Genomic DNA, 60,948 nt, shown 5'->3' on the forward strand with positions numbered 1-60,948 from the left:
ACAACGAGCCGCTGTGCGACCCCTGCTGGATGTGTTGAAAGAACATAATCTACCCTACAGATGGGGCTTTCCCTTTGTCCTTCACGCTCGGGGAAAGATGTGACCCTCCGCTCCCCGGACGACTTGAAACCATTCCTTCACATGCTACGCCTACCCACAGTGTCCCTTGGCCATTGGCCCACATACCTCCCCCCGTCAGTCTCCCCCTTGTTAGCTTCCTTGGCCAACCTCACCCCCTTAGGCCCCCGTAGGAAAGGCCCCGGAAGTGACAAATTTCTGACGGCAACGGAGGTCCGAGAGGCTCTCCCTGCTCACACCCTTCACAATGAAGGCTGTGCTGTTGTCATTTTGATAACTACCCCACACAACTAGTTCAATAGAGTGACCTTTCCCCTATGACACCCCATCCCAATACTCAGTCATGTGCTGGGGTGTCGGTAGCGGCCTATCGAATCCGTCGCTACACCCCCCCGATAGGCTAAGGGACCTTGGTCAACCGTAGCTGTTAGTCCGAACCCCTTGTTAGCCTCGGCTATTAGTTTCCGCTGCAGCCCCAATCACAGGTGCTGCTGGTTAACTTTATATTGTTGTACTAACCTTTTTTTTTTCTTATCTCCTCCTCCCCCTCCTCCCTTCATGTTCCTCACCCCCCCCCCCTCCTTACACCCCTCCGCGTCCTAACCCCCGGTGGCAGCCGGACGACTGTGATCCTCCGTCAACATTTCCATTTTCCCCAAATGGCCAAACTGAAGATCGCCTCTTTTAACGCCCAGGGATTGAACTCCCCATCAAAGCGCTCCCAGGTACTCCACCACTTCCACAAACACAACGTTCAGATATTATGTTTACAAACCATGCTCCCACAATCAAACATAAACATTACACCACATGGTTTTACGCCAATAACCCGCGGTCTCGCTCCAGTGAAGTAGCGATTGACCTACACAAATGTCTCACACACACGATAGCAGATTGCACCTCCGACCCCAATGGCAGGTATATCCTCCTCAACCTAGATATTGGTGGGCATCAATTCTCAATCCTCAACGTATATGCTCCCAACCAGAACTAAGTCCCCTTCCTCACGCAACTCATGGACAATATAAAAAGCTTACGGGGGGATGCTACAGGTCTGTCGTAGCAAATTTTATGAATATGGGAATATATTTGGCCGTATGCTTGCTAGGGCCCTTAAACACCGCCTAGCACAAGCCTTCATCCCCAATATTAATTCCACCCAAAACAAGGTTGTACACACCACCCCCGAAATCTCGGACACCTTCCTTTCTTTTTACAAATCTCTGTCCAACCCCCAGGACTCAACCTCCTGCTCCCCACCCACGCCTCCTCAGTCACCGTTTAGCACACTCTCCGCTACCTCCATATCAGAGTTGGAGGAGCCATTCTCCCCTTTGGAGCTTGCCCAGGTAATTAAAAACCTCCCGGGAGGTAAAAGCCTTGGCCCTGATGGATATACAGGCAAATTCTTCAAACATTTCTCAAAAGAATTGAATCCTGTCCTGATAAAAGCCTTCAACACAGTCTCCCCAGACTCCCCTTTCCCGGCACAATCCACATCTGCTCACGTAGCTATAATCCCTAAACCGGGCAAAGATCCACAATTATGCTCCAACTACCGCCCCATCTCACTCCTTAACATAGATCTGAAAATCTTCGCAAAACTCCTAGCTAACAGACTCAACCCGTTATTGCCAACCCTCATCAACAAGGATCAGGTAGGATTTGTTCCGGGCACGGAGGGTCGGGACAACACTTTAAAAACTCTAGACATAATGCACTACGCTCAATCACACCAGATACCTGCCATGATTCTATACCTAGACGCCTAAAAGACCTTTAATAGAATCTCCTGGCCCTCCCTCAGACAGACCCTCTCCAACATAGGTCTAGGCCTGAATTTTACAACCAAAATTCTCCCCTTCTACAGCAACCCCTCAGCTAGGCTCAAAATAAATGGTAGTGTCTCTGATCCCTTCCCTATCCACAATGGCACCCACCAGGGATGCCCCCTCTCTCCGCTCCTATACGTCCTGGTGATGGAGCACCTCTTAGCAGAAATTCGAAATAATCCTGACATCAAGGGAGTCTGGATAGCTGGGACGGAACATAAATGTTCGGCCTTTGCGGACGACTTACTAGTCTACTTAACAGACCCCCACTCTTCCTTTCCCACTCTGATGGCTGAACTGGACAAGTTCGGGAAATGGTAAAATTTTAAGGTCAACATGACCAAATCGGAAGCGCTCAATATCTCACTCCCCCTTGCCGACCTACCTCCCCTGATGTCGAGATTCCCTTTCGTTTGGCCACCAGGTGGCATTAAATACTTGGGGATCAAAATTAGTAAGGATCTTTCTAAATTATTCACAGACAACTTTACTCCTCTACTTTTTAAATTTGAACAAGATTTTACCTCCTGGAAAAAGAAAGAATTTTCCTGGTTTGGTCGGCTCAACATCCTTAAAATGACCCTACTGCCTCGCCTGCTCTACCTCGTACAAACCATACCAATATTTATATCCCTTACCTTCTGGAAGAAGGTTTCGGATCCTTCCTCTGGTCCAACAGCCGCCCGAGACTTCGGAGGGACGTCCTGACTTGCCCTCAAGACACGGGAGGCATTGGCCTACCCGATTGTCGTCTTTATTACCTGGCAGCAGCACACTCCCGGGTTTTAGATTTCTTTCACGCCACATCCTCTAAAACTTGGGTAGCAATAGCCCAAGTAATCTCCTCCAGAGACCTCACAACTCTCCCCTGGATCCCCACCTCCGTGAACCGGGCCCCCACCTCCCTCTCTTTCACTACAGCCCACACAAACCTAACCTTAAATAGAGTTGGAACAAACCTCTCCTTGATAGACTTTAAGGGCCCTCTGTTCCCGATTACAGACAACCCTGCATTTCCAGCGGGACAATACAAAAAACCCTTTCTTGGCCGTCCTCATACCAAACCGTTTAGGTTCCCACAAGTGTTGGCGGGTTCTACACTACAGCCTCTACCATTTCTAATACCCCACGAGACGCTCACTCCCACACACTATCTGCAACCAGCTCAAACACTTCTACGACTCCATTAAGAATCACAACAACCTGTCACGCACCCTCTCTGAATTCGAACAGGCATGCTTGAACTCCAACTCTACACCTCATGCATTATCATTTATTTACAAACTACTAATAGCCAAACGCTTCTCATCTACCCCCCCCCCCCTTCTGTGCTGCCTGGGAGACTGAACTGGGAAAACATTTCTCCCAACCACAATGGTCAAAATGCTTCTGCCTCACTCAGAGGTCCGCGATTGCCAACAAACACCAGGAGACCAGCTACAAGATTTTATCCAGGGTGCCCGCTCAATTGCACCTATGGTATCCCTAAATTCCTGATGTTTGCTGGCACTGCGGAACTAGTGGCGGCAACATGACCCACATCTGGTGGTCTTGTCCCAAGCTCAATAACTTCTGGCCCATGATACTCTCCTGTATCAAAAACATCTGGCACCACGATCCCAAGCACTCCTGAAGCGACTCTTCTATTTATGTTTGATATGCCACCACACAAATACAGGAAATCTCTCACACGCCACCTACTTCAAGCGGCCAAGACAGTTATCCCGAGAAAATGGCGTTCAGAACACCCCCCCCCCCCACCAACTCTGACTGGTTAGCAGAAGTTTCTTCAACAGACAGAATGGAGGAACTCATTCCCCCTCAGATCGCGCCCGATTTTCCGACGCCTGGTTACACTGACAAACGTTCCTGTCCTCTCCAGATTACAGAACACTCCAGGACTGAAAACTTGACACTCGGCTCATTCCCTTACCCTACTCTCCGGCTGCCTCCGTTCCCCCTGATGCACCCCGACCCCCCTCACCCTCGCTCCCACCCCCAATCAACCTCCCCCCTCCCCTCCCTCTCTCTTCCCTTTTCTTTCCCCAGATACCCTGAGTTATGCATATGACTTATTGTCATGTTCTATTCTGTTCTTGTTACATGACTCTCTCAAATTGATTGTTTGGCTTTAAATCCATAATGCCCTACAAGGCGCTACGCTGTAATAATTTTTTGTCATGCCAACATTGTTGTACCTCTATCTAAGACTTAATAAAGTTTTTCTTGAATGGAAAAAAAAAATTCTAAAGTGATTTTTACTTTTTTTTTTTTTACATTTTTTACATTTTCCACTTCTTGGCTTGAACAACCCCACAGACCCTGGAGCTGCGGCAGGAGGGATCAGATCCCCCGGTAAACGCACTTAGGGGGTCTGATCCACGGGGGACACACTTACAAGCCGCCGTCATGCTTGACCGCGGTGTGCAAGGGGTTAAACGCTCAGCTTAGGAGCTATTCCAATCCCGGGTGTTAGTGCCTGGTCTGGGCTGTGATGTCTCAGCCCGACACGGGGCACTTGCAGGACGAGATGTCCCGGAATCTTCTTCTGGCTTGCCATCGTAGAAAGGCGGCGCGTCAGAAAAAGGACCCTTATTGAAGCCATAAAAAGACTATACAGTGGTCATTAAGTAGTTAATGCTTTCGTAACCGCATAGTAAGGGAAATGCATGACACTGTTCTGATCATGATTAAGAAATGAATAAATAAGAACAATTCATTGTGAAGTAATATACGACTTGATCCAACAATAATTCATATATACCAAGTGGAGATAAAGTGCCAACATAAATTGTCAAGTGCCAAACACAAAGGTGAATGCATACCCATATTTATCAAACACCCCAGCCCCATGTGATAACTATGTGATAACTATGCAGAATACTAAAACTAGTCTTCTATGAAACACAAAAGAAACTATAATTGACACACAAGCCCAAGACTGGGACGACAGGTATTCTAAGGGAGACAACCGCCTTGGGTGCCACCCTGCCACCAAAATTAGGGGACACATTACTGGACACCAACAAGTAAACAACAGAATGTACATCTTTAATAGGAACATCATGGGGTCATCAGGTGTCCTTTTTCCCCATAGAGAATAGTGTATACATTGCCAAAGAGATTTTATAGTAACACAGTTTTTTCCGGAAAAAAGGTAAGTTAGATCAAAGTTAACCTTTCTGAATGCAGAACATGGGAGTGGCCAGTGAGGAGTGATTTCCCCTCCACCCTTAAGAAACAACTCCATCATGCATCAACGGACGATGTCCTTTAGGATATCATACATGTCTGTCCCACTCCTCACTGGCCACTCCCATGGTACTAAGGATGTACCGGACATTCCATTACCAATATATTTAAAATGGGAGATAGGGGACATCCCTGTTGTGTGCCATTACAGATAAGTAAAGGTGAGGAAAGAGACCCGTTCCCTCTAACACTGGCAGAGGTGCCGCTATATAGCGCCTTGATCATTCGCTCACCAAGACCCAGCCTCATGAGCATGGCTTCCAAGAAACCCCTGTGAACCCTATTGAAAGCTTATTCTGCATCCACTAAAAGGAGGCGGAGCAGGGTCCCCGAACGCCTCGACCACAAGGCCAGTCAGTGTTTTGATTGTGTTGTCCCTAGCCTATTTCCCAGGGACAAAGCCAACTTGCACTGGGTGGACAAGATCAGGTATGATCGGGGTGAATCGTAAGGCTATAATTTTAGAGGCAGGTAGCTTTTATGGGCGTAATAATGGTGGCAATGCACCATGACCCAGGATGGAGCTGCCTCCACAGGTCACCCAATTTTAGGACCAGCAAGGTGCACCTCAACCTAAGGATAGCGAGGTATAAAACGGGGGGCCTACCTGCAGAGCAGTCCACAGAACGATTGAAAGGAATGTTGAAGTCTCCTCCTAGAACCAATGCTGAGCAATCGGAGAAGGTGATCAGCCATTTCACCACCCAAAGGCCAGTTGAGACCTGACCCTGATTCGTAAAGTAAACATTTGCATATGTGAAAATATTACCTAAAAAATCTACTTTAAGAAACAAAAATCAACCATTGGGATCAACATTAAAAGCCAACACCATGGGTTGGGATGACTTCTGCTACCAGATCAGATAATGTATCCTAGAGCACAGCAACTAATTCTTTTCTCAATTGACACAGTAATTACCCATTCCCATTAAAATTTGGAATTCTTAAGGGTCCATACTTGAGGTTATGCAGAAACTGCTCTTCTAATAGGGTCTTGACTACCAGAGTTGCTAAAAATGCACCTTGGGGCTAGCGATGGTCACAGGGCTTGGTATCAGGAGGAGAGGCCTCCTCCACAACCTCCAGCAGGTGGGGTGGGCAAGAAAATGGAGGGAGAAGCTCCCCTTGTGAGGTAGCAAGCACAGTATCCAACCAGCTTACATACCTCCCAACCGTCCCGCTTTCAGTGTGACAGTCCCGTTCTATGGGCTCTATCACGCTGCCACGGAAGGGGGAGAGAATGTCCCGGGCCCCGCCCACTTTTTCCGCTTTGTCCCGCCTCCTCCAGCCCCCGTAGTTTAGAGCTGCAGAGCAGCCAAGGCATGGGGGCTGGGAGGAGGCGGGACCAGCCCCTGCTCCCTCCTCACATGATGTCTTCACCAATCATGTGAGGAGCGAGCTCCGCCCCCGTCTGGCCACGCCCGCTCCGCGAGTCCAAGGGAGAATATGGAAAGACAGCAGGTAAGAGACTGAGGGGACAGGGGGGCCACAGGGAGAGGAGCCAGGAGGAGGATGGAGGCTACAGAAAGGACACGGGAGGCTGGGGCACAGGAGGGGAACAGAAGGGGTGCTGGAGGCTACAGGGAGGGCTGGAGGCTACTGGAGGAGGAAAGGGGGGCTGGGGCACAGTAAGAGGACAGGGGGGTGCTGGAGGCTACAGCAGGGCAGGGGGGGCTGGAGGCTACTGGAGGAGGAAAGGGGGGCTGGGGCACAGTAAGAGGACAGGGGGGTGCTGGAGGCTACAGGGGGTGCTGGAGGCTACAGGGGGTCTGGAGGCTACTGGAGGAGGAAAGAGGGTCTGGGGCACAGGAAGAGGACAGGGGGGTGCTGGAGGCTACAGGGGGAAGCTGGAGGCTACTGGAGGAGGAAAGAGGGTCTGGGGCACAGGAAGAGGACAGGGGGGTGCTGGAGGCTACAGCAGGGCAAGGGGGGCTGGAGGCTACAGGGGGGAGCTGGAGGCTACTGGAGGAGGAAAGAGGGTCTGGGGCACAGGAAGAGGACAGGGGGGTGCTGGAGGCTACAGCAGGACAGGGGGGGCTGGAGGCTACTGGAGGAGGAAAGAGGGTCTGGGGCACAGGAAGAGGACAGGGGGGTGCTGGAGGCTACGGGGGGCTGGAGGCTACTGGAGGAGGAAAGGGGGAGCTGGGGCACAGGAAGAGGACAGGGGGGGTGCTGGAGGCTACGGGGGGGCTGGAGGCTACAGGAGGAGGAAAGGGGGGGCTGGGGCACAGGAAGAGGACAGGGGGGGCTGGAGGCTACAGGGGGGGGCTGGAGGCTACAGGAGGAGGAAAGGGGGGGCTGGGGCACAGGAAGAGGACAGGGGGAGCTGGAGGCTACAGGGGGGAACTGGAGGCTACTGGAGGAGGAAAGGGGGAGCTGGGGCACAGGAAGAGGACAGGGGGGTGCTGGAGGCTACAGGGGGGGGGCTGGAGGCTACTGGAGGAGGACAGGGGGGGCTGGAGGCTACAGGAGGACAGGGGGGCTGGAGGCTACAGGAGCAGGACAGGGGGGGCTGGAGGCTACAGGAGGACAGGAGGAGGCTGCTGGTGGGCAGGAGGAGGCTCATGGGGGACAGGAGGAGGCTGCTGGGGGAACAGGAGGAGGCTGCAGCAGGACAGGAGGAGGCTGCTGGGGGACAGGAGGAGGATGCTGGAGGACAGGAGGAGGAGGCTGGGGACAGGAGGAGGATGCTGGAGGATAGGTGGAGGCTGAGGACAGGAGGATGCTTGAGTAGGCTGGGGGACAGAAGGAGGCTGGAGGGCAGGAGGGGAAGAGGAGGTTGGGGGACAGGTGGAGGCTTCTGGGGGACAGGTGGAGGTGGGAGGAGGCTGCAGGAGGACAGGAGGAGGAGGCTTCAGGAGGAGGAGGCTACAGGAGCACAGGAGGAGGCGGCTGGGGGACAGGTGGAGTCGGCTGGGGTACAGGTGGAGGCGGCTGGGGGACAGGTGGAGGCTGCTGGTGGACAGATGGAGGCTGCTGGGGGACAGGAGGTGGAGGCTGGAGGACAGGAGGAGGAGGCTAGGGGACAGGAGGAGTAGGCTGGGGGACAGGAGGAGGAGGCTGAAGGACAGGTGGAGGCTGGAGGACAGGAGGATGCTTGAGGTGGCTGGAGGACAGGTGGAGACTGCTGGGGGACAGATGAAGGCTGGAGGACAGGAGGAGGAGGCTGGGGGACAGGAGGAGGCTGTAGGACAGGAGGCTACAGGAGGAGGCTAGAGGACAGGGGGCTACAGGAGGAGGCTGGAGGACAGGAGGCTACAGGAGGAGGCTGGGGGACAGGAGGATTCTGGAGGGGACTGTGGGACTGGAGGACAGGTGGAGGATGCTGAAGGAGGAGGCTGGAGGACAGGAGGCTACAGGAGGACAGGGGGGGCTGGAGGCTACAGGAGGACAGGGGGGGCTGGAGGCTACAGGAGGACAGGGAGGGCTGGGGCACAGGAGCAGGACAGGGGGGGGCTGGAGGCTACAGGAGGAGGCTGCTGGTGGGCAGGAGGAGGCTGCTGGGGGACAGGAGGAGGCTGCAGGGGAACAGGAGGAGGCTGCTGTGGGACAGGAGGAGGCTGCTGCGGGACAGGAGGAGGATGCCGGAGGACAGGAGGAGGAGGCTGGGGACAGGAGGAGGATGCTGGAGGACAGGTGGAGGCTGAGGACAGGAGGATGCTTGAGTAGGCTGGGGGACAGAAGGAGGCTAAAGGGCAGGAGGAGGAGGCTGGGGGACAGGTGGAGGCTGCTGCGGGACAGGAGGAGGAGGCTGGGGGACAGGAGGAGGAGGCTGAAGGACAGGAGGATGCTTGAGGGGGAGGTCGGAGGACAGGAGGATTCTGGAGGGGACTGTGGGACTGGAGGACAGGTGGAGGATGCTGAAGGAGGAGGCTGGATGACAGGAGGCTACAGAAGGAGGCTGGATGACAGGAGGCTACAGGAGGAGGCTGGAGGACAGGGGGCTACAGGAGGAGGCTGGAGGCTACAGGAGGAGGACTGGAGGTTACAGGAGGAGGCTGGAGGACAGGAGGAAACTGGAGGAGGGGTGGGAGTAAGGGTACAGATAATATTATGTGTAAGTTTGGGGAGATAAATAAAAGTGGAAAACGAAATGTCAAGGGAGGATAAAATTAAAGATGGGTTTTATATGTTGCAGATTTGCTTTATGGGATATTATACGGGTCCATGGGGGGGGGTTGGCCAAAGTAAGGGGCACTGTACTATGTGGGGACCGTCAAGGTTGATATTATACTATGCTTGTGGGTGGGACAATGGGCGTGGTTTAGAAAAAGGGGGAGGGGCTTTTGTCCCTCTTTCTCTTGTCCAAAAGTTGGGAGGTATGAGCTTACTCTTACCTCACAGTAATTACAAAGCATGTTATTGGTTAGTATAATTAACACTTAACCTCCCAGGCAGAGACATACAGCTGCATTTACCAAATTTACCATGCTAGAGACCTCCTAGTGCAGCAATGGCGAACCTTTTACAGACAGAGTGCCGAAACTGCAAACCAAAATCCACTTAATTACCCAAATTTTAAGCTGTAACTTTTCTAACTGCTACCTTTTCTTCTACATCAGTCAATCTTATCGGCCCCCTGAGGCCACCAATACAATTGAAAGAAGGTAGGCATATTCAGCCTGCCTACTCCTCAATATGTGAACCCAGTTACCTCCTCTGATCGGAGGAGAAACTTGTTCAATGATAATAGCTAGAGATGAGCGAGCACTAAAATGCTCGGGTACTCGTTATTCGAGATGAACTTTTCCCGATGCTCGAGTGCTCGTCTCGAATAACGAGCCCCATTGAAGTCAATGGGAGACTCGAGCATTTTTCAAGGGGACCAAGGCTCTGCACAGGGAAGCTTGGCCAAACACCTGGGAACCTCAGAAAAGGATGGAAACACCACGGAAATGGACAGGAAACAGCAGGGGCAGCATGCATGGATGCCTCTGAGGCTGCTTAATCGCACCATTATGCCAAAATTATGGGCAACAGCATGGCCATGACAGAGTGACAGAATGAAGCTAGATAGCATCTAAAACATCCAATAATTGACCCTGGCACTATAGGGGACGGCATGCAGAGGCAGCGGCAGCAGCGGCAGGCTAGAGAGTGGCATGGCGACATACCCTAAATGGACTCAGGCTTCAAACCAATGGGTGGCAGAGAGGAACAAAAGGAGGTGAGCAAGAAGCGCTCAAATAATATCGGTACATGATAAAAGTTTGCCAGTATAATTTCTGGATTACACAGCAGGGTGGTGACAAAGTTAACATGGAAGCCATGAAAACAACCCAAAATTCTGCCTGACACAGCTCGTTTGATAAGGGGACCATGTATGGAGGCAGTGAACTAGTAGTAGATTAAAGGTGCTGCAGTTAAAACTATGTTAGTTGGATCTTGGCATGGAGCTGGCGCTCTGCTGCCAGGCGAGCTTTCGCCAATCCAAGCCCCTGTCTCTAGGCTACTCCCCAAACAGCACTTCTAAGAACCTTTTGTATAAGATCAAGTGTAATAGCGTTCTTATAAGTTTAGGATATGGCGGGTGAGGGGAATGTAAACAGATGCGCAAGAAGCGCTGAAATAATATTGGTAAATGATAAAAGTTTGCCAGTATATTTTGTGGATTACACAGCAGGGTGGCGACAAAGTTAACAAGTTTGTTGTGGAAGCCATGAAAACAACCCAAAATTCTGCCTGACACAGCTCGTTTGATAAGGGGACCATGTATGCCTACAGTTCATGCCAGTCGCTGCACTGGCTGCCAGTCTCCTTTCGAATACAGTTTAAAATAATAACCCTCATCCATAAAGCTCTGTATAATGCGGCACCCCCCTACCTCTCCTCTCTTATCTCAGTCTATCGCCCAACCCGTGCTCTTAGATCCGCCAGTGATCTTAGATTAACCTCTACCCTAGTGCGGACCTCCCACTCGCGTCTCCAAGACTTCTCTAGAGCTGCACCAATTCTATGGAATGCTCTGCCCCGGACTATCAGACTAATACCTAACCTCCAAAGTTTCAAACGTGCTCTTAAAACCCATTTCTTTAGGCAAGCCTATAACACTCATTAACTGCATGAAGTTTCAACTCTTCTACTAACCCGTCCTGTGTCGTCCTCCCATCTGTTATCCAGCAACCAACAGGCACCAGACTTCTCTGCAGTCCCATTCACCCTGGACCTGGTATATAAGATGGCGGCTGAGTGGTTCAAGCGACAGCAATTCCATTTATTATATTTTGTTCTATTCCCTAAGAAGAATGGCTTGACCATTAAATATTCTTTTACCTCGTGTTACCCCATCATCTTCATAAACCGTAAGCTCTGGCGAGCAGGGACCTCACTCCTGTTGTTCCATACAAATGTTGTGCTCTGTTACATTACATTTGTATTTGTTTCCTATGATTTGTAAAGCGCTACGGAATATGATGGCGCTATATAAATAAAGATTATTATTATTATTATTATGGAGGCAGTGAACTAGTAGTAGATTAAAGGTGCTGCAGTTAAAACTATGTTAGTTGGATCTTGGGATGGAGCTGGCGCTCCGCTTCCAGGCGAGCTTTCGCCAATCCAAGCCCTTGTCTCTAGGCTACTCCCCAAACAGCACTTCTAAGAACCTTTTGTATAAGATCAAGTGTAGTAGCGTTCTTATAAGTTTGGGATATGGCGGGTGAGGGGAATGTAAACAGATGCGCAAGAAGCGCTGAAATAATATCGGTAAATGATAAAAGTTTGCCAGTATATTTTGTGGATTACACAGCAGGGTGGCGACAAAGTTAACAAGTTTGTTGTGGAATGCCCTGTAATAGCTCTTGGGCGGTGTGCCTTTTATCGCCTAGGCTCAGCAGTTTGAGCACCGCCTGCTGCCGCTTAGCGACGGCACTGCTGCTGTGCCTAGAGCTACCGACTGATGGCGCCATGGCCACGGATGGCAATTCGGAGGAGGAGGAGGTGGAGGAGGGGTGGGAGGAGGAGGAGGTATAGTAGGCCTTTGAGACCTGGAACGAGGTAGGCCCCGCAATCCTCTGCGTCGGCAGTATATGACCAGCCCCAGGGTCAGACTCGGTCCCAGCCTGCACCAAGTTAAGTGTAGTAGCGTTCTTATAAGTTTGGGATATGGCGGGTGAGGGGAATGTAAACAGATGTGCAAGAAGCGCTGAAATAATATCCCTAAATGGTAAAAGTTTGCCAGTATATTTTGTGGATAACACAGCAGGGTGGCGACAAAGTTAACAACTTTGATGTGGAATCCATGAAAACAACCCAAATTTCTGCCTGACACACCTCGTTTGATAAGGGGACGATGTATGGAGGCAGCTATATGGACGAATTTTGGAGGCTGCTATGGAGACAATTTAATTTGGATAGTGCCGGTATGTGGCAGTCCAAAAAAGTTTTCAAACCAGAGGAGCAGGTAGGTGGCCCTCCAGAAAAATGGAATAGATTGAGTGCCTGTATGTGGCAGTCCAAAAAAGTTTTCAAACCAGAGGAGCAGGTAGGTGGCCCTCCAGAAAAATGAAATAGATTGAGTGCCTGTATGTGGCAGTCCAAAAAAGTTTTCAAACCAGAGGAGCAGGTAGGTGGCCCTCCAGAAAAATTGAATAGATTGAGTGCCTGTATGTGGCACTCCCAAAAATTGTTTAAAACAGAGGACCGGGTAGGTGGCCCTCCAGAAAAATTAAATGCATAAAGTACTATAGCTAGAGCCAGTGGGCCCTGTCAAAAAATAGCCAGTTTCCTCTGCTTTAGTGTACAAAGAGGAGGAGAAGGAGGAAAATGAGGAGGAGGAGGAGTGCATAAATTATTCAGGTTGAGCTTCCTTCACCTGGTGGAGATTGGAAATTATGAGAAATCCAGGCTTTATTCATCTTAATAAGCGTCAGCCTATCAGCGCTGTCAGTCGACAGGCGTGTACGCTTATCGGTGATGATGCCACCAGCTGCACTGAAAACCCGCTCGGACAAGACGCTAGCGGCAGGGCAGGCAAGAACCTCCAAGGCGTACAGCGCCAGTTCGTGCCACATGTCCAGCTTTGAAACCCAGTAGTTGTAGGGAGCTGTGTGATCATTTAGGACGATGGTATGGTCAGCTACGTACTCCCTCACCATCTTTCTGTAAAGATCAGCCCTACTCTGCCGAGACTGGGGACAGGTGACAGTGTCTTGCTGGGGTGACATAAAGCTGGCAAAAGCCTTGTAAAGCGTACCCTTGCCAGTGCTGGACAAGCTGCCTGCTCGCCTACTCTCCCTCGCTACTTGTCCCGCAGAACTACGCACTCTGCCGCTAGCGCTGTCAGAAGGGAAATAGTGTTTCAGCTTGTGCACCAGGGCCTGCTGGTATTCATGCATTCTCACACTCCTTTCCTCTCCAGGGATGAGAGTGAAAAGATTTTGCTTGTACCGTGGGTCCAGGAGAGTGAATACCCAGTAATCGGTGCTGGAATAAATTCTTTGAACGCGAGGGTCACGGGATAGGCAGCCTAGCATAAAATCTGCCATATGCGCCAGAGTACCAACGCGTAAGAATTCACTCCCCTCACTGGCCTGACTGTCCATTTCCTCCTCCTCCAACTCCTCCAACTCCTCTTCTTCTGCCCATACACGCTGAACAGTGAAGGACTGAACAATGGTCCCCTCTTGTGTCTCGCCAACATTCTCCTCCTCTTCCTCCTCATCCTCCTCCACCTCCACCTCCTCCGATATGCGCTGAGAAACAGACCTAAGGGTGCTTTGGCTATCAACATGGGAATCTTCTTCCCCCGTCTCTTGTGACGAGCGCAAAGCTTCCGACTTCATGCTGATCAGAGAGTTTTTCAACAGGCCAAGCAGCGGGATGGTGAGGCTGATGATGGCTGCATCGCCACTGACCATCTGTGTTGACTCCTCGAAGTTACTCAGCACCTGACAGATATCAGACATCCACGTCCACTCCTCATTGTAGACTTGAGGAAGCTGACTGACCTACTACCAGTTCTGGTGGAAGTTGACATCTGGCAGTCTACAATCGCTCTGCGCTGCTGGTAAACTCTGGATAACATGGTTAATGTTGAATTCCTCCTCGTGGGCACGTCGCACAACAGTCGGTGAGCGGGCAGTTGGAGGCGGCGCTGCGCTGCCCTGAGAGTGGCAGCATCTGTGCTGGACTTCCTGAAATGCGCACAGATGCGGCGCACCTTCGTGAGCAAATCAGACAGATTGGGGTATGTCTTGAGGAAACGCTGAACTATCAGATTTAACACATGGGCCAGGCATGGCACATGTGTCAGTCTGCCGAGTTGCAGAGCCGCCACCAGGTTACGGCCGTTGTCACACACAACCATGCCTGGCTTCAGGTTCAATGGTGCCAGCCACAGATCAGTCTGCGCCGTGATGCCCTGTAATAGTTCTTGGGCGGTGTGCCTTTTATCGCCTAGGCTCAGCAGTTTGAGCACCGCCTGCTGTCGCGTAGCGACGGCACTGCTGCTGTGCCTAGAGCTAGCGACTGATGGCGCCATGCCCACGGATGGTAGTTCGGAGGAGGTGGAGGAGGGGTGGGAGGAGGAGGAGGAGGCATAGTAGGCCTGAAAGACCTGGACCGAGGTAGGCCCCGCAATCCTCGGCGTCGGCAGTATATGACGAGCCGCAGGGTCAGACTCGGTCCCAGCCTCCACCAAGTTAACCCAATGTGCCGTCAGCGATATATAGTGGCCCTGCCCGGCAGCAATCGTCCACGTGTCCGTGGTCAGGTGGACCTTGTCAGAAACGGCGTTGGTCAGGGCACGGATGATGTTGTCTGACACGTGCTGGTGCAGGGCTGGGACGGCACATCGGGAAAAGTAGTGGCGGCTGGGGACCGAATACCGAGGGGCGGCCGCCGCCATGAGGTTGCGAAAGGCCTCGGTCTCTACTAGCCTATAGGGCAGCATCTCCAGGCTAAGCAATCTGGAGATGTGGACATTAAGGGCTTGGGCGTGCGGGTGGGTTGCACTATATTTCCGTTTCCGCTCCAGCGTCTGGGGTATGGAGAGCTGAACGCTGGTGGATGCTGTGGAGGATCGTGGAGGCGACGATGGGGTTTTTGTGCCAGGGTCCTGGGCAGGGGGCTGACTATCAGCTGACACAGGGGAAGGAGCAGTGGTGTGCACGGCCGGGGGTGAACGGGCTTGGTGCCACTGAGTGGGGTGTTTAGCATTCATATGCCTGCGCATACTGGTGGTAGTTAAGCTAGTAGTGGTGGAACCCCTGCTGATCCTGGTTTGGCAAAGGTTGCACACCACAGTCCGTCGGTCATCCGGTGTTTCCTTAAAGAACCTCCAGACTTCTGAAAATCTAGCCCTCGCCGCGGGAGCCCTCGCCACGAGAGCTTCACTACGTGACACATTTGGCGCTGATGCACCTGGTCTGGCCCTGCCTCTCCGTCTGGCCCCACCACTGCCTCTTCCAACCTGTTCTGGTCGAGGACTCTCCTCCGTCTCAGAAGCACTGTGTTCACCCGGCCTCTCAACCCAGCTTGGGTCTGTCACCTCATCATCCTCCGATCCCTCAGTCTGCTCCCCCCTCGGACTTCCTGCCCTGACAACAACTTCACCACTGTCTGACAACCGTGTCTCCTCATCGTCGGACACCTCTTTACACACTTCTTCCACTACGTCAAGAAGGTCATCATCACCCACAGACTGCCACTGGTGGAAAACCTGGGCATCGGAAAATTGCTCAGCAGCAACCGGACAAGTGGTTTGTGACTGTGGGAAGGGTCCAGAAAACAGTTCCTCAGAGTATGCCGGTTCAAATGCCAAATTTTCATGGGAGGGGGCAGACTGGGGGGAGGAGGCTGAGGTGCAGGAGCTGGAGGAGTGCCGATTTCGGTGACATGGGTGGACTTTGTGGAAGACTGACTGGTGGACAAATTGCTCGAAGCATTGTCGGCAATCCACGACATCACCTGTTCGCACTGTTCTGGCCTCAACAGTGCTCTACCACGAGTCCCAGTAACTTCAGACATGAACCTAGGGAGTGTAGCTCTGCGGCGTTCCCATGCTCCCTCATCAGCAATTGGTGTCTCACCCCGCCCAGGACCACGGCCTCTGACCCCTGCAGTAGTTGGACGCCCACGTCCCCGCCCTCGTCCTCTACCCCTAGCCCTCGGGTTAAACATTTTGAAAATGAAAGTTATAACTTTAATTTTTTTTAAACTTTTTTTTGTGTTTTTTTGTGGGTTTTTTTTTTTTTGTGTTTTTTAGTTTTTAAAACCAAACGATGCTATCCTATTGCTATGGCTATTTTCTAGCCAAGTATGAAAGCACACTGCTATGCCAGATGAGATGACGCTGAGTTATGAAAAAATAAATGTAAAATAAAAAGAAACTGGCAGACTGTGCCTAATTGAAATCCAACCCCTAATAAATTTTCCCACTTCGGTCTTTGCGATGGATATGTGCGTCACTAAGCGCTAAACACAGCGGTCGCAAGTCTCACTACAAATTCCTCCCAATTTGCTAGTAGATGCACTGCAGCAAGGACAGCCACCAGCAGATCAACCAGAAATAAAATATATATAACGCTATTGTAGGCGTAAGTAAGCCGTTTGGATTCTCCTTTGGCTATTTTCTAGCCAAGTATGAAAGCACACTGATGAGATGACGCTGAGTTATGAAAAAATAAACGTAAAATAAAAAGAAACTGGCAGACTGTGCCTAATTGAAATCCAACCCCTAATAAATTTTCCCACTTTGGTCTTTGCGATGGATATGTGCGTCACTAAGCGCTAAACACAGCGGTCGCAAGTCTCACTACAAATTCCTCACAATTTGCTAGTAGATGCACTGCAGCAAGGACAGCCACCAGCAGATCAACCATAAATAAAATATTTATAACGCTATTGTAGGCGTAAGTAAGCCGTTTGGATTCTCCTTTGGCTATTTTCTAGCCAAGTATGAAAGCACACTGATGAGATGACGCTGAGTTATGAAAAAATAAACGTAAAATAAAAAGAAACTGGCAGACTGTGCCTAATTGAAATCCAACCCCTAATAAATTTTCCCACTTCGGTCTTTGCGATGGATATGTGCGTCACTAAGCGCTAAACACAGCGGTCGCAAGTCTCACTCCAAATTCCTGACAATTGGCTAGTATATGCACTGCAGCAAGGACAGCCACCAGCAGATCAACCAGAAATAAAATATATATAACGCTATTGTAGGCGTAAGTAAGCCGTTTGGATTCTCCTTTGGCTATTTTCTAGCCAAGTATGAAAGCACACTGATGAGATGACGCTGAGTTATGAAAAAATAAACGTAAAATAAAAAGAAACTGGCAGACTGTGCCTAATTGAAATCCAACCCCTAATAAATTTTCCCACTTCGGTCTTTGCGATGGATATGTGCGTCACTAAGCGCTAAACACAGCGGTCGCAAGTCTCACTACAAATTCCTCCCAATTTGCTAGTAGATGCACTGCAGCAAGGACAGCCACCAGCAGATCAACCAGAAATAAAATATATATAACGCTATTGTAGGCGTAAGTAAGCCGTTTGGATTCTCCTTTGGCTATTTTCTAGCCAAGTATGAAAGCACACTGATGAGATGACGCTGAGTTATGAAAAAATAAACGTAAAATAAAAAGAAACTGGCAGACTGTGCCTAATTGAAATCCAACCCCTAATAAATTTTCCCACTGCGGTCTTTGCGATGGATATGTGCGTCACTAAGCGCTAAACACAGCGGTCGCAAGTCTCACTACAAATTCCTCACAATTGGCTAGTAAATGCACTGCAGCAAGGACAGCCACCAGCAGATCAACCAGAAATAAAATATATATAATGCTATTGTAGGCGTAAGTAAGCCGTTTGGATTCTCCTTTGGCTATTTTCTAGCCAAGTATGAAAGCACACTACTATGCCAGATGAGATGACGCTGAGTTATGAAAAAATAAACGTAAAATAAAAAGTAAATGGCAGACTGTGCCTAATTGAAATCAAACCCCTAATAAATTTTCCCACTTTGGTGTTTGAGGTGGATATGTGTGTCACTAAGAGCTAAACACAGCAAGTCCCCCGATAGACTAGCCGCTGCCCACAGAATGACCCGAGCAGCGCGGGCAGCGGCTAGTCTATCCCAGGGTCACCTGATCTGGCCAGCCAACCACTGCTATCGACGTGTAAGGCTACCACGTCATGCTGGGTGGAGTGCAGAGTCTCCTGGCTTGTGATTGGCTCTGTTTCTGGCCGCCAAAAAGCAAAACGGCGGGAGCTGCCATTTTCTCGAGCGGGCGAAGTATTCGTCCGAGCAACGAGCAGTTTCGAGTACGCTAATGCTCGAACGAGCATCAAGCTCGGACGAGTATGTTCGCTCATCTCTAATAATAGCTTTTAAAGAAGACACACTGCCGCTGTGAACCTTGCGGCCAGTGGCGTAACTAGTTTTCTGGGCCCCGGGACAAAATAAGGCCCCCCCCCCTTTTATATCTGATATAAAAACAATTGTTCCCAGTGATAAAGCTTGTAATGGAAAATAGCGCCCAAATTAATTTCACTTTTTTGCCATTTTGCTATTGAAATTTAATTTAAAAAATTGATCAATATGGCATATAGTCTGTTAAAAATAAAAAATGTCATGCCTCGCAAAAAATTACACACTATAAATAGGTCCACATGTCAAATTTTACTTTTTTTTAAGATCTATTAAAAATGAATAAAACCTATATAAATTTTGTATACCTGTGATGGTAACAACCAGGGCCGCATCTGCCATGAGGCGAGATGAAAATCTCGCTTCAGGCGGCAGAATGCGGTCCCTGTAAAGGGCGGCGAAATTCGCCGCTCTAAAGTGGGCGATTCGGGCGTCCATTAACGCCCGAATCGCCCACCAGCTAAATAAATCGTGCCTGTCTCTTTAAGACACAGGCGCGATTTATTTGCGGAGCGATGCAGCGCCTTTCCGGCAGCTGCGCGCTCCGTCCTAAGCAGTGACACAGGCGTCATGACGTCATGCGCCTGTGTCACTGTGCGGAGCCGCGGCTCACAGGAGAGCCGCGTGTACACCGGAGCCGCTCCGAGGGAGCAGCTGCCTGCAGGTGAGTGTGATTTTTATTATTTTTCATGTATTTAATTAATTGTGGCTAATAATACTGCGGGGGGGGGGGGGGATCATATATCATATGGGGCCAGAATTATTTTAAACTGGGGGGGGGGGGGGGAGGGATCATGGAATGCTATTTTATTTGGGGCTATAATTATTTCTTTATTACTGGGGGGGATGCAATATATATTTACATTATTTGGGGCTATACCGTAACTATTTTATACTGGGGGGGGCGCTATATATATTATTTGGGGCTATAATTATTTCTTTATTACTGGGGGGGATGCAATATATATTTACATTATTTGGGGCTATACCGTAATTATTTTATACTGGGGGGAATGCTATATATATATTATTTGGGGCTATGATTGTTTAATACTAGGGGGATGCTATAGATATTATAAGGGGCCAGAATTATTTTATACTAGGGGCGGGGGGGGTTCTGTATATTTTATTTGGGGATTTGGGGCTATAATTATTTTATACTGGGGGGGGGGCGCTATATATATTATTTGGGGCTATAATTATTTTATACTGGGGGGGGCGCTATATATATTATTTGGGGCTATAATTATTTTATACTGGGGGGATGCTATAGATATTATTTGGGGCTATAATTATTTTATACTGGGGGGGATGCTATAGATATTATTTGGGGCTATACTTATTTTATACTGGGGGGGATGCTATATATATATTATTTGGGGCTATAATTATTTTATACTGGGGGGGGATGCTATATGTATTATTTGGGGCTATAATTATTTTATACTGGGGGGGATTCAGTATATATTATATGGGGCCAGAATCATTTTATACTGGGGGGTGCTGTATATATTATATATCACTATATCACTAAGCTGGGAGGGGGATGTATATGGGATACAGTATATTACTAAGCTGGGGGGATGTATATGGGATACAGTATATTACTAAGCTGGGGGGCTGTATATGGGATACAGTATATTACTAAGCTGGGAGGGGGATGTATATGGGATACAGTATATTACTAAGCTGGGGGGCTGTATATATCTGGTGATACAGTATATTACTAAGCTGGGGGGGGCTGTATATGGGATATAGTATATTACTAAGCTGGGAGGGGGCTGTATATGGGATACAGTATATTACTAAGCTGGGGGGCTGTATATGGGATACAGTATATTACTAAGCTGGGAGGCTGTATATAGGTTACAGTATATTACTAAGCTGGGGGGCTGTATATGGGGTACAGTATATTACTAAGCTGGGTGGGCTGTATATGGGGTACAGTATATTACTAAGCTGGGAGGGCTGTATATGGGATACAGTATATTACTAAGCTGGGAGGGGGATGTATATGGGATACAGTATATTACTAAGCTGGGAGGATGTATATGGGATACAGTATATTACTAAGCTGGGGGGATGTATATGGGATACAGTATATTACTAAGCTGGGAGGGGGCTGTATATGGGATACAGTATATTACTAAGCTGGGAGGGGGCTGTATATGGGATACAGTATATTACTAAGCTGGGTGGGCTGTATATGGGATACAGTATATTACTAAGCTGGGGGGCTGTATATGGGATACAGTATATTACTAAGCTGGGAGGGGGCTGTATATGGGATACAGTATATTACTAAGCTGGGGGGGCTGTATATGGGATACAGTATATTACTAAGCTGGGAGGGGGCTGTATATGGGATACAGTATATTACTAAGCTGGGAGGATGTATATGGGATACAGTATATTACTAAGCTGGGGGGCTGTATATGGGATACAGTATATTACTAAGCTGTGGGGCTGTATATGGGGTACAGTATATTACTAAGCTGGGAAGCTGTATATGGGATACAGTATATTACTAAGCTGGGGGGATGTATATGGGATACAGTATATTACTAAGCTTGGAGGATGTATATGAGATACAGTATATTACTAAGCTGGGGGGATGTATATGTGATACAGTATATTACTAAGCTTGGAGGATGTATATGAGATACAGTATATTACTAAGCTGGGAGGATGTATATGAGATACAGTATATTACTAAGCTGGGAGGATGTATATGGGATACAGTATATTACTAAGCTGGGAGGATGTATATGGGATACAGTATATTACTAAGCTGGGAGGATGTATATGGGATACAGTATATTACTAAGCTGGGGGGCTGTATATGGGATACAGTATATTACTAAGCTGTGGGGCTGTATATGGGGTACAGTATATTACTAAGCTGGGGGGGCTGTATATCGGGTACAGTATATTACTTAGCTGCAGGGGCTGTATATGGGATACAGTATATTATATGTATATAGATTTTATCCCTATATAATGAAGGGATGTGTTATATGTGGGGTAGCGTGCGGTCAGTTGTGTTGTGAGGGGTATATATTATTTAGGAGCGCAGTGTTGTTATCCAGGTGACTTTATACTGTAAGTGACTGTGGTATTTTTAGGGACGCCGGGTGGAGATGCTGCACGGAGCTGAAGATATCTGGCTGTGACTTCAGCCGCGATACGTCATGGATTGGAGAACCCAGAATAAAGTCCTCCTGATGGAAGAGATTGTCATCTATAAGGTACTAGATGGCACTAATGCCTCTCAGAACCTGTAGTCAGTCACACAGTGTCAGGGAGCTGCCTGTAGGGTTGTTAATTGTTAGTAAAGTTTAAGGTTTTACTTAACAGGGAGTTGGGGGGGGGCAGCATTTTAATATTCGCCTCAGGCAGCAAATATGCTAGAATCGGCCCTGGTAACAACCCAGAGAATAAAGCAGAAGATCAAAAAATACTTAATACTGGAACCAGCAGACATGAGATTTGCCATTCTGAGTGCCTGTATAACTGACACAAATTTAAACATCTGGAAAAGGCAGGGGATTGCATCATTAGCTGATATTTGGACCGAAGATGTCTTATGTACGTTTGGGAAAAATTTCATATACCAGCAACTGAATTTATGGTGTATGCAAAATTGAAATCCTTTTTAAGATCGGTCAGAAATGTTATGGGCAATGGAATTAAACCCATGGAGTCAAACCCATCCAGATTTTTTAGATTTTTGACATCAAAAGTTAAATACAAAGGCGGTATTTCACTAGCATATTCAGAATTTATTGAGACCACTAGCAAAGGAAAACTTGGATATATGAACAAATGGGAGCAGGAAATTGGGAGATCTTTCCCGTTAGTGGGCTGGCTTAACCCCTACGGGACACAGCATCTTTTGGCCTAAAGGACGCGGACCCATTTTTCAAATCTGACCTGTGTCACTATAAGTGGTTATAGCTTTGGAACGCTATGAGAAATCCAGGGGATTTTGAGATTGTTTTCTCGTGACACATTGTACTTCAAATTAGTTTAAAAATTTGGATGAAATCTTTTGTGTTTAGTTATGAAAAAAAACAAAATTTGGCAAAAAATTGGAAAAATTCTATATTTTCAACGTTCTAAATTCTCTACTTTTGATGCAGATAGTCATAGCACCCAAATAAATTCATAACTTACATTTCCCAAATGTCTGCTTTATGTTGGCATGGTTTTTTTAAGATTCCACATATTTTACTAGAATGTTATGAGGCTCAGAATTTAGGTATCATTTTTCACATTTTTTGTAAAATCACCAAAACCCGTATTTAGATGGACCTGCTCAACTTCTAATTGACACTGAGAGGCCTAAATAATAGCTAGACTCATAAATTACCCCATTGTGGAAACTACACCCCTCAACGTATGAAAAACCACTTTTAAGAAGTTTGTTAACCCTTTAGGTGTTTTATAGGGGTTAAAACAAAACGGAGGTGCAGTCTGAAAATTGTAATATTTTTTCACAATACACTCATTTTGGGTGGAAAATTAAACATTTACAATGGATTAAATGAAAAAAGGCTCCACAAAGTTTGTTACCCAATTTCTCCCGAGTACACCGATACCCTATATGTGGTGGTAACCTGCTGTATGGGCGCACGCCTGGGCATAGGAGGGAAGGAGGCGCCATCCAGATCCGATTTGCTATGTCACATTGTACAGGCTATAATTTTTTTCTTTTTTTATTGAGGACCTATAGGGGCTTATTTCTTTTGCCACATGAGATGCACTTTTCTGGTACATAATTTTGGGGCATCTATAGCTAATTGGTGAGATTTAATTAAAGCTTTGTTGGTGGAGGAAATGAAAATCGTCAATTTTTAGGAACATTTTTATGTGTTTTTTTTTTGGCCGTTAACCATACCATAAAAATAGTATATTATTTTTATTCTATGGGTCGCCACGATTACAAAAATACTTCATTTATATATATTTTTTATTTTTTCCCATTTTTACTGAATAAAAAGTAATTTGGCAAAATTGTTGTTAATTTTAGCATCACCGTCTTTCATATGCATAACTTTTTTATTTTTCACCTCACAAATCTGTTTAAGGGCTTATTTTTTGCGAGAAGGATTGTTCTTTTTAGTGGTCTTATTTTAGATTGCGTAACTTTTTTAAATCACTTTTTAGAGCATTTTTAAAGGGCATTAATAAAAAATCATCTTTTTTTCAGAGAGAGTTTTTTGAGGTTGTTTTTTACGGGGTTCACTTTGCGGATCTAATAACGATTCTGTTTTATTATGCAGATTGTTACGGACGCAGGGATACCAAATATGTGGGGGTTTTGTGTATTTTATTCAATTGTACTGAATAAAAACTAATTTGGAGAAAATCTTATTCATTTTAGCATCACCATCTATTCATATGCATAACTTTTTTATATTTTGGCTGACAAATCTGGTTAGGGGCTTATTTTTTGCGAGAACAGTTGTTCTTTTTAGTGGGCTTATTTTAGAGTGCATAAAATTTTTTAAATCACTTTTTAGAGCATTTTTTATAGGGTATTAATTAAAAATTATCTTTTTTTCGGAACTTTTTTGCGTTTTTTTCCTCCGGCGTTTACCGTGCGGGTCCAGTAATGATTCTGTTTTATTATGCAGATTGTTACGGACGCGGCAATACCAAACATGCGGGGGTTTTTTGTGTTTTTATGTTTTTTATACTTTATTAAGTGTTTTTATGGGAAAGTGACATTTTAGGGGCTTATATTTTTATGTATTTATTTTTTATTTATTATAATGTGTAGTGTTAAGTGTTTTTGCATAATTTTACTTCTACATACTTGAACTTAAACCAGTGATACTCTGATCACTGGTTTAAGTTCAATACACTGCTCTACAATACTATTTTATTGTAGAGCAGTGTAAACTGTCTAAGCATGCTTGCGCATGCTCAGACAGTTTACAGCCAGACCCGGAAGGGTTCTGGCTGCCATGGAAACCGGGCAGCTCCGGGGCACATGCCAGTCCTCGGAGCTGCCCAGGAGAGGATCGGATCCCCCGGTAAGCGGCACGGGGGATCCGATCCATAGGGGGAAGACCCTTACACGCCGCGGTCATGCTTGACCGCGGCGTGTAAGGGGTTAACACCCGCGATCGGAGTCGGCTCCGATCGCGGGTGTTAGCGCAGGCTGTCAGCTGTACTAGACAGCTGACAGCCGCTGCTTCTGGTACCGGCTCCGTTCGTGAGCCGGTGCCAGAAGCAGGACGTTATAGTGCGTCCTGGTGCGCTAAGTATCTAGCCACCGGGACGTACTATAACGTCCTGGTGCGCCTAGGGGTTAATGCTATTAGAAGGATTAGCAAGAATACGTTCTGCTTAAATTATTATGAGATATTAATTAAGATTCACACTAGATGGTATACTCCTCCTGCATGACTTGCTAATATGTTTTCTGACCAATCTGACTTATGTTGGAGACACTGTGGAAAAAAAGCAACCCTATGCCATATACTATGGTCATGCCCCAAGCTAAGTAGCTACTGGACAGGTGTTGAAAAAATAATAGAATTGGTAGCTGGGGTTTCCCTTGGACTCTTGACAAAGGCTGAACACAGCCGAAACGTTGCGGGAGGTGGAATAAAACACCACGTTTTTTTTCACAAATTTTGGAGTGCTGCCGTTTTTCTTTATTTTATATCCATTGGACTCTATCTGGTGAGAGTCGGGATAGCACCCAATTTCACTACAACACTAAGGACTGTGCTGCTGATTCTCCATTTTATATATATATATATATATATATATATATATATGCTTTTTTTTTTCTCTCTCTCTTTTCTCTTCTTTTTGTTTTTCTTTAATCTTTTACTCCCTTCTTTCTTCTTTTCTCTTCTTACATCTTCTACCTCTTACACGGTGCAATGAATGTTGTACAAAATGTGCATGATATGCAACAATTGAAATGCAAATGCGGTTTACCTTTTGTTCAGCTTTAATATTGGAACTATATATGTGTGTATTTTGTAAAAACAAAAATAAAAAAAATTTAAAAATAAAAAATATAAAAAAAAAACAACCCAGAGAATAAAGGAGCGTTGTCATTTAGAGTGCACATGGAAAGATGTAAAAACAGCCGCCAAATTCACTACAGTTCGAAATTGTTTCCTACTTCCCAACACGCAACATGGTATATAAATGTAAATTGTTACTCAGAAAACAATCCTCCATATAGCTCTGTACACTGTGTCTGCGATTCAGGAGAAGCTCATTCCAGCTCTTGAATAGTATTTTATAACACAGTTCATTGTATGAACACAATCTGAGGGCAAGTGTTCTCGTCCAATCAGTGAGGTCTATGCATTGAATATTACCCCTCCTGTGTCATACAGTTTATACAGACAGACTAGGTTCTATGTTTCTCCTTCCTGCCTGAACCTGCAGCACTTTTGTTTCTTTAACTATTTATATCTTTAGATCTATGTGAGCTACATATTTGCTTGTTGGCACATTTTAAAAATGAGAATGTTCTCTTTAAAATGCAATGAAAAGATTTGAAAAAGTTATAATTTATGACCACATTCACTGTTATACCTAATGTCAGGAGATGAATTATGCAGATTCACACTGACAGGGCTCACTCATTTTAACAACTTATAACTGGGGATCTCTTTGTGTAGGAATCCTGAATCAGATTCTCATCTTTAAAATGAGCTCAAACATGTGTTCCTATAGCATACAGAACATGAGCTATTCCCCTCAATACTGAGGACATATCCCATACAACCTTGCCAACCGAAGTGCCACCCTTCCAGGATGTATGAGATAGGTCCTTGGAAGGGAATGGGTTAAGGAATGAAGATAAATTCTGTTGCCTGATAAATCCTGCAAAGAGAAATACAGGAGCTGCTTTGATAATTTCAGAGTGTGAGGCAGGGATCCCCCCTCCGTTCTGATGCTGGTACAGTGCAGGAGGAAGAGAGGGGAGGGGCCGGGAGAAGCCTCATGTGACTTGTAAAGGTCAGAGGCCACAGACAGCACTGACTGCTGCCAAGCGCCAGGAGGAGAGTGATCATTAACCCCAGAGCGCCCAGCACAGCGATCTCCAGCCCTCCAGAAATTAGCCAACCAGTGGACCCTGTGGACCACCGCGGGAGATGATGATGGTACTAGTGGACACCCGGGACCGGAGTCTAACTGGCACCCACTGCAAAGCGGGATGGTCTTGCTGCGGCTGGGTGCCACCAGATCATTCAACGGGTGCGACTAGGCCCGCAGTGGCAGCCAGGGAAGCAGGGGGTGTAGGACACAGTCCGAGCCTGGGATGACAGCAGAAGTACGGATTGGAAGGATGAGCTGGAACTCACGACAGGCAAGATAAACAGGTTCAAAGCAGCCAAACACATGATAAACAGACAAAAACCAGATGCGTTTTAAAAACGCACGCATTTTTAAACAAACTGAAGACGCATGCTTAGTAACAGACCAAAAAAGCCATGTGTGGCATCACCCTAAATCTACGAGGGTCCCTTGTTGAGAAGGACCTGGGGGTACTAGTAGATCATAAATAACAGCATGAAATGCCTCTAAAGCCAGTAGGATCTTGTCATGTATAAAAAGTGGTATGGACTCTTGGGATAGGGATGTAATATGACCACTGTACAAGGCATTGGTTCGGCCTCATCTGGAATATGCCATACAGTTCTGGGCGCCAGTCCATAAAAAGGATGCCCTGGAGCTGGAGAGGGTACAGCCAAGAGACACAAAAATGATAGGGGTATGGAGGGTCAGTTATGAGGAAAGATTAAAACTAGATTGATTTAGTTTGGAAAAGAGACGACTAAGAGGGGACATGATCAATTTATATAAATATATGAGTGGTCTATACAAGGGGGCACTGTCTGTGTCTAGAGAAAACAAGGTTTAATCACCCGAGGCAACAGAGCTTCTTTACTGTAAGAACTGTCAATCTGTGGAATAGCCTGCCTTAGCCGCTGGCCACAGTAGGGAGCAGCTTCAAGAAGGCTCTAGATGCCTTTTTGTGCGCAAATAACATTGATGGTTATGTGATATAGAATTGTTTCCCCAAATCCCTTGTTCATCCAATCCCTTCCCTTCCTTAGTTGAACTTGATGGACATGTGTCTTTTTTCAACCATATAAACTATGATACTATGAGCTTAGGGAGTTCTCAAGTGTCTAGAAATGGTAATGAGGCTGCTTAATGTATCATTATTGACCAATTAGATTTACTGTGTTTATTGTATTGTACAGAGGTGCTGGTTGACTAACACACCTGGGCTGGACACTCTCAAAGGTTATATCAACCCTTTGGGTGGAAAGTTCTGCAGCCTGTGGACGAGGCCTGTTCCTCCGGTACCCCAGCCGAGCACTAAGCCGCTCTCAGCCAGCCACTCAGGTACCTTAGGCCGGCGACACACGTAGTGTTTTCAACCTGTTTTTGGGACGTTTTTAAGCAGTCCGTTAAAAAACGCATACGTTTTTGAAAATGCATCAGTTTTTTTGAAAATGCATCCGTTTTTTCACTTTTGTCTGTTTTTCCCCTATGATGATTATTAAGGTAATTGGGAAAAACGGACAAAAACTGAAAAATGGACGCGTTTTCAAAAACGCATGCGTTTTTTTACGGACTTCTTAAAATCGTCTCAAAAATGGGTTCAAAATGCCACGTGTGCCGTCGGCCTAAGGGATCCAGCTGACCCCAGGCCATAAAATGCTATGCCCCAATGGGGGTGTTGCACTATGTCAACCCACAACTCACCTGCTGGTTTGCAAGATCAATTTTAAGAGTTGAGCTGAATCCTACCATGCTTTAGAAATAAGTTTTTCTTGGCTTTTTTGTGATCATTACAGTAAACTAACGAGTAAAGACTGGGAGAGAGCGAGAGAAAAGGAATCTACATGTGGGGGGACCATCTCCATATTAATGGTTATCAGTGGCGTAACTAGGAGAGGCTGGGCCCCATAGCAGATTTCTGCATGGGGCCCCCCTTCCACTTAAAAAAAATATATACATAAATGTGTGCCCGTCCGGCTATAGCCTGGCAGGCACACATCGGCGCGCATCGGAGGAGGAAAGGTGATCGCGGCTCACCCCTCCCCTCTCCATACGTTCTTGTGAATGTACCCCTACATGGACATATTTATACAAGTACACAAATTTATATACTTATACATACACACCTTTATATACTTATATACACATAAAGTTCTACACGTATATAGTTGCACCCATATACATACAAGTATACACTTATACACACACACACATTTATGCACTCATATACATTTATTCACTAATACAGAGTGTATACAAACTCACACAGTATATACACTGACCAAATATACACATACATACAGTATAAAAAGACCAAATACACACATACTGCATATACATACAGAATATACACACATACAGCAAATACACACACATTCAGTATATACAGCATATACACACATACGGGGAATACACACATTCAGTATATAGAGCATATATATATATATATATATATACACATACTATATGCACAACATATACAAAAAGACACATACATATATATATATATATATATATATATATATATATACATATATACACACACAATAAATACAGCATTTGCATCTATGCATATATAGACAGTATATGCATATATACACAATATACACAGTATATGCATATATACACAATATACACAGTATATGCATATATACACAATATACACAGTATATGCATATATACACAATATACACAGTATATACACAGAATATACATATACACAGTATATGCATATATACACAATATACACAGTATATGCATATATACACAATATACACAGTATATACACAGAATATACATATACACAGTATATACATATATACACATATACACAGTATATACATATATACAGAAATATACATATATACAGAAATATACACAGTATATACACAGTATATACATTTATATACACAGTATATACATTTATATACACATATACATTTATATACACATATATACACAGTATATACATGTATATACACATATATACACAGTATATACATGTATATACACATATACACACAGTATATACACATATACACACAGTATATACATATATACACAATATACATATATACACAATATACACAGCATATACATACCTTTTAAGATGTTTGGATGACCACCCGGCCATGGCATCAGGCGGGTGTTTCCGGTGGTTGTTCGGGCGGGTGTTCCGGTGGGTGTTCGGGCAGGACGGAGGGGGGGTTGGTGTGGTTGCACGTCCGGGACAGGGGGGGCGAGGGCAGAGGGTGCGTTCGCAGGGCGGGAAGGCAGAGGGTGCGTTCGCAGGGCGGGAGGGCAGAGGGTGCGTTCGCAGGGCGGGAAGGCAGAGGGTGCGTTCGCAGGGCGGGAAGGCAGAGGGTGCGTTCGCAGGGCGGGACGGCAGAGGGTGCGTTCGCCGGGCGGGAGGGCAGAGGGTACGTTCGCTGGGCGGGATGGCGCGTTCGCTGGGACGGGGGGCGTGGTGTCAACTGTGCCGTCGGTGGAATGTGTCAGCGGCCAGTGTGTTAGGCGGGCTGCGGTCACCTGTGCCAGCTAAGGGGGGTGGCTAGCGGACGGGCGGGTCAGGGTGGTGGCGGGTGGGAGTTTCAGGGACTCGGCAATCCAGGAGAGGTGGGTGGGCCAGGAGAGAGGGCAGTAGCCGAGACACAGAGGGAGGGGCCCGGGGACACTATCTGTCAGGGACCCGGCAGTGCATTCCCGACCACTTGGCAAAGCACTACACACAGGGTCCGTGCATCCCCGGGCCCCTGAAACTCATGGGCCCCGTAGCAGCTGCTACGGCTGCTACGGCGGTAGTTACGCCACTGATGGTTATGGATTTGGAAATGAGATTTTCTGAGAGAGCATTTAGCTGATCATTTACTGGAAAAGGATGTAAGAAATGTGAGAGCTGCATAAAGCCAGCACAAACACCCTCTAGTGATGATTCAGGTTATCGCAGACAGTTCCCCTGTGAACAGTATAGGGAGGGAGGAGAAGGCTTGAGAGCTGATCTTGGACATTATACTCCCTGCTATTATAGGATCCTTGTATTTTTCTTAGTCTTGTTCTGCTGCTGCAGCAAAATCTGGAACAGGTGAATGACACAGAGATTTCCTTCCTGATTGCAGATGTTTCAAATCAGAAAAGTTGGGAGGAGGAGACTGTTATTGAACTTGGAATGGAGTGAAATATAGTGATGTCGCCCTGGGATTAAAGGATGATGTAACTGAGCCTGACTAATAAATGAATTACCCAGCCATGTAAGAAATAGATGTGCAGGACGTCACTTGTGGCACTGCTATAAAGGTGCTGGTCTACAGTGCAGTGTGGCCAGATGGTGAGAAGAAGTTCTGCTACTAGTCTATTGCTAAGAACAGCTTGACATCATAAGAGACCAACCTGGCTGCAAGTACACGTCCTCTTCTGCCATCAAAATGCTGCTGCCTATAACTGCCATTTGTCTATTATTGCTGGGCACAGAGGTCCAGTCAGCGCCCTGTGAGACCGTCAGAATTCCCATGTGTAGAGATATGCCATGGAATATTACCAAGATGCCCAACCACCTCCATCACAGCACCCAGGAGAATGCTATACTGGCTATTGAACAGTACCAGGAGCTGGTGGACATAAACTGCAGTCCTATTTTGAGTTTCTTTCTTTGTGCCATGTATGCCCCTATTTGCACCCTGGAGTTCCTTCATGATCCTATTAAACCATGCAAGTCAGTGTGCCAAAGAGCCAAGGATGGATGTGAGCCCATTATGAAAAGATACAATCACAGCTGGCCAGAGAACCTGGCATGTGATGATCTGCCAGTATACGATCGTGGTGTGTGCATCGCTCCTGAAGCCATAGTCACTGACATCCCAGAAGGTAAGGGGACATATTCTTACATTTTGTGCATAAAAGTAACATATAGATTATTCAGTTATAAAAGTGTCATCTTAATTTTTACATTTTAAGCTTTTCATATCTAGGGATTCCCAGCTGCGCTGCATCCTAAATATCAAGAACAAAGGTGCTGTAAGCTATGAAATTCACATGATATGTAAAATGTAGCAACGGTTTATTGGTTCATGTTTAAATATGTTATATGTATATGCTCATATATCATTCTATATTAGAGACATAATACAAAGAATATTGCAGAATTTACAGCTTGTTCTCCCTTACATCTCCTTTTGGCTGGATACAGAGAAAACCAGTAGTTTACATACAATTACGAAAAGACACATATGCATGTTTTTCTCACTGTCTGAAACAAAATGAGAATAAACCTTTCCCATTTTAGGTAAATTAGGATTATTTTTGCCAAATGCCAGATTAATTAAAGAGAGGGAATTTTGTTACCCCTTCACGTCCTATTTGCTTATGTCTCGTGCTAAAAGGACATTTATAAACATCCTGACAATAACTTCAAATGGGTTTAACTCTAGAACCCTGGCACTTAGAAACACCATATAGGTGTCATATTATTCAGGAGAATACTTCGTTTAATATGATATATGGTATATTAAATATATATTATGCTGCACAGAACCAGAGATTTCCACCCTTAAAGTTGTACTAAAAAAATTAGATTTTTATGTACAGCATTCTATTTCCGATTGTAACTTTAAGAATGGATATATCCGGTTCTTTGAAGCATCCACTTAAGGGGGAAACTCTCTTGTTTAATAGAACACCTGAATTGTGTTTCTAGGTGCAAGGTTTCAGGAGATATAGGCGTTTGAAATGTGCCCCCCTCCATCAGCTGAATTCAAAATATAGTGTAGAAGAAGCTGCAGGAAAGACTTTCACTTTCACTATGCAGAAGTACATGCACCCTCTGCATCTGTAGCTGAACCTGGTAAAGGGTGATGGAATGATACTGTACATATTTCTAACATATTTTGATAAAAGTTTATTCTGTTTTACTACTTTAAAAGAAAAATATATGTAAAGAAAAATATTTATGAATACTATGTAATTAACCTGTTAACGCTCAGCGTCTGATATATCGGGCGCTGAGCGCGGTGACTTAACGCTCAGCGTCTGATATATCGGACGCTGAGCTGATGCCGGTTCGACTCAAGCTCTGAGCCGAACCGGCATCGGGAAACACAGGGTGCCGGCTGTAACATATAGCCGGCACCCCATCGAGTGGGCTCCGAACGCTTGTGTTTAACCCGTTAAATTCCACGGTCTGCGCGACCGTGGCACCTAACATGCCTTTCGGGGGCCTTTCCCCCACGATCGCCCCCCCGAGCCTGACTGAGCTTCATGGCGGACGCTCTTTGCTGAGCTCCCGCAGCACAAGATCACCTACACAGATATTTAGCAGCTAAACTCACCCGAGATGGGTAAAAACAGCAAGGAAAAGGCTCCGGACCGTTGGGGTACTCCAAGGTCGAGAAGAGGACAAGGAGACCTCGATAAATAGCTCAGAGACATGCTGGAGATGTGGCATAGAGAGAGGGACACTAGGACATATACAATGGGAATGCCCGCTTATCTAGCAGTTCTGGAAGGAGATTGATAAAAACTTCAAACAAGTCACAGGAGTAAACATAACCCTCACACCAGACTCATTCCTCTTGTGGCAACCGCATAAAACTTGGACACCTAGCAAAAAAAACCTAACTACTCAACTAATCCAAGCAGGTAGATTGGTAATAAAACCAAAATGGCTACAAAGGGATCCCCTGACAGTGGAAGAGTGGGTCGAGAGGGTGGATACTATATGCAGAATGTACCCACCATAAATTCTCACTCTTATGGGAACTATTGAGGAAGTTCAAGCATAAGGAAAAGAAGCAACACAACCTTAGATAACAAGATCGGAGAAGTTAATACGCATAGGCACTGATACAAATGGAGGAGATCAGGCCAATTCATACCATATCATATCAATAAAACAAATATCACCTACGATCGAACAAGAAATGACTCAACTCTGTGGTTGGACCTCAGGCTCATGGCAGGATACTCAAGTTCATTAAGTTCATAGGAATACAAAGTACCTGAAGAAGGTAATTTAATGTGGACGTTTCCAATGATAAATTGCTGAATGTCAGGAAACCTGCATTTCCGTTCATTGTATTATGCCCACCACCCTGTTCACCCACCCCAACCAGCTTACCCCGAATACGCCCAAGACGTTCCCGAGCTATGGTTAAATGTTATTAATGAGATGTAGGATTTGGAATACTGTAGAAGCCCCTAAAAACAGACCAGGCATTTCTAGGCGTGGAACTCCAGGAAGGACTCGCTAGATAATTGTTTCTATGTTAGAGATTATCATCGGGACCCAATATGATTTATATATACACTGTACCACTTAACCCCTCTCCCCCCCAAACCAATACCTCAACCCCCCTACTAACATCCCTTATTCCTACCAAGTCTCTTAAAGGGGTTATGCCACGAAACTATTTACTACAAAAAGCTGTCAAAGAGGTTAAAATATTTTAAAAATCTATATGTAATGGTAACCTGGAAGTAAAAATACCTTTCTATTTGTTGTTATGATGCTTGTTCAGCCTCCATTCTGCTCCACACAGAAGCAGATGTGGGAGGGGCCTAGCGATCAGCCTTCAGAGTCTTCTTCCACCTGCTGTGCTCAAATAGTCCCTGCATTTACTGATCCCCAGCACAGCAGGAATCTGCTATTGGTGCTGTGTGTCACCTACCAAAGCCCTGACACTGCTTCCTCTCCTTTTAATCACTGTCAATATATACTTGAATAAGAAAATACATGACAAATTAGGGGGCATTCCGGTGCTCAGTCTGACCGTGCGCCAGATTTAACATGCAAAGTCCAATAGAAATGTGTCACACGCCCCATGTTAAAAGTGCAAAGAAAGTTGGTGCACTCTGTCGGGGCAGTGCAGGGGGCACCAGATTCATGAAGAACGTGCACCAAAAATCCTGAATCTGGCGGCACCTGCACACTACACAAATCACTGCACATAGTACACACTGCACATAGTACACACTGCACATAGTACACACTGCACTGTTTTTAGTAAATGTGCACCTATGTATTCTCACAGCATCATGGTCGGTCAGGCTGACATGCATGGCGGAAGTCTAGGTGGGTGCAGGGGAGGCAAACCCGACGTGTATCGTCACTCCAAAGTCACTTCGAAGTGAGGATACGCATGGAGTTTGCCGTCCCTGCATTTTTCTAGACATCCGACATATTTACACTTTACTGTCCGCCTGACCGACCATGATGCTGGGAGAATACATTGTTTTGCTCTACTTGTTTGCATTGATTGTACAAAATTAGGTGCAATAACATGGACCTTTTTAGTTGTTTTTATGACTTTTACTAATAAACTTTTGTATTTTTGTATGTTACTTTCGGGCCGTTAATTGCATCTCTTTCTGTGCATTTTGTAAGGAATTGCAACTAATTCACTAGATAGATAGAGATAGATGGATGGATGGATAGACATGAGATAGATAGATATAGATAGATAGATAGATAGATAGATAGATAGATAGATAGATATGAGGGATAGATATGAGAGATAGATAGATGACAGGTGATAGATAAATAGATAGATATGAGATAGATAGCTAGATAAATAGATAGAGAGAAGGAAAGTTCAAGCAGCATAGCAGTTATTAGAAAATAATTAGCCAAAAAGAACTAGCTGTGTGCAAAGCCGTACTGGGTCCTGGCCAAGAGAAGGACCCTCCAATAAATAAATAATGAAAAGGCAACACAAAAAATGAGTGAAAAAAACGGTGGTTTAATCCATAAAAAACGACGTTTCGGCTCGTGAGCCTTTCTCAAGTCAAGTTGAGAAAGGCTCACGAGCCGAAACGTCGTCTTTTATGGATTAAACCACCGTTTTTTTCACTCATTTTTTGGGCTGCCTTTTCATCATTTAGATAAATAGATAGATATGAGAGATAGATATGAGATAGATATAGGATAGATAGATAGATAGATAGATAGATAGATAGATAGATAGATAGATAGATAGATAGATATGAGATAGATATAGGATAGATAGATAGATGACAGGTGATGGATAAATAGATAGATATGAGATAGATAGATGAAAGGTGATAGATAGATAGAAGATATATATGAGATAGATGATTGATTGATTGATAGATAGATAGGAGATAGATAGAAGATAGATAGATAGATAGATAGATAGATAGATATGAGATAGATAGATGACAGGTGATAGATAATAGGACTTGGATAGATAAATAGGTGACAGCTTCTCACATGTTACTGATCTTTAGCTACTTCCCTGCTAGTCAGGCACAGGGGCCCCTTTGCAGGAGAGCAGGGTAGCATGGAGGGACAGTGAATAGTGGAGAGTACAGGAGGAGGACTGCAGGACAGCAGTGTAACATGGAGGGACAGTGAATGGAGGAGAGTACAGGAGGAGGACTGCAGGAGAGCAGGGTAGCATGGAGGGACAGTGAATGGTGGAGAGTACAGGAGGAGGACTGCAGGACAGCAGTGTAACATGGAGGGACAGTGAATGGTGGAGAGTACAGGAGGAGGACTGCAGGAGAGCAGGGTAGCATGGAGGGACAGTGAATGGTGGAGAGTACAGGAGGAGGACTGCAGGACAGCAGTGTAACATGGAGGGACAGTGAATGGTGGAGAGTACAGGAGGAGGACTGCATCAGGAGAGGTCAGATCTCAGCCTGTTACTTGTGTTATCTGTGCAGCCTCCTGTGTGACCTGACTAATGGTGGAGGGAGGAGAGGGCTGCTACATTGCTATGATCCATGTTAGGGGAGGACTCCTCTGTGCTGCAGATAGTCATGTCTGGCTGCATTTACCTTGTATCTGCTGCTGTAGGCACCTGTGTGACCTGATTAATGGTGGAGGGAGGAGGGGGCTGCTATATTGCTATGATCCATGTTAGGGGAGGACTCCTCTGAGCTGCAGATAGCTATGTCTGGCTGCAGTTACCTTGTATCTGCTGCTGTAGGCACCTGTGTGACCTGACTAATGGTGGAGGGAGGAGAGGGCTGCTGCATTGCTATGATCCATGTTGGGGAGGATTCCTCTGTGCAGCAGATAGTCATGGATGTCTGCAGTTACCTTGTATCTGCTGCTGTAGGCACCTGTGTGACCTGACTAATGGTGGAGGGAGGAGAGGGCTGCTACATTGCTATGATCCATGTTGGGGGAGGACTCCTCTGAGCTGCAGATAGTCATGTCTGGCTGCAGTTACCTTGTATCTGCTGCTGTAGGCTCCTGTGTGACCTGACTAATGGTGGAGGGAGGAGAGGGCTGCTATATTGCTATGATCCATGTTAGGGGAGGACTCCTCTGAGCTGCAGATAGCCATGTCTGGCTGCAGTTACCTTGTTTCTGCTGCTGTAGGCACCTGTGTGACCTGACTAATGGTGGAGGGAGGAGAGGGCTGCTGCATTGCTATGATCCATGTTGGGGAGGATTCCTCTGTGCAGCAGATAGTCATGTATGTCTGCAGTTACCTTGTATCTGCTGCTGTAGGCTCCTGTGTGACCTGACTAATGGTGGAGGGAGGAGACGGCTGCCATATTGCTATGATCCATGTTAGGGGAGGACTCCTCTGTGCAGCAGATAGTCATGTCTGGCTGCAGTTACCTTGTATCTGCTGCTGTAGGCACCTGTGGAGCTGTTAAGCAGTGGCCATCACAGCACAATCTCTGCCCCTCCTCCTCTCTCACTTCCTATTGGCTGCAGTGTGTCAGGTGATCTCTCAGTGTGGAGAGGAGCTGTGAGCTAGTGGAGTGATCTGTAGTGCAGAGCAGCAGGCTGACTCCTTGTGCACAGACTCGGCCAGATCAGCTGTAGCTCAGGACAGGACACAGCTACCACTAGAGGTCGCCAGCATCCAGAACAAGAGGAGTTATCTCAGTAAGCCTGCATATTTTGTAATAAGTGTAAATGGTGAAAGTACTTGTCACAATGCATTGGACCCAATTACAGCCATTTGCTATGGTGACACAACCCCTTTAACTATGTAAATTGGCTTACTCTACAGAGATTGTTCTTTTAACATGTTAAGCCCCTGCGAGCGCTGTTGAAAATTGTAAGCACACTCGTTCCGATATCCGCTATGACATGTATCTTACTGTTTTGTTAAAAGGAAAAACAATAAAAAGATAAATACAATTAAAAACTGATTCGGTGGACTACATCAGTGACCTGGCTAGTTTGTTTTAATAAAATGGTTGACATGCGTTGGTAAGTTTTTATTATTTTAATACAATATATTTCCTAAAAAAGGGTTTGTCTTTTTAACTGGCTAACTCTAGGCCCTGGTCCTAGTAAGGGGTGCCATCTATTAAACAGCACCATTACTTAGGCGTGTTTTGAGTTAACAAAAAAAACACAATTTTTTAAGGAAATATATTTTATTGAAATAAAAATTCACTGACACACCCTTGTAACCATTTAAAAAAAAAAAAAAAACTAGCCAGATACCCTCACTAATAACATGTCCCAGCAGCGGCCTCCCCTCACTAATAACATGTCCAGCAGTGACCTCCCTTCACTAATATCATGTCCCATCAGCAGCCTCCCATCACTAATAACATGTCCCAGCAGCGGCCTCCCGTCTCTAATAACGTCCCAGCAGCGGCCTCCCTTCACTACTAACATGCCCCAGCAGCGGCCTCCATTCACTAATAACATGTCCCAGCAGCGGCCTCCCTTCACTAATAACATGTCCCAGCAGCGGCCTCCCATCACTAATAACATGTCCCAGCAGCGGCCTCCCTTCACTAATAACATGCCCAGCAGTGACCTCCCCGCACTGATAACATGTCCCAGCAGCAGCCTCCCTTCACTAAAAACATGTCCACCAGTGGCCTCTCTTCACTAATAACATGTCCCGCAGTGACCACCCCTCACTAATAAAATGTCCCAGCAGCGGCCTCCCTTCACTAATAACATGTCCCAGCAGAGGCCTCCCATAAAAATGATAAAATAATGCACCTGGCAGCTCCTCCAGACTGTACCTGTTGTCGTGCCGTCAGGTCACGTCAGTCATATTGTCCTACAAGAAATTGCACCTTACACAGCTTCATATGTCAACTTATGAAATTCTTTTGTATGTCATAATATGTCATAATACAGACACTAGTTTTAAAAGTTATTATTAAGATATAAACAAGCTATATAAATTTGTTATCATTGTGATCATACTGACTGAAAGAATATTAATGATGAGTCAATACAGCACAGTAAAAGCCATAAAACCCAGAAACTGTTAAGGCCACAAAAATGGTGCAACTGCATTTTATCATAAACTTTTATCATTTTATGATACATCTTCTTCAATCTCTAATGTACAATAAAAACTACCAACACTGAAAAATATACTACCCTATTTATTATTTACAGCATCTCCATATAGTAAAACAAGGGTTTTGATAGGGTCCTAGTTACCTCAGTCGGAACCCTCAGCCTGTGCATAGGGCCAAACTTTGATTCTTGAGAAAACCCCTTTACCGTATATATTTTCGTGTATAAGCCGAGTTTTTCAGCACAAAAAATGGTTATACACGGGTCTATAACAAAAAAATTACCGACTTAAAAAAAAATAAACTTAAATACGGCTTCCCGATGTCGGCGCGGCTTACCGATGTCCCCGATGTCAGCGCGTCCCGTCTTCTTTCTTCTCCGCGGCTCCTCTTCTCTCTTCTTTCTTCTGTCATGGACGCGGCCATGTTTTCTTAGTGGCCGCGCATACTATGATGTCAGCAGCGGCCGCGTCATAGTATGCGCATGTTAGAAGAAAACATGGCCGCGTCCATGCCGGAAGAGAGAAGAGGAGCCGCGGAGAAGAAAGAAGACGGGGCGCACTGACATCGGGGAGCCGCGCTGACATCGGAGGGTGAGTATATAAGTTTATTTTTTTAAGGGCTGTGGGGGCAGGCTGGCTGTATACTACTAGGGGCTGCTGTATACTACTAGGGGCTGCTGTACACTACTAGGGGGCTGCTGTATACTACTAGGGGGCTGCTGTATACTATTAGGGGCTGCTGTATACTACTAGGGGCTGCTGTATACTACTTGGGGACCGCTGTATACTACTAGGGGCTGCTGTATACTACTAGGGGCTGCTGTATACTACTAGGGGCTGCTAAATACTACATGGGGGCTGGCAGGCTGTATTCTTTTGGGGGCTGGCAGGCTGTATACTACTGGGTGCTGGCAGGCTGTATACAACTGGGGGCTGGCAGGCTGTATACAACTAGGGGCTGGCAGGCTGTATACAACTGGGGGCTGGCAGGCTGTATACTACTGGGGGCTGGCAGACTGTATACTACTGGGGGCTGGCAGGCTGTATACTACTGGGGGCTGGCAGGCTGTATACTACTGGGGGGGTTTGACCAATGCATTTCCCACCCTCGGCTTATACTCGAGTCAGTAGTTTTTCCCAGTTTTTGGTGGTAAAATTGGGGATCTCGGCTTATACTCGGGTCGGCTTATACTCGAGTATATAGGTAAGTATCTAGTCCAAGCAAAAGGCTACTACCTGCGGTTCCTAGAAAAATTCAAAAGTCCTTGTACAACTTCTCCTTTGAATCCTAGGAAGATGTGATACAGAGGACAAATAACACTCTGTCACCTTATATACTGAAGTCGACTTGGACTGAGTATTTCCCACTAACAGTAGTGGTAACTCACACTCTCACTTTCAGCTGCCCCTCTTGATCTCCATTTTCCACTTAACAGCAGCAGACAGATATGTCTGGCCAAAAGTGGTTTCAACTTAACTACCAACTGCACAAATCATGTTACAGGTAGGGTTTGTGGGTGTGGCCAACATTAGCATGTCCCACCTACCTTCCAGCAGGTTCTAGGAAAAACTGGAAAGTACTAACACTATCAAAAGCAGTTCCCCCCACAGACTGCGGGTGTCACTGTTATAAAATAGAGAGATCTTCTTTAGTTAATTAAATAAATTACTTTAAGCATTTGACTATTAAATAAACATAAAGCAGGTTGGCAGTTCAGAAAAAAGCATCATTTGCCTTTTTGTGATTATTACCATGGGACGAATCTCAGGATCATACAGGTTCATCTGTACAGAATTTCACTTGCGCAAGTGAAGTCACTTGTATAAATGTGCCAGTGTGTGATAATGAGAGGTAATGAGCGGAAATTACTGCTGCACCTGTTTAAATAATTTGACTAGCAAAAAAGGGAAGTTGTTTGTTCATCAATTTTTTGTTTGGTTTGGCTGCCTCAGATGCATCGATTTAGAACCCTCTTTGTAATCATTTGTATAGTTGTGAAACGTTATTAAAAGAAAAATGTGTTATTAAAACAATAAACTGATAGAGCCATGAAAAGCACACGTTTATTTAATACTACTAAAAGCATTTCTACTGCAGATGTGGAGAGAACGTCTAATCCGGTTCAAGAGGTGTATGTGAAGACTCATGTTTCTCCTGGTGTGTTTGGCACAGTGCTGTTATTTTCATTGGCAATTTTTGTCTTGTTCTTTTTAGATATAAAGTGGACGGAGTTTACACAAGATGTCATACTCCCAGAAAGACCAAAAATGAATCATTGCAAAAGTATAAACATGGGTAAAGTCTGTGTTTTCTCATAACTGATCCTTTAGAAGTTCTTGTCCTCTGGAGGGCACGGAGAACTGTTTTGTCATGTGCTAATTTTGAAAATTATCAATATGGGTGCACCCAAAAAAATTATGATTCGTGGGCACCTTAAAGATCCTGGATGCAAATATTTCTTTTGTGTACATAGTGCTATTTTATTCCAAACAGATTATGCACATCATAATCAGGTCCTAAACATATTATACTGTATATTATATATTTTAAACAGCAGAACTTTTAGTTCTAAAAATGATATTTATTTTGAGGTCAAATGATTAAAGGTCAAGGGAATAAAAATGCAAAGATTAAAATTATTTGGATAGTTAAAAAAAAGAAGGGATATGACCACTAGAGGAATTTAAGGGGGGGGGGGACTAGGACACCAATTTGGCGTGTCTGGAATACAGGGGGAATTATCCCTTTTTCTCATATTTTGTTTTCATTTGCATCTTTATTAACACTATTTTGTTGCAAATCTAACACAGGAATTTTTTTGTCCTGTGATGTCATGATAGGGCCTCTTTTTTGATGTTTTACTTTTTCCTAGTATGCATTTGCATATATATGCATAGTTTGTTGCAAATTTTTCGCAAATGGTTAAATGTGGGGAAAAATTGCAAAAAAGTCCATGCAAAACATGAGGAGGCATCAAGTCCCCCAAGTTGCTACCTGCACTCAGGGATCTATGGAGTCCAAAGATAAAGGCTTCAATAATGTTCAACAAGAGCACCATGGCTGGTACTCCGTTCTAAGCTGCCATAGGTCTGGAGTGCTTTTGCTGTAACACTTGCAACAAAAACCTAAGTCGCAGTGAATTAAACTGCCAAAGTCACAGTATAACATCTGGTAGACAATGATAAATGGTGTACAACTAGGGAGACCTAGTATGCTACATGTTTGCAGTCCAGTTACAAATGAAGTAGAAAAATACCATTTTGCATAATTGTACCACTATGTGCAAGCCCCTCTCCAATGGAAATTGGACACTGGCCATTTCTATTTACTTATAGATATCATTCACCTAGGATTCACTAGATCTTTCTTACTTTAAATTTTTGAAAATTTGTTTAAATTCTTGTATTACTACTGATTTGTTTTCTATCTTTGCAGATCGCTGTAAATGTAAAACAATCAAACCTAGCCTAAATATGTACTTGTCGAAAAATTACAGCTATGGTAAGTGATAAATAAACAATTTTATGTTTATTGCAGCAAGATAGATCTTACCGCTCATAAACTTGGTATTGTAACATCTCCATTTTGTAAGAAGCGATAGCTATGGCTTCCACAAAGATACCTTGTACCACCATATACAATAGATGTCACACATTGTTCTGATAGAAAAAGGGTTATAGTTTATGGTTTAGGCTCCAATTTGACAAAATGTTCTTTTTACATTGTGCCAGATTTAGACTTCTGACCACATCTATCTGCAGATGAAATGCTGATCATTTCATAATGCTGTGATCAAGGACACAATAGGCCTTGACACGCCCATCTCTTGACATGACTTGGGCACAGGCGCAGCCGCCAAGCATGTATCAACAATCATTCATCTGTAAAACATATAACAGCTGTAAAACAAATAAACTGATTTTTAGAATAGACCAAATAATCAAGTTATCAACATACATGGCTGAGAAGTAAAGAGGGCATTGTTATTGATGATTTTTACCTTAACGTTGAAAAAATTATTGACTATTTGCACCACAGAATGATATCTGAACAAAATGCACAATACAAAAAGGACAGAGATAAAGACACGTATTGTCAAAATAAAGATGTTCAAAGACCAAGTTACTCTATAGACCAGGTTAGTAAGTGCAATACTGTTATGTTAAAATAGGCTAATAAATACATGTAAATTGTTACTGCTAGATGTAGGGATATGCAGTATGAAAAAATATAATGGCCCTCTACTGTTTTTGTCCATCACTGCTCTGGTCCCAAGACTAAAAGAAAGACAGCTAAATGTATATTTTTACTGTTTTTAATAGTAATTCATGCAAAAGTGAAAAGCATCACTAGAAGCAATTGCAATGAAATAACTACAATGGTGGAGGTGAAAGAGACATTGAAATCTTCAACAGCTATTCCTCGACCTCAAGTTCCTCTTATCACAAACTCTTCTTGTCAGTGTCCACAGTTACTTCCTAGCCAAGATGTACTTATCATGTGCTATCAGTGGCGTTCAAGGTGAGAAATTATATTTTATTATTATTACAAAACAGAAATATAATATGCTGCTGTTGTCCTGATAGAAAGATCTTTTATAATGAGGAGACCAGTTTCAGTAAAAAAAAGGAATTGCAAAATCTTTTATTCACAGCTGTATTAAAATAAGGAAGGGGGTCCTATAATAAAACAACAAAGGGACAACAAAGATTGACATCTCACACTGATGATCTTCAGATTATTAATTTATCTGATCACAAGTTAAATAAAGCCAAAAAGTGCCTGCTAAGCAAGGGGCTCTCATTTGTACCTAAAGTAAAATTCGATCTTTTCTCCTGGGTGAAGAACATACATCTCTTTGGCCGTAAACTTAAATGGATACAATTTTTAAACACAATGACAGGCGAAAATGCCAAGAACTTGGACTGGCTCTAAGTGATATTGTTAGTTTATGTACCTCGGCTGGTGGGAGGAAACTGTGCTCTTTTAGGAGGAGATGTCTCGATGGTCATCATCGGTTTCCCTATGGTTGAGATACATCGACAATGTCCTGATATCATGGACATCGTCAGTGCAAGACTCATGATTTTGTGGGAGCCTTAAATGTGAATAATCTGGGGATCCATTTCACCAGTGATATACATCATTAACTTTCCTAGAATTGGCAATCTTCCTTGGAGAGGATGGCTCTCTCCAGACGAAGGTTCATAGGAAAGAAACTGCCATAAGCAGTTTGATGAGATTGGAAAGTTGCCACCCCATTCCCTTATAATGGGGCATACCACAAGGCCAATTTTTATGTCTGCGTCACAATTGTTGCAACTTTAAAAAAACGCTTTATGAATTATGTGTGTAAAACCTTTTGCCAATTTAGAAATCGCATTAGAGAACATATTAGGGACACCAAGAACAATATTGCCAAACACTTTTGGGAGAAACATAGTGACAAATATAAATCATTGTGGTTTCAGGCGATAGAATGAGTGAGACCTCCCAGAAGTTTGAGGACCTGAATTTGCCTATTTTGACACATGGATACCTGCGGGGCACCATGGACAAGTTTCCTGCCTCCCTTTCTGTAACTAATAAGGTTCACCTTACACCTCTGGACCATCCGCCATATCTTTGGTCCCCTCACAGGCTCTGTCCCATTTGTCCCCAGATTTCCTTTTTGTCACGGGCACACCCTTGCCCCTCTCCATGGCGCTGCTCGGGTCCCTGCACTGAGCTCACCTCTCCACTCTCCTGCTCCTGTCCAGCCTGGCCCACGCGCGCGTCCCCGCTCCCTAGGGCACTGGCGCCCCGGCACTCAGAAGATTTAAAGGGCCAGCGCACTGCTGATTGGTGCTGGCAGTTCCAGGTTTCCTTAAAGGCAGGCTGTTCCCAGGATTCCCTGCCGGGTCTTTTAGCTACCTTGCCATAGTGAAAGCTTCCTGTGCTCCCTACGCTATTCCTTGTTCCTGCTCTACACTGCCACCGCGGGCTAGTCTCACTTGTGGAACGACTTGGTGGCACCCTGCCTCAGCCCGCTCTGCGGCGGGCTCTGGTGAAGACCAGGTGCCACTTAGATTCTGGTCCCAGGTGTCGGCTAGTACCATCTCCCACAGTGGTCCAGGGGTTCCACTGACCCTGAACCCTGACACTTTTTACCGTGGGTGCATTAGGGAATCCAGACTGATTACTGGCCACTATCATTTAGAGAGTGCTAGTCCGTTGTTGTCATTCTGGGACCCAGGTCTGTCGACCTTTAATACTCACCCTTCTCCTACCATCGGAGACACTATCCTCTTTGGTGGTGGGGTTTGGAGCCAGTTGTTGGATCTTATTGCTCCACCTAGCTGCCACCCGGTTTCCCATCTATTAATATGGGAAGACTCTCCTGTAGCTCTTTTGATCCCTGCAACTCAGTCACTCTGGGCTGTGAGATCGTCAACGCAGAATGGGAGCTTCCGCATCGCCTGTGGGGTTACCATGGTATAGTGACGCTTGACTCCAGTCCGATCATGTGACCGGAGTCATATGACAGGTGGGTAGGGTGGATTCGTTGCTGCCTTAGTGGGGGTGAGTGACGGCCTCAATCTGGAAGGAGGTCTTTTGGGGAAGGGACTTTTTGATTGGGTATATGGATCCCAGGGCACCCCCTGAGGGGAGGAGACTTTAGTTTACTTACACGGCATCTTTTGTTGCTCGCTACCGCTAATATCAAAATATTCCACTAAAAGGAGGAATAAAAGCATCTCTGTTGGAAATTATTATTATGATAGAAAGCGACCAAAATGAAAGGTTTCATTCAGTCCATTTGGTTTTAAGGAACGTAACTTATAAATTCATTGGGGAAGATTTATCAAGGTTATGGGTGTAGTTGTAAAGGACCTTTTTTGTTTTTCTGCTTCCATCTTCATCTTATCCTAGTTTTTTAATACTTTTTATATGCTTGCTGATTCTATCTCTCAGTTCCAAAGTATGGGAATTTACAAGTACATTGTAATACATAAATTACAGCACCATACAGTCTTCAAACAAGGTCTTTTTAGTCAGGACTTTACATGCTTGGCAAATCCCACAGGCAGGGGCATTGCTAGAGCCCCAAATGTCCCTGTCTCCTGTCCATTGGCTCTCTCCACTACCATCTCTATTTGCATTATAAGTCTGTGATCATGTCTGTGATCAGTGCTTAGCTCTACTACATATTGGGGAAACAAGAATCATCAATCAATCATATATCAATATAATGCACATGAATATAATGCACATAAATCTCCAACATAGCGATCAGTCCGTGGCACGGGACACCCATCACGGCCATGATCACATAGTAATGTGAAACAGCACAAAGTGTGAGAGCCATAACTTGGACATAGTAAACCAGAATCCGGAGTATAATTTCTGTGAGAGGGGAGATTATAAAATGAGGGTCTATGCATTGTGGCCCATGCCCCAGATCTTTTGTAACCATGGCAACGCCCCTTCCCACAGGGATAAAATCCAGGATAAATCACTGTTCTTTTTTATGTTTGGCGAGCAAAATGGCTTCTGACGAGCTTATTACATGTCATTATACGGGAAGGCAAATAAAAGCTGCATATAACATTGCCCTTCGTACTAACAGGGAGGACCTTTTACAGGTGAAAACTAAAAATGAATTGTGCACCCCCGTATCCGTGTGAGAGGATATGGTAGTGCAGATTTGTCGCATGGAGGAACTGTGAAGCTGGGCTTTTTGCAGTCTCAGTTTGCGAAAACCTGGCAACCGTGGGTTGAGTACAGAGCCAGCGGAAGGCAGGGCCTACAAAGTTATAGAGGATTCAGAGTTACCCCCTGATAAGGTGTGACCTGTGTGCTCCTACTCACATAGGTAACCTTACAGACAGCGAACTAGGGAATACCTGGTGAAAAAAAAGGGCAAAGTGCCAAATCCCCGCCCCCTCTTTTTTCCCTAAACCTTTACTTTCCCCTCCTCAACCCCTCTATTTTTACTTTTACTTTATTAAGCGTTGTTATCAGTTCTCCTTTATATGTGTATACCAACCATAATAGAACTGTGCTGACACTTTATATGGGCAATGGTTTACAGTTATTGTCTATTTGAATATGTATTATGGACAGAGCCAAGATCCCATTTCGATGTAAACAGAGCCTCTTTGATAGAACTGAATGTGCTTATGTATGTTTACTCCTTGTTAAAAAAAAAATTTATCTAAAGAACTGATAAAAAAGAAAACTAAAAAAGAAGGTAAATTACACTTCATTACCACTCTCCACGAAAAGTGGCCGGAAGTGAATGAGATCTTGAACCGCCATGTACAGCTATTAAACCCAGATGTTGGAAAATATCTGTGAGAGAAAGCATCCAGTGGTTATTGAAAGGGTTATCGCATTGGTAATAACTAGAGATGAGCGAACATACTCGTCCGAGCTTGATGCTCGATCGAGCATTAGTGCACTCGTAACTGCTCGTTGCTCGGACGAGTATTTCGCCCGCTCGAGAAAATGGCAGCTCCCGCCGTTTTGCTTTTTGGCGGCCAGAAACAGAGCCAATCACAAGCCAGGAGACTCTGCACTCCACCCAGCATGACGTGGTACCCTTACACGTAGATAGCAGTGGTTGGCTGGCCAGATCAGGTGACCCTGGGATAGACTAGCCGCTGCCCGCGCTGCTCGGATCATTCTCTGTCTGGATGCCGCTAGGGAGAGAGCTGCTGCTGGTCAGGGAAAGCGTTAGGGTGTTCTATTAGCTTACTGTTAGGCAGGAGTGATTCTAAAAGAACCCAACATCCCTTCTTAGGGCTACAATAACGTTATAATTTTTTTTTTTTTTTATTTGCAGCTAGTACCATATTGTGAGGAATTAGCAGGGGGACTTGCTACCGTTGTGTTTAGCTCTTAGTGACACACATATCCACCTCAAACACCAAAGTGGGAAAATTTATTAGGGGTTTGAGTAGAATTAGGCACAGTCTGCCAGTTTCTTTTTATTTTACGTTTATTGTTTTAATAACTCAGTGTCATCTCATCTGGCATAGTAGTGTGCTGTAATACTTGGCTAGAAAATAGCCATAGGAGAATACAAACGGCTTAATTACGCCTACAGTAGCGTTATATATATTTGTTTTCTGGTTGATCTGCTGGTGGCTGTAGTTGTTGCAGTGCATCTACTAGTAAATTGTGAGCAATTTGGAGTCAGACTTGCGACCACTGTGTTTTAGTGACGCACATATCCATCGCAAAGACCGAAGTGGGAAAATTTATTAGGGCCCGGGGTTGTATTTCAATTAGGCACAGTCTGCCATTTCCTTTTTTATTTTACGTTTATTTTTTTCATAACTCAGCGTCATCTCATCTGGCATAGTAGTGTGCTGTAATACTTGGCTAGAAAATAGCCATAGGAGAATACAAACGGCTTAATTACGCCTACAGTAGCGTTATATATATTTGATTTCTGGTTGATCTGCTGGTGGCTGTAGTTGTTGCAGTGCATCTACTAGTAAATTGTGAGCAATTTGGAGTCAGACTAGCGACCACTGTGTTTTAGTGACGCACATATCCATCGCAAAGACCGAAGTGGGAAAATTTATTAGGGCCCGGGGTTGTATTTCAATTAGGCACAGTCTGCCATTTCCTTTTTTATTTTACGTTTATTTTTTTCATAACTCAGCGTCATCTCATCTGGCATAGCAGTGTGCTTTCATACTTGGCTATAAAATAGCCATAGCAATAGGATAGCATCGTTTGGTTTTAAAAACTAAAAAACACAAAAAAAAAAAAAAAAAAAAGTTAAAAAAAAAGTTAAAAAAAAAATTCAAGTTATAACTCTCATTTTCAAAATGTTTAACCCGAGGACTAGGGGTAGAGGACGAGGGCGGGGACGTGGGCGTCCAACTACTGCAGGGGTCAGAGGCCGTGGTCCTGGGCGGGGTGAGACACCACCTGCTTATGAGGGAGCAGGGGAACGCCGCAGAGCTACACTCCCTAGGTTCATGTCTGAAGTTACTGGGAATCGTGGTAGAGCACTGTTGAGGCCAGAACAGTGCGAACAGGTGATGTCGTGGATTGCCGACAATGCTTCAAGCAATTTGTCCACCAGTCAGTCTTCCACGCAGTCCACCCATGTCACCGAAATCGGCACTCCTCCAGCTCCTGCACCTCAGCCTCCTCCCCCCCAGTCTGCCCCCTCCCAGCAAAATTTGCCATTTGAACCGGCATACTCTGAGGAACTGTTTTCTGGACCATTCCCACAGTCACAAACCACTTGTCCGGTTGCTGATGAGCAATTTTCCGATGCCCAGGTTTTCCACCAGTCGCAGTCTGTGGGTGATGATGACCTTGTTGACGTACTGGAAGAAGTGTGTAAAGAGGTGTCCGACGATGAGGAGACACGGTTGTCAGACAGTGGGGAAGTTGTTGTCAGGGCAGGAAGTCCGAGGGGGGAGCAGACTGAGGGATCGGAGGATGATGAGGTGACAGACCCAAGCTGGGTTGAGAGGCCGGGTGAACACAGTGCTTCTGAGACGGAGGAGAGTCCTCGACCAGAACAGGTTGGAAGAGGCAGTGGTGGGGCCAGACGGAGAGGCAGGGCCAGAGCTGGTGCATCAGCGCCAAATGTGTCAACTAGTGAAGCTCCCGTGGCAAGGGCTCCTGCGGCGAGGGCTAGATTTTCAGAAGTCTGGAGGTTCTTTAAGGAAACACCGGATGACCGACGGACTGTGGTGTGCCACATTTGCCAAACCAGGATCAGCAGGGGTTCCACCACTACTAGCTTAACTACCACCAGTATGCGCAGGCATATGAATGCTAAACACCCCACTCAGTGGCAACAAGCGCGTTCACCTCCGGCCGTGCACACCACTGCTCCTTCCCCTGTGTCAGCTGATAGTCAGCCCCCTGCCCAGGACCCTGCCACAAAAACCCCATCGTCGCCTCCACGATCCTCCACAGCATCCACCAGCGTTCAGCTCTCCATACCCCAGACGCTGGAGCGGAAACGCAAATATAGTGCAACCCACCCGCACGCCCAAGCCCTTAATGTGCACATCTCCAGATTGCTAAGCCTGGAGATGCTGCCCTATAGGCTAGTAGAGACCGAGGCCTTTCGCAGCCTCATGGCGGCGGCCGCCCCTCGGTATTCGGTCCCCAGCCGCCACTACTTTTCCCGATGTGCCGTCCCAGCCCTGCACCAGCACGTGTCAGACAACATAATCCGTGCCCTGACCAACGCCGTTTCTGACAAGGTCCACCTGACCACGGACACGTGGACGAGTGCTGCCGGGCAGGGCCACTATATATCTCTGACGGCACATTGGGTTAACTTGGTGGAGGCTGGGACCGAGTGTGACCCTGCGGCTGGTCATATACTGCCGACGCCGAGGATTGCGGGGCCTACCTCGGTCCAGGTGTTTGAGGCCTACTTTGCCTCCTCCTCCTCCCACCCCTCCTCCACCTCCTCCTCCGAACGACCATCCGTGGGCATGGCGCCATCAGTCGGTAGCTCTAGGCACAGCAGCAGTGCCGTCGCTAAGCGACAGCAGGCGGTGCTCAAACTGCTGAGCCTAGGCGATAAAAGGCACACCGCCCAAGAACTATTACAGGGCATCACGGCGCAGACTGATCTGTGGCTGGCACCGCTGAACCTGAAGCCAGGCATGGTTGTGTGTGACAACGGCCGTAACCTGGTGGCGGCTCTGCAACTCGGCAGACTGACACATGTGCCATGCCTGGCCCATGTGTTAAATCTGATAGTTCAGCGTTTCCTCAAGACATACCCCAATCTGTCTGATTTGCTCACGAAGGTGCGCCGCATCTGTGCGCATTTCAGGAAGTCCAGCACAGATGCTGCCACTCTCAGGGCAGCGCAGCGCCGCCTCCAACTGCCCGCTCACCGACTGTTGTGCGACGTGCCCACGAGGTGGAATTCAACACTGACCATGTTATCCAGAGTTTACCAGCAGCGCCGAGCGATTGTAGACTGCCAGATGTCAACTTCCACCAGAACTGGTAGTCAGGTCAGTCAGCTTCCTCAAGTCTACAATGAGGAGTGGACGTGGATGTCTGATATCTGTCAGGTGCTGAGTAACTTTGAGGAGTCAACACAGATGGTCAGTGGCGATGCCGCCATCATCAGCCTCACCATCCCGCTGCTTGGCCTGTTGAAAAACTCTCTGGTCAGCATGAAGTCGGAAGCTTTGCGCTCCTCACAAGAGACGGGGGAAGAAGATTCCCTTGTTGATAGCCAAAGCACCCTTAGGTCTGTTTCTCAGCGCATATCGGAGGAGGTGGAGGTGGAGGAGGAAGAGGAGGAGAATGTTGGCGAGACACAAGAGGGGACCATTGTTGAGTCCTTCACTGTTGAGCGTGTATGGGCAGAAGAAGAGGAATTGGAGGAGTTGGAGGAGGAGGAAATGGACAGTCAGGCCAGTGAGGGGAGCGAATTCTTACGCGTTGGTACTCTGGCGCATATGGCAGATTTCATGCTAGGCTGCCTATCCCGTGACCCTCGCGTTCAAAGAATTTATTCCAGCACCGATTACTGGGTGTTCACTCTCCTGGACCCACGGTACAAGCAAAATCTTTCCACTCTCATCCCTGGAGAGGAAAGGAGTGTGAGAATGCATGAATACCAGCAGGCCCTGGTGCACAAGCTGAAACAGTATTTCCCTTCTGACAGCGCTAGCGGCAGAGTGCGTAGTGCTGCGGGACAAGTAGCGAGGGAGAGTAGGCGAGCAGGCAGCTTGTCCAGCACTGGCAAGGGTACGCTTTACAAGGCTTTTGCCAGCTTTATGTCACCCCAGCAAGACACTGTCACCTGTCCCCAGTCTCGGCAGAGTAGGGCTGATCTTTACAGAAAGATGGTGAGGGAGTACGTAGCTGACCATACCATCGTCCTAAATGATCACACAGCTCCCTACAACTACTGGGTTTCAAAGCTGGACATGTGGCACGAACTGGCGCTGTACGCCTTGGAGGTTCTTGCCTGCCCTGCCGCTAGCGTCTTGTCCGAGCGGGTTTTCAGTGCAGCTGGTGGCATCATCACCGATAAGCGTACACGCCTGTCGACTGACAGCGCTGACAGGCTGACGCTTATCAAGATGAATAAAGCATGGATTTCTCCTAATTTCCAATCTCCAGCAGGTGAAGGAAGCTCAACCTGAATAATTTATCCACTCCTCCTCCTCCTCCTCATTTTCCTCCTTCTCCTGCTCTTTGTACAGTAAAGCAGAGGAAACTGGCTATTTTTTGACAGGGCCCACTGGCTCTACCTATAGTACTTTATGCATTTAATTTTTCTGGAGGGCCACCGACCCGGTCCTCTGTTTTAAACAATTTTTTGGACTGCCACATACAGGCACTCAATCTATTCCATTTTTCTGGAGGGCCACCTACCTGCTCCTCTGGTTTGAAAACTTTTTTGGACTGCCACATACAGGCACTCAATCTATTCCATTTTTCTGGAGGGCCACCTACCTGCTCCTCTGGTTTGAAAACTTTTTTGGACTGCCACATACAGGCACTCAATCTATTCCATTTTTCTGGAGGGCCACCTACCTGCTCCTCTGGTTTGAAAACTTTTTTGGACTGCCACATACAGGCACTATCCAAATTGAATTGTCTCCATAGCAGCCTCCACACGTTGTCTCCATTGCTACCTCCAAAAGTCGTTTATATAGCTGCCTCCATACATCGTCCCTTTATCAAACGAGGTGTGTCAGGCCGAAATTTGGGTTGTTTTCATGGATTCCACATCAAAGTTGTTAACCTTGTCGCCACCCTGCTGTGTTATCCACAAAATACACTGGCAAACTTTTACCATTTACGGATATTATTTCAGCGCTTCTTGCGCATCTGTTTACATTCCCCTCACCCGCCATATCCTAAACTTATAAGAACGCTACTACACTTGATCTTATACAAAAGATTCTTAGAAGTGCTGTTTGGGGAGTAGCCTAGAGACAGGGGCTTGGATTGGCGAAAGCTTGCCTGGCAGCGGAGCGCCAGCTCCATGCCAAGGTCCAACTAACATAGTTTTAACTGCAGCACCTTTAATCTACTACTAGTTCACTGCCTCCATACATGGTCCCCTTATCAAACGAGCTGTGTCAGGCAGAATTTTGGGTTGTTTTCATGGCTTCCATGTTAACTTTGTCGCCACCCTGCTGTGTAATCCACAAAATATACTGGCAAACTTTTATCATGTACCGATATTATTTGAGCGCTTCTTGCTCACCTCCTTTGGTTCCTCTCTGCCACCCATTGGTTTGAAGCCTGAGTCCATTTAGTGTATGTTGCCATGACACTCTCTAGCCTGCCGCTGCTGCCGCTGCCGCTGCCTCTGCATGCCATCCCCTATAGTGTCAGGGTCAATTATTGGATGTTTTAGATGCTATCTAGCCTCATTCGGTCACTCTGTCATGGCCATGCTGTTGCCCATAATTTTGGCATAATGGTGCGATTAAGCAGCCTCAGAGGCATCCATGCATGCTGCCCCTGCTGTTTCCTGTCCATTTCCGTGGTGTTTCCATCCTTTTCTGAGGTTCCCAGGTGTTTGGCCAAGCTTCCCTGTGCAGAGCCTTGGTCCCCTTGAAAAATGCTCGAGTCTCCCATTGACTTCAATGGGGCTCGTTACTCGAAACGAGCACTCGAGCATCGGGAAAAGTTCGTCTCGAATAACGAGTACCCGAGCATTTTAGTGCTCGCTCATCTCTAGTAATAACCTTGTCAGAAGCCTTGTCGCAGCTGCAATATCACACAGAAAACTGGCACAAACACTTTAATAAATATGGGCCACCCAGTGTACATGTGTAAGAAGGTAGAAGGAATAGCTGGTGTATGTCCAGCTTTAGGGATTACAGTGCTACAATCAGCCACCAAAAAGCTCCAACTCCCAAGATTCAATTAGTAGAAGATACAGTTTGCAGGTATATATTAAGTTGTGTATGGGATGGACGAAAAGTCATGCTCCCTGGGGAAAGGGGAGGGTATGGGTATTTTTATTTTGTTATTGCATTTTGTCCATTTAAAAGATACATGCTTTGGATAAATGTCCTTAGGTTTATTGTACTTCAGGATTGTAGGAAAATACAGACCATGTGTGGCTGATTGTGTACATGCTTCCTTATAAAGTACATACAACGACTTTTTGTATATGTTACAAAAACAGTAAAAATAAGTTTGATTTTTAAAAAAGTCATGCTCCCTGAAAGAGGTATTGTTTTCCATATCCAATCCTGGAAAATGTATTTTGCACATTTGGCCTTTGTCAAGTGCCAGTTTGTTTTTTCTGCACAAGTCAGACATTAAACTTTCCAAATCTTTCCCAAAATTTTATAGAAAAAAGCCATTATTCACATTGGGCCTTAGCCTACTGGAACAATAAGAGTACCAAGACATGCAACGGTGGCAGCTCTGTTACAGAATTCACACATAGAAAAAGGAAGTACAACTTTAGACACTGATAATAGAATTGTCATGCTGAGCCATGTGATTTCTGTTTATCCTATTAATACCATTGACTTCATTCATATAGTATGTGTGCACTTCATATGTATCTTTTCGGACAAGAAAGGTTGGGTTAGTGGAAATGGCTTTGTTTTGGTAAAGGGTAGTAGGGATTAAGATTTTATTGTATTAATGGGATCTAAAATTTGACCTAATACAACATTTGACAATCTAAAGATCCACATGCCACCAGTGTGTTGCATATTTAGACTGTCTGGTCTACGTCTATACTGCGCATTATCAAATCTGTAAATAGCAATCCTTCCGCATGAATACTATATTATGAGTGATTTTCACAATTTTATGTAAGTATAAAAATAAATGTAATATAAATGTTTTTAAACTAATTAAAATTGTATGTTTTAATAACCATAGCCATTTAATTAAAAAAAAACATCTGCATACCATAAAGTGTACATGGCAAAAGTAACTACCCACTTTAACCTAAAATGACTTAAAACTGGGCTTAAACTTAATCGATAGACTACTGCAGACTTTCAATGGGTAGTAAGTTAGAAATCTATGTTTTAGGGAGTACAGTATGGCATTATAACAAACCCGTGGTATGATCACACATCCTCTTTTTTGTAACCATGTACAGGTGACAGCTTCAATAAAAATGAGATTTCTATAGAAATCAGCACAATCTGCAAAACAAATGTTTATTTGTACTGATCTATAACCATTTGTTTCAGTTTCCATTACTTTTTTTTTCTTTCTGCCTTTAATGAATTCTGTTTAACATTTAGTTATTTTGGAATACATTTAATTCCTAGGATGATGCTACTTGATGGCTGTTTTGTGGAAAAGTGGAAAGACCAATTAAACAAGAGATTTAAGGTAATATTTAACACATATTTATTAATACTACTGTACTAGATGTTTACGTCTTATTTTGAAGACAGAGAAAGAGCTGCAGGCCCTGAGCTACTCACAGCCCCTGTCCCTACCTGTTTCCGTGGCCCCGTGCTAACCCACAGATAACTGATCAACAGTTCATACAAATGGTCAAATCCATTATAGCAGCGAGGTATGGAATGAAGAGGCAAAAGAGTAGTCAAAAATGTAGCAAGGGTCAGAATACATAGCAATATGGTAATAGAATAAATACTACAAGTGAGAGGAGACTTGTATAACCAGCAGGGTAACCCGAGGATTAAGTATTAATGTAGATATTCGGCACTGCCAAACCACTATTTGGATCATTTATCCACACCTCCAGACACATCCAGCTAAACCAAGGGAACTGAATGCAGGAAAGCAAGCTGTCAATCACAGCTTTAGCAGAGCAGCCATAGATATTGTTCACAAGCTCAGAACCTATTAAGAGGGTTTCAACAATGCAGCTACATTTTAACTTTTAAGTGCCCGTGTTATAAAGAATATATGTACAGGCAGTCCCCGGGTTACATACAAGATAGGGTCTGGAGGTTTGTTCTTAAGTTGAATTTGTATGTAAGTCGAAACTGTATATTTTATAATGGAAGTTCTAGACAATTTTTTTTCTTTTGCCCCAGTGACAATTGGAGTTTCAAAATTTTTGGTGTAATTGGACCAAGAATTATCAATAAAGCTTCATTACAGACACCTTACAGCTGATCATTGCAGTCTGAGACTATAGTAAAGCATCCAGAGAGCTTCACCAGAGGTCACATGGGGCAGAGGGGTCCGTCTGTAACTATGGGTTGTCTGTAAGTCGGGTGTCCTTAAGTAGGGGACCGCCTGTATTATAACAGCCAGGCATATGGAGAAGAGTCTACTAGGTGACTTCCTTCAAGCTTCTCCCTGCCCAGGCTAGCATGCTTAGTATATTTTTAGTTAGAACTCAATCCCTATACACAAATGAGGAGGATTGTAGATTACTGTAAAGTAATGGAATAATGGACACATGTTTTAGTCTAGTAACTGGTGTCCATTGTCTGGTGTATACACATCTCCTCAGTTTCCAGCACTATCTGTGGGCCAAACTCAGGTTCACAATTAGTTGTCAAAAGCTGAGCAAGAAATCTCTCTTTTCTGAGCAGTAGCTGATCGTACTTCCTATGGAAAGTTGGAACTGTGCAGGGATTCTCTTTACAGCCAATAGGACCTGAGTATTTTAATACAGATAGTTTTGCTGATTGTATTAATCCTCTATAAGGACAGAGTAGGAGTATGGAATGCAGAAAGAGGATGTTAATATTTAGGATATCTTAAGTAAGCCTGCAACTCCATGTCCCACATCCCTTCCTTTTCATACATCCTGGTCTCTCATGTCCCCCTTTCTCTCCTACAGCCTGCACCCCCATTATTGTGGATGCCGGTTTATCTGTATCAACCCCTTCATGACTGGCCAACATAAAATTCCCTCAACCTTTCGTGAAGGGGTAAATGGATAACTGGCTGCAATTGGGGAGCCAGTAAAAAACCAAGGTCAAACCTGCAAATGATGTTGGGAGCCTGTCAGGAGCCACAGTGGAACCAACCACAGCGGCTAATCAGCACCAATACATGGGCAATGCTATATTGGCTGCTCACTGGGTCCTCCCTGTAACGTTGGTTGCCATGAAAAGTGGTAATAAAAAGTGATCAAAAGGTTGTACAGTTGTCAATATGGTATAAATGAAAACCATCTCACCCTGCAAAAATGTAAACCTTGCACAGCATTGTACATCAAAGTATGAAAAAGTTATGGATGTCAGACCCATTACTTTCTTGATACTTTTTTAAAAAGTTTTTAAAGCTAGCAAACTTTATAAATTTGGAATCTCTGTAATTGTACTGACCCAAAGAATAATGGGGATGTGTCATTTGGATCACACAATAAAAGCTGTAAAAACAAACCTCATAAGAAAATGGTGTAACTTTGTTTTGTTGCCAATTCCATCACATTTTGAATTTTTTCCCCAAAATGTCTGAGCTCCCACAGTTGTGCACTGTTATATTCATATTATGGTGTACAATGTGCAGCATAATATGTATTTAAAAGTGCACCTCCTCCATTCTTTAGTGTGGCAGGTCACAATCATTACCGACCCCATACATAATTACTGTATATACTCGAGTATAAGCCGACTCGAGTATAAGCCGAGGGTGGGAAATGCATTGGTCACAGACCCCCCCCCCCCAGTATGTAGCCAGCCCCCTATGATATACAGCCTGTCCCCTGTAGTATACAACCTGCCCCCTGCAGTATACAGCCAGCCCAGCTTGCCCCCAGTAGTATACAGCTTGCCCCCAGTAGTATACAGCTTGCCCCAGTAGTATACAGCTTGCCCCCAGCAGTATACAGCTTGCCCCAGCAGTATACAGCCAGTCCCCAGTAGTATACAGCTTGCCCCCAGTAGTATACAGCCTGCCCCCAGTAGTATACAGCCAGTCCCCGGTAGTATACAGCTTGCCCCAGTAGTATACAGCTTGCCCCAGTAGTATACAGCCAGTCCCCAGTAGTATACAGCTTGCCCCCAGTAGTATACAGCTTGCCCCAGTAGTATACAGCCAGTCCCCAGTAGTATACAGCTTGCCCCCTGTAGTATACAGCCTGCCCCCAGTAGTATACAGCTTGCCCCCCAGTAGTATACAGCCTGCCCCCAGTAGTATACAGCCTGCCCCCAGTAGTATACAGCCAGTCCCCAGTAGTATACAGCTTGCCCCCAGTAGTATACAGCCAGTCCCCAGTAGTATACAGCCTGCCCCCAGTAGTATACAGCCTGCCCCCAGTAGTATACAGCTTGCCCCCAGTAGTATACAGCTTGCCCCCAGTAGTATACAGCCAGTCCCCAGTAGTATACAGCTTGCCCCCAGTAGTATACAGCTTGCCCCCAGTAGTATACAGCCAGTCCCCAGTAGTATACAGCCAGTCCCCAGTAGTATACAGCTCGCCTCCAGTAGTATACAGCCTGCCCAGAATTTAAAAAAATAATAAACTTATATACTCACCCTCCGGTGGCCCCGATGTGCAGCGCTGCTCCCCCGATGTCCGCACGGCTCGTCTTCTGGCTTCCTGGCTCCTCTTCTGTCACATCGTGCGGGGTGCCGCCATTGTTGTATTCTGGGCGGCGCCTAGTATGACGTCAGCAGCGGCGCCCAGCACGATCTTAAGTATTGACTTAAGTATTGACTTGTGTATAAGCCAAGGGGACGTTTTTCAGCACATTTTTTGTATATACGGTAATGTAAAAACAATTATATTTTATAGCTCACAAAAGTGCACCATTGAATCAAAACACTTAGGGCACGGCTCCCCTTCCATTCTGTGCCTCACTGTGTACCCATACAACAATGACGTCCACATGTAGGGTGTCTCTGTACTTAGGAGAAATTGCATAAAAACTTTTTAAATGAGTTTTCTCTTGTGAATGTGTAAATTTTAGGGCTAAATGAATGTATTACTGACCAAATCAGAGCATTCTAAATTTTACATCCATTTTGTTTTAATTACTATGAAGATCTCAAAGGGTTAACAATCTTCCTAAACACTGTTTCTGATAGTTTGAGGGGTGCAGATTTGAAAATGGAGTGATACATAGGGGGTTTCTAATATTATATATTTCAAATCTCATTAAAAACAATAATGAAATCTCCTTGAAAATACAGGAAACTGATGTCGCGTGAAATCAAAAGTTGTGTGACATCAAAATAAAATATCCAGACATTTAAAAAAATCTGAAAACATAAAAGAGACATATAGGGATATATATTTGCCAATATACTTTCTGTATCAATTCCTCATGGTTTTCTAGATCGCTGCTTGCTGTCATTCTATATACTTCCAGTGGACAGAAATCTGACCATGATTACACAGGTGCACAGCTCGTTAGTATCATAGAGAGCGTGTGTTATAACGAGCCGTGCACCTGTGTGACCATGGTCAGATTTCTATCCACTGAAAATAACCAATGAACCAATGAAGCAGAGATCTAGAAACCAGGTATTGACACTGGAATATATTTGTAAATTGTATAACTTTTCATTATACAAACAATAACATTTATTTGCTGAAATGTCTTTGTAATCCTTCATTGGATGACAAATTGACATGCTGCATGGAAATATACACATACTATACTAATTTGTTAATAAACATAATGCAGTAATATGCACATAAACATAATAAACTATTGTGTTGTTTACATTTATATATGAAAGCTAATGTCTTATTTTGCCTTCCTTGCATTGTTAATGTGTATAATGGCTGCAAAATCAATAAATATTGCACATTCAATTATTTTTAAGAGATGGGAAGAAACATTACAAGAGCAGCAAGTGAAAACGGCACATGAAAAAATTAAGAATGTGGGACGAAGTGGTCGTAGTGGACCACCAAAGACAAGCTCTAGGAACCTAAACCCTTCTCCGCTCTCCAAAAAAATCATTAAAACCAAGAAGGCCCAAAAAGAGAGAGGAGGATGAACTGCTGTATGTTTCAACAAAGAACATATCATTTGCATGATAAGGGTCAGTAGCTGGCTACAGTGGCACAACATATTACCCCTAAACTCCTCCAACAGGATCAATTATGCAGGATCCTGCAGTGACTTTTTATTTGCTGCACTTTACCAATGTTGGCTTTTTATACTTTGACCACTACAATCCATCAGTTTGGGATTTGTATTGAAAAAAAATACTTTATATCAAGGAACTTGCAATGGCAAAAGCAATGTTTTTGCACTATATTTATATGAGTAACATTCCCTTTAACTTTACTTCAAAGTGAACCTGGCAGCAGAAATTAAGCTATTAAACAACTACCAGAACTTCAGCAAATAGATTTAGGCCCCTTGCACACTAATGGTTTTTTTCGGCCATCTACTAACCATACCGCACCCTTTCAATATGGGTAGCACACGGCCACATTTACTTCAATGGGAAATATGGTCATCCATTTAAATGGCTGTATTACCCATTGTACTGTGTCAGGGCCATGCAGCTGCACAAGTAGAGATAAGACATGACCTATCTTTGGCATGGTACGGGAGCGGTACGGTGCCGCACACGTGCGGCACCGTACCGTTCCATAGCCCGGGAAAAGATAGGACATGTCCTATCTTTTCCTGTATTATGGCGCCGTTGCCCATACTTTCCTATGGAGAGGGGCGGGGGTGAGCGGTGCTCACCTCCTCCACCTCTCCCCGTGCTGCTGTGTGCCCGCCGTGCTACGGTGCGGCGGGCACAGGGCAGTGTGCATGTAGCCTTACAGTGTGGCAGCTCGGCTAGAGAAGGGGTGAGGTGGTTTGTAAAATAAACTGAAATGTGCAATTCTGCATGCTAAGCCACAGTGGTATACCATGTTTATTTTGATGACTGGTTGTCTTTAATATTTATAGTGCAAAAAACATTGTTTGTTATTTCCTTTGACTTTGCCTTCTATAAGCCTTATGGAATGAATGAATTAATTGCACTTGTGCTTGAAGGGAACCTGACACCAGACTTTCACTAAAAGACTTAATTCCAGTTTCCCATGGCACTATTCTAACTATTGCACACACTGTTTTAGGTTAAAAAATGCTTACTTTCTATCCCCAGAAAATGACATTTGTAAGCCTACTTGAAATCCTGCCAGAAGGATCCGTGAGGATGATGTCAACCGAAGGGAGGGGGAATGAGGGAGAGGCCACACAGTGACTTGCATAAATAACA

The 60,948-nt window shown here is 45.2% G+C and overlaps 1 protein-coding gene across 1 annotated transcript; it reads left to right on the plus strand.

Annotated features, from left to right (window-relative positions):
- Window positions 1-26,571: 26,571 nt before the first annotated feature.
- Window positions 26,572-60,269, plus strand: SFRP4 (secreted frizzled related protein 4). The gene is made up of 7 exons (XM_072153292.1): window positions 26,572-26,678; window positions 30,705-31,449; window positions 41,056-41,136; window positions 42,277-42,342; window positions 43,164-43,362; window positions 55,107-55,170; window positions 59,545-60,269. The coding sequence occupies exons 2-7, from the start codon at window positions 31,011-31,013 to the stop codon at window positions 59,719-59,721; spliced, it is 1,026 nt and encodes a 341-aa protein (XP_072009393.1). The 5' UTR covers window positions 26,572-26,678; window positions 30,705-31,010; the 3' UTR covers window positions 59,722-60,269.
- The last annotated feature ends 679 nt before the right edge of the window (window positions 60,270-60,948 follow it).

This window comes from Engystomops pustulosus, chromosome 5 (genome assembly GCF_040894005.1).
Source record: "Engystomops pustulosus chromosome 5, aEngPut4.maternal, whole genome shotgun sequence".
NCBI lineage: Eukaryota > Metazoa > Chordata > Amphibia > Anura > Leptodactylidae > Engystomops > Engystomops pustulosus.

What these genes read in the sequence shown, in the direction of transcription:
- SFRP4 (XM_072153292.1), top strand. Translation starts at nt 31,011, where the DNA reads ATGCTGCTGCCTATAACTGCCATTTGTCTATTATTGCTGGGCACAGAG. An exon ending in AGTCACTGACATCCCAGAAG is followed by an intron (nt 31,450 to 41,055) that starts GTAAGGGGACAT and finishes TGTTCTTTTTAG; the next exon opens with ATATAAAGTGGACGGAGTTT. An exon ending in GTCGAAAAATTACAGCTATG is followed by an intron (nt 42,343 to 43,163) that starts GTAAGTGATAAA and finishes TGTTTTTAATAG; the next exon opens with TAATTCATGCAAAAGTGAAA.